At 41.2% G+C, this 55,003-nt stretch overlaps 3 protein-coding genes across 5 annotated transcripts; all 3 read left to right on the plus strand.

The window, feature by feature from the left end:
• The first annotated feature begins 3,549 nt into the window (after positions 1–3,549).
• On the plus strand, positions 3,550–16,287 carry washc5 (WASH complex subunit 5). Of its 2 annotated transcripts, XM_026184785.1 has the most exons (30): positions 3,666–3,795; positions 3,890–3,956; positions 4,149–4,418; positions 5,250–5,395; positions 5,554–5,638; positions 5,848–5,948; positions 6,284–6,476; positions 6,588–6,740; positions 6,896–7,009; positions 7,524–7,695; positions 8,477–8,604; positions 8,940–9,069; positions 9,396–9,508; positions 9,970–10,136; positions 10,438–10,513; positions 11,321–11,431; positions 11,796–11,936; positions 12,471–12,551; positions 12,681–12,782; positions 12,948–13,127; positions 13,293–13,417; positions 13,563–13,725; positions 13,891–13,993; positions 14,067–14,146; positions 14,281–14,384; positions 14,558–14,687; positions 14,869–14,965; positions 15,210–15,363; positions 15,538–15,625; positions 15,902–16,287. In XM_026184785.1, the coding sequence occupies exons 3-30, from the start codon at positions 4,233–4,235 to the stop codon at positions 15,956–15,958; spliced, it is 3,480 nt and encodes a 1,159-aa protein (XP_026040570.1). In that variant the 5' UTR covers positions 3,666–3,795; positions 3,890–3,956; positions 4,149–4,232; the 3' UTR covers positions 15,959–16,287. The 2 variants fall into 2 exon arrangements, with proteins under 2 accessions (XP_026040569.1, XP_026040570.1); XM_026184784.1 differs by lacking the exons at positions 3,666–3,795; positions 3,890–3,956 and adding an exon at positions 3,550–3,639.
• Positions 16,288–16,398: 111 nt separating this feature from the next.
• On the plus strand, positions 16,399–21,398 carry nsmce2 (NSE2 SUMO ligase component of SMC5/6 complex). Its single transcript, XM_026184786.1, has 6 exons — positions 16,399–16,812; positions 17,320–17,432; positions 18,169–18,322; positions 19,204–19,295; positions 19,752–19,858; positions 20,514–21,398. Exons 1-6 carry the CDS (start codon positions 16,698–16,700, stop codon positions 20,623–20,625), a joined length of 693 nt encoding a protein of 230 aa, XP_026040571.1. The 5' UTR covers positions 16,399–16,697; the 3' UTR covers positions 20,626–21,398.
• A 1,504-nt stretch (positions 21,399–22,902) lies between these two features.
• Positions 22,903–25,276, plus strand: lratd2b (LRAT domain containing 2b). Of its 2 annotated transcripts, none has more exons than XM_026185599.1 (2): positions 22,903–23,161; positions 23,477–25,276. In XM_026185599.1, exon 2 carries the CDS (start codon positions 23,667–23,669, stop codon positions 24,489–24,491), a length of 825 nt encoding a protein of 274 aa, XP_026041384.1. In that variant the 5' UTR covers positions 22,903–23,161; positions 23,477–23,666; the 3' UTR covers positions 24,492–25,276. The 2 variants fall into 2 exon arrangements, with proteins under 2 accessions (XP_026041384.1, XP_026041385.1); XM_026185600.1 differs by lacking the exon at positions 22,903–23,161 and adding an exon at positions 23,196–23,364.
• Positions 25,277–55,003: the final 29,727 nt, after the last annotated feature.

Below are 55,003 nucleotides of genomic sequence, written 5' to 3' on the forward strand. Positions count from 1 at the left end.
ATGCTATTTTTTTACTTTTAACAATTGCACAACCTCTGTGTTACCTATTTCACATATTCCTGCATCAATTTTTTTTATTCTCCTGGCAAAATGACAAGAAATGTGACATAGCTCAAAATGTTTGGACAGTACTGTAAAATATATATTACATTTAAAGATTAAACTTAAAAGCAGCAGGGATATTTGTGAATCACTATCAACAAACTGTTATTCCTGTGGCTGTGTTAGAAATAAACTTGATTATAATGACTGCAATAGACGATTACCATCAAACATCCTCCTCTGTTTCCTTCTCTTCTGTTTGTATTTAAAGGAAAAATCACAACCTAAAACCGCATTTAAATGAGAAGAACAAAAAAAGCACAATGTGCTCAATGTGCACGGCAGAGTGTGTGTGTTGGGACATCTCAATCACAGAGCAGAGATCAGGTTCAATTACACATGCAATAACTTTTCGGTCTCCATAGGCCCAGAAACCATTTATATGCTAATAAGTATGACAGCAGTAATGACTTGCAATAAAAAGACATCTGCTGCTTGATCGAATCTGATATTAGAGCATTACCACAATCAGCCTTTGCTATTTGACTTGAAACCACTTGTTAGCCTCGTAACTCCATGTGGGAAGTGTTTTGGCATCTAGAGTTAGTGATGTAATAACCCTTGTCCTGGCAGTTTTGTGCCTTTCTGCAGTGTGTGTTGGTGTTGTATTTGTGTCTCCACTTGCGTGCACTTAGGGAAAATTGAAACTGGTTGAGTAAGTGTCAATCATGTGAGCCAAAATTTCAACAGGGGCTATAAAATATGTAAAAACCCACTGGCATATCAGCGCAAAGATCCTTTTCTTCTTCTTTTTTATTTTGATCAGTATGCTCTTCAGAACCAATCCTACTGGAGTCCGGTCTTGAGTCTGATGTATCTTCATGGGAAAACTTCAAAGAGTCAACTCCTTTTTGCTCTCATCAGTCATCTGGTATCAGTCTTTACAGTATCAAAAGAAACAACAACAAAGTTAATCCCATAAATGTTACTAAATGCCAACCATATATGGCAGCTAATTTGAACACTAATTAGTTTTCATACATGATGGATCGAAAGAGTGAGGCACAGTATGCATCCTGTCTAAGTCCAATAAGAGAAGCCTGCTGCATGCAGCTCTCACTTCAAGGGCCTGAAACAAGATCAATGAAGAAGAATAGCAGTGGGACTGGACTACAAATTGAGCAGCTTTAATCACCTCGCACAGTTCACAGCGGTGTGAAAGTTCCAGCCATGAAAAGGTTTAATCACTAGTCAAGCTGAATAGAGTCAACTTGCTGTTAATAAAGGGCACATGGAGCCTGAGGGGGACACATGCATGTGTGTGTATGTGTGTGTGGACTAATGCATCAAGTCACACACATGCTCACACCCATGCACGTCCTTGTGTTAGTGCACCCAGACCAGACATTACCCTCCTATAGCTGCTGAATACTGATAATAAAACCTCCAGTTTATAAATCTCAGAGTCGCTGTTTCTGAAAAATATTCAAAATTTGAAATTCGGCAAGTTAGTTAACACATGAAGCAGGTCACTGTCAGCCAATTGAGTGGCTTTATTTACAGAGAAGAATTACTTAACCTTACTGTCGATGGTCACTGGCTGCTCAGGGGAGAGAGAGCGAGATCTGTCAATGCTCTTAATGGGCCTAGAAATGAGGGCTATTTAGTCATTCTCCTGTCGATGTTTAAATGAATATTCAATATGTGTAATATTACTCCCTGGGATAAAATTGCAGCCTTTTTCCCCCTCTGTACACATTTGTCTAATATTTTTAGGATTAAAGCAGTTCTTCAGTGAGATCCCAGAAAGACCAATCAAGATAACAAGCACAGGAAAGCCTCAAGGCCCCTGAAGGTTAATGAAGAAGGTGTGTAATAAGAGACCTCATTAGTGAAAACCTTTCATGATGCTTCCCGGGAAACCCATATAGCTGACCCAGGTGCTACTGAGAATGTGACCTTGGTGTGATGGTAAACAGGTAATGAATCCATCGGCTGCAGGGACACAGCGTGTAGCATGTGGACAGCTGGGTCAATGAAGAGGCAAGCAGTGAATCGAAATTGCATCGGTCTCTGTCAGGGTTTCTCTGTGTAAAACGCTTTGGAATAATGCTACTCCAGTGGCTGGGCGAGAAAGGGAGCACATTAAGCATAGCTCTCTTTTGCCATATGTTACACCCTGTGTCCCATTTCCTTGTCAGTCACTACTCTGCACTAATGATGAAACTTAAAACCATTAAGGACAATCTGTAAAAACAGCCTGAGACAGAGTCTTTTGTATCTCAGAGATAAGATGAGGTTAAAATGATAAAGCAATTTTGCAGGAAAAGATTGACAGCCCTTGCACCGCGTTGGAATTTAATTATTGGGGGGGGGGGGGCCGACACGCTGTACAGTCTGCTGTGGCACACAAAGACATCAAATGGCTTGTGATTGAGATGAAACCTTGTTCTCGTCACACAGAGAGGTGGCAGGTCAAACAAACAGCTCTCACCATCTGAATGCTATTAACCTCTGGCTCACACTGCTTTGAGGGAAGGGCCTGCCAGCGTTTTAGACTTATCGGCAATAGAGCTCCAATTCAATCAGAGTTTTGAAGGAAAAATGAAGGCTTGTACTAATTCATCCATGGTGGCCATGTGCTGGTCATAGAAACTTTTTTTTATTTTTAAAAAATGTATTTATTTTTTAATCCAAGTTGGGAACATGCGAAAATAATGCTTCAGGCAAATATATTTTCATGCAACAGTAGTTAGAGAAAGGTCTGTTTCAGATGCCTGCAAGAAAACACTTTTTTTGGGGGGGTGATATTTGTCGACTGCAAACCATATTTTGAATTTCTTCCCTGTGGATTTAATTTCAGTTTAGATCCTATCCCTGTGGAGCAAGAAACCTGCACACAGTCTGGTCCTGAGTGTGTGGTGCAGCAGCAGCGAGACAGACAAACTGAGGCTTTAGTGGATCTCTGTCGCCACCTAGCGGAAATATGCAAACATAAGGGATCTGCCTGATTTGACTTCAAAGTACAGGTATTCTGACAAACCATCCTCCTTTGGCAAAACGTCCTACCGTAAGTTGTTTATGCACATTTCTGCTGTCACAGAGTAATTCCACCACAAATTTAACTAGGTATGACGGTTTGCCACTTATGTTTGCCCATCACAGTATGCTTGTAGCTCATATTCATAAAGCCAGGACGGTTTACCACTTCATTTTACCTGTTAAAGTATGTTTGTAGGTCACATTCACAAAGGTAAGACGGTTCGCCACTTAAATTCGTGTTGTGCGCATACGCAGAAACAACGGGTAGGATGGTTTGTCAGGTAGGATGGATTCCCAGAACACCTGCTTCAGTTAATCTTAGCTGCCCTTCTTATTACATGTTATTAATTCAGGAACGTTTATGCCATGGTATGTTTCGATAATAAAACAAGTAATAATACATCAGCCTATTACCATGTAGTGGAGGTCAAAGCGTTTGACAAAGTTGTTCCCGCTCGACTCCGGGGCAGTGGGTGAACAGAATCAAACACACCCAGCAGCAAAGTCATGTGGCTGGTTATGAGGAAGTAAATAGGGAAGAGGAGCTGCAAGGAGGTAAGTACCTTTCTCCAGCAGTGTTGGGGTTTTTAAACGGTACACTCTCGACTCAGACGTCAAAATGTAAAAGGGTAATCACTCACGTGGTGTTTGGACCTGTGCACGCGCTCGTGTGTCATCTTCAGCGTAAGATTTAATGAAAATAGTTAGCAGGTAGGCTACATGCTAACGTTAGCTCAGTGATAACTTATAGTTACAGGTTACAATCATATACTAACTTCGGTTCTGTTTTTGGTCTGTCTCTAAGAAACAGGAACATTGGAAAACCTTATGGTTTTTAGGTTTTACAAACGCAGACACGTCAAGATTGAAATGTGAGAAAATGATGCTTATGAATGATAATAACATCTCCTCGTCGCAGTCAATTGTTGTAATAATGATGCCAATAGATTGTAATAAGCTCTTTCTGTTGTCTGTGCGACAAATGTCCTGCAGCTTCAGAAAGGCCTCAGAGAGCCTGCGTGCTGTTTTAAGTTCACTTTTTTCACTTTTCCTTTGTCTCTCAGGTGTAGCTACAGTATTTGCTGCAATAAAGCTTATTACACTATCTTCCTCCTCCTCCTCGTCTTCCTCGTCCTCCTGTATCCATTATGGTGGACTTCCTGGCAGACAACAACCTGTGCGGCCAGGCTATCCTCAGGATAGTTTCCAGAGGAAATGCCATCATTGCTGAGCTCCTGCGCCTCTCTGACTTCATCCCTGCAGTTTTTAGACTCAAGGACAAAAGTGACCAGCAGAAATACGGAGACATTATCTGTGACTTTAGCTACTTCAAGGTATGAACTACATCAGAAATTCAAAAGATCCTTTCATTAGCTTGGACCACTTCCTCATTGAGATTTGGCAGGATTTATAGTAGGCGGTAGGTGGAGTAAACATGAATTAGGGAAAGCCTCAGAGCGGATTGGCATTAGCTCTTGGGCCAGGCATGATCAAAAAATGTATGAAAAAGGATAATCTGATTGTAAAGTGTATTTTAATTCTGCAGCTGTTCACCACTAACAAAACATGTACTGGTAGAAAGAGGGGAGTTTCACAGGGTTGCCGGTAGGTAGCACACAGTAGTGGCTGCAGTGACTCCAGAGATTGTATGGATATATGCCATGTGTCCGGAGGGGGACACATTGACTGTTTGTGAACATTGTCAACTTTGTATGTAAAACTTTATATTTAGCCATGTATTTGACTTTACTTTTTTACTTATTTTGATTTTACTTTGGCTTTACATTTTGAATTACTTTATTTTTATTAAGGGGAGTGTATGAGATGTAGTTCTGCTCCTGAAATTCACATAAATGATCTCCAATTACTCTGTGGTGTAAAGTTTACCGTGCTTGTACTGAGAAAGCTGCAAGAGCTTATCCAAGTCTCTATTTGAGGAAACTACACACACAAAGGATACTTAGTTTTGCAGTAGTCAGCACAATGAAATATTCAATTGATGTGACTGGGATAAATACATACACCCTAATGGTTTTGACATTTAGCTGTAAGTCTTCCTAAAAAGCAAAAGATAATAAAAGCAGTATTATTGCTTTAGTTTCAGCTGTCTTTCGGCATCGTTTGGATTTGCTTTGCATTGTCACACAATGTTGCTTCCTGTTCAGGGTCCTGAGTATTATGAAGGAAAGCTGGAAGCCAAACCGGAGCTTCAGGACTTGGATGAAGAGTTTAGAGAGAACAACATCGAGATTCTGTCAAGGTTCTATCTGGCTTTTGAGAGCGTCCACAAATACATAGTGGATCTTAACAGGTATAATGAGATGGAATTATTGGAATTAATTATGTCTTAATCAAATAAAAACTAAAACCACAGTGCTTGACCGTGAGGAACACTGTTTTCTGTTTAACCACATGCTAAATAGCCCTGTTTTAAAAGATGTCGATGAGCTATTTTTTCCCTCTCTTAAGATATTTGGATGACCTACATGAGGGTGTTTATATTCAGCAGACCTTGGAGACTGTGCTTCTAAATGAGGATGGGAAACAGCTCCTAGTAAGTAACACAAATGCAAATTCATTTTAATTTTGTAACATTACAAAACAAGTCTGCATTACATGCAGGCTTACATCTTTAAATATCTGTTCCTGAGAATTAGTCGCCCGTGTCAGATGAATGTGCATGCTTAACCCTCAAAACAACACATCAAAACGAAACGAAACAGCACTCCAGGAACTGATTGGTCATGTTTTCTCTTCTCCCAGTGTGAAGCTCTCTACCTGTATGGAGTCATGCTGCTGGTTATTGACCAAAAAATTGAAGGAGAAGTCAGAGAGAGGATGCTTGTTTCCTATTATAGATACAGGTGCGCTTGTGACTCACATCCCCACACATCCACATGACACTCTCTTTGTGACTCACTTGCTCAGTGCACTCCAATCACCTGTTAGCCAGTGAGCTTGCTTCCAGTGAGGGTGAGTCATTTACTTGACTCACCAAAAGGTTAACTCCTGTGTCAGTTCAAGCTGACACAAAAGTGTACACTACACACAGAGGGATGCTGTTTACCCATAAATAACATTCCAGTTGTATTTCACGGCTATTAATAATTCTTCTTCTTTATATTATTACTTTTTTGGGGGTTATACTGGCACCAACAATCCATTCTTCTATTTGGAAAAACACGTTTTTTTTCTTCAGTGCTGCCCGTTCCTCGGGCGACTCCAACCTGGATGACATCTGTAAGCTCCTGCGTAGCACCGGCTACTCCAGCCAGCCTGGAGCCAAACGACCAGCCAACTACCCGGAGAGCTACTTCCAGAGAGTTCCCATCAGTGCCACTTTTACTAGCATGGTCATTGGGAGGCTGCGCTCGGACGACATCTACAACCAAGTGAGAAACATTTGGTCCAAAATCTCTTTGTGGTTAAACTAAATAACAGATCTTGTCCCACAATGTTTCCCTCATTACAAATTTTTAAGACGTTTTCCTCCTCTCCTCCAGGTTTCTGCGTATCCTCTACCAGAACATCGCAGCACAGCACTGGCTAACCAGGCGGCCATGCTCTACGTCTGCCTCTTCTTCAGCCCCTCCATACTGCACACCCAGCAGGCAAAGATGCGGGAGATAGTGGACAAATACTTTCCTGATAATTGGGTGAGGCACTTGTTAAGTCTTTTCCATTTGCAGTAGATCTGAATATAAACATCTTTATAAAAGGTTATGTCATTTATTTTTAAATGTGTGCCATGTTTTTGCTCAGTTTTTTTTAAATGTTGAGCATATTTTTCTGAAGTGTAGTCTCTCTGCAGGTTATCAGTATTTACATGGGGATCACAGTGAACCTGGTGGAAGCCTGGGAACCATACAAAGCTGCCAAGACTGCGCTCAACTACACCCTGGACTCTGCTAACATCAAAGAGCAGGTATTAAAAAATACATTAGCTTCAATGTCAGAGAGACCTCAGATTCTTTCATTTACAGTCCTGCAGTGTGCTTATTTGTTCTGTGCGGGTAGTGATGACAGCGTGCACAGAATTTGTAACAGCACACAATGTAAACAGAAACAAATTTCAGGAAGCCATTCATAAACCTTTCCCGGAAAGCTCATTTCAAATATGGGGATGCCTGTAGAGCTGTACGCTGTAAGAGTCATTAAAAAGTCCTCTCTCTCTCTCTCTCTCTCTCTCTCTCTCTCTCTCTCACACACACACACACACACACACACACACACACACACACACACACACACACACACACACGCACACACACACGGCAGGAGGAGCTAACTGAATAATCCACATTTAGTCTTTCACCTGCAGACCAGGCCATTCTCACTAATGACCACTAGTGGGAGTGAATGTATGAATAATTGACTGCCCCGAATGAAAGATGGTGCACTGTATACAAGAGCCATGTTTTTTTTCACCGTACGTGTAGGCTACTCGGTATGCAGCCAGCATGGAAAGCCTGAGGCCTCAGGTGCAGCAGCTGCTAAAGGAAGGTTTCCTCAGGGAGGAAATTATCTTGGACAACATCCCAAAACTGCTCAACTGTCTGAGAGACTGCAATGTTGCTATTCGCTGGCTGATGTTGCACTCTGCAGAGTCAGGTGAGATACTGCGGTTTCTTTTTTCCTCATTTACATTGGTGTAAGCACTTGTGTTGCATTTACAGTCCTGTGAAAAACAAAGTAAACCCCATAATTCAGCTTGTAAAAAAAACTTTTAACATCAACAACTTGAAGTCATTTTTCTGTATGACACTGTGGAGGACTTTTTGGCCCACTCTTCTTTACAGTGTTGCTTCAGATCAGAGCATATCTCTTTTAAATGCCACAGCATTTCAATCAGGTCAAGGTCTGGATCTTCACTGGCCATCGCAGCACCTTGATTCTTTTCCTTTTCAGTTATTCTGAAAATACACACGCCAAACTAACCGCTTAGTTATTTTTAACTTCCTCTGAGCATTCCACAGTCTGACCTGTAGGGTGATGCTGGCACGTCCACTTCTGGGAAGATTGTGGTATTCTCTTAGCACACACCTGAATGCTCCAGACCCGAAAATTGCCAAAACGTCAGCTTTTATAGAGGTGCTGACACTTGCTAATGATGAGTTAATCAAGTGCATTTGATTTAGCAGCACCTGGCTGCCACTTCGCTCCTATGGGAGCAGTAAGGGTATTCTGAAAACGATTTTACACATGACTGTAAATGTGTAAAGTCAAGGATGAGTCTGAAATGAACTCTGAAATCTGATCCTTAATTTTAATTTACCTGTATTGAAATGACACTGTTCGTAGAGTAAATGTCCAATGAAGTCCAAACATTTATAAGGGTGATGTTGGTGAAAATAGTGTATTGATTTGTGATCAGTCATCCTCTGTCTCATAGCCTATGACCCAAACAACAAGCGCCTTCGTCAGATCAAAGACCAAGTACTTAATGACTCCAAGTACAAACCTAAGATCCTTTTCCAGCTGCTGCTCGACACAGCTCAGTTTGAGTTCACACTTAAAGAGGTGAGAGTCTTTCATCAGTGTTACATAATATAAATGATCACAGGGAAAAAAGTGAAAAATGTTAAAGACAAAAGTGTAGCATTTCTTTAAAGTGATCTTTTCTCTTTTTTAAAGAGTAAAAATGGAAAATGAGTTCCTTTATAATTTCAAAGTGATCTGTCCAGCTGTAGTCCTCGTTAGGTGTGTCCGCCTGGTTGCCTGTTAGCCTACTGTCAGGTAGCATATGGCTAGCCTGTGTGTCATTTGGAGGGGACACAAATGTAATGTTCTAATTACGCATCTCATCTGACTAATCCTCCCTCATCAGCTTAGCATCTGCACTATTCCTCTTCCAGATGTTCAAGCAGATGCTGTCAGAGAAGCAGATCAAATGGGAGAGCTACAAGAAGGAGGGATCAGAGAGAATGACTGAGCTGGCTGAAGTCTTCTCTGGTGTCAAACCTCTTACCAGGGTGGAGAAAAATGGTGAGTTGGACTGTGAGAATGGATAAGGTGAAGACTTACACACAGCGTTGAAAAGTAGTTCTGACTATGGGAGCCTCGGGCATGCAGCTTGGATTATTTCAGTGTTGGGACATGAAATCTTAAAAGATTTTAAGCTTGAAGGCGTTCAGAGGAAAATGTTGAGGCAGGGAAACAAGATGGAAAAAATGCATTAAAGGTACACACGCAGGGAGCGGCGGATTAAATTTACATCTGTCATACTTACCTCGAGCGTAACTGCCGCTTGTGAAATACTTTGGTAACATTTTGTATCTGCTTCAATGACACACTTTTACTGTCCTTGGCAGAGAACTTACAGGCCTGGTTCAGGGAAATCTCAAAGCAGATTGAGTCTTTGAACTATGAGGACTCCACGGCTGCTGGGAGGAAGACGGTCCAGCTTATACAGGCTCTTGTAGAGGTGAGCATGATAATTATATTTCAGCATGGCTTTACATTTTTGGATTAGCACAGTGTAAGGTAACAATGGTGCTAATACTATGTTTTGATTGCCTTAACTTCATGCATAGAAAACAAGCAAATCCAAGTACAATGTTTCAGAATGGCGGAAAAATTAAGAGATGATTTTTTTTTACTGCTATTAAATGCATGTAAATAGAAAGACAGAGGATTATGTAATAGGAATATTGTGTTGGCACAGTGGCATCATTTTCTGCTCTGTCCTGCCAACATATATTAAAAATACTGAACTGGAACTAATAGAATTTGGCAGCAAAGCTTGGAACATGTTTATATAAAGCTGCTGATAATTGCAAGAAATGTAATCAATACCAATACAAAATTATTATTACTATTTTAAAAAAATATTGAAAGGAAAGCTGTCAGGCTGTGCCTATAAAACCTTCTCCTTTTGGACTTCAGGTCCAGGAGTTCCACCAGCTGGAGTCCAACCTGCAAGTTTGTCAGTTCTTGGCTGACACCAGGAAGTTCCTGCACCAGATGATCCGCACAATCAATATCAAAGAAGAAGTCCTTATTACCATGCAAATAGTTGGAGATCTGTCCTATGCGTGGCAGATTATTGACAGGTATTTACTTCTTTGTTTACTTAATAAACAAAATAAGGCCAGTGTAAAGTAGTTAGTTTAACTAGTGTCATATTTTGTCATCAGGTTAGTGAATCTTAGTGGAGCACAGTCACTGTGCTCGTCACTTGGTTTGCAAAACACAGCAGCAACTCATTCTGCTTACCTTTCTAAACTGCAAACCATCACAAAACCACCACAGAACACTGCAAGTGTTTTGGCTTTGATTTATTTCACTTGTGTTTTTGGTTTGTCTGTGTTGATGAATTCGTCTTTTTTTCCTGACTTGTGCTTTATTTTACAGCTTTACATCCATTATGCAGGAGAGCATCAGAGTCAACCCATCCATGGTTACCAAACTGAGAGCTACATTTCTGAAGGTGAGGGTCTATTTATGTCTAGAAGTGGGACAAAATATGCCGATTACAATACATCCCACTGCTTCCTCTTGCAATATGACTGTCGACTCGGTGCTAAACAGTGTTATTGTCAAACAGTTTGACTTTTCAGATTCACTGCTTCTTGACTTACTGTAGTAGCACTCATTATTTAGCATATTAGAGCTACTTTCCCCCTTCAGTTGCACCAATATCTTCATGCATCACAGATAAATGTCTTGCGAAATGTATGAGTATTGCAGATTCACTGTGGTAGCATTTCATGAACAAATTTATACGTCCAGCATATACACAGTCGTTTTTGGACTCGCCTATTCTTAATGCAGCTGTTTACACCGATCACGTAACTTTGCTGAACGAATTTGCAACATTCATTTTTTCGAATCAAGCTGAACTTTTCAGATTTTTTAGATCCAAATAAACAAATGTGACTAATCTAGCCACTGCATTTGTCAATGAGTGTGATGTTGCTCTAAACACGCAACGGTGCTGAATATACAAATTTAAAAATTAATACTTTTTTGCCTCAAAATCTCAGTTTCTTCCTTTTCTTGTTTAGAAACATCAGGAACTTCCTTATGATTTATGTCAAACTTCATTTTTTGTTCTGTGTATTTTTTAAGGACAAATTTTCCGCTAAAACCTAAACATTACACAAGTATGCATCCAAAAAATTTGGAAATTCGTGTCACTTTTTTGCAGTCTGCTCACGTGGACCATCATCTCGATATGGAGAAATGTTACCTGTGATTTAAAAATCATTTTTTCTGTATGTGTGTGTGTGACCAGCTGGCGTCTGCATTGGATCTTCCATTGCTGCGTATCAACCAGGCCAACAGTGCTGACCTGCTGAGTGTTTCTCAGTTCTACTCTGGAGAGTTGGTGTCCTATGTGAGAAAGGTAGTGTATGATGTCATTTTTTCTGCTTCTCTTTCCTCTTACAAAAGCTTTTGCTTTGAAATGTTTTGGTCTAATATTCTCCTAGCGTGTAGTCTTGTTATTTTAACAAATGAGCTCTGCATGCTGCAAACTGTTTGTCAGTATCAGTGCTGTAGCAGCTGCAGGAATGATGAATTTTTGAAAAACCATCTGTTTGGCAAATGTACCCAAAAAGAAGTGCTTAGTGCATCTGTACCTTGACGTTGTGGTAACTTCTTAGCTATAACTTTATGCTGGAAGATTTTTTCCTTCTGGCTGTACTCGAGATCCTTGATCTAATGGATATACAATAAACAGTCCTTTTTTTTAATCTTCTTGCTTCCAGGTGCTGCAAATTATCCCAGAGAGCATGTTCACTTCGCTGGCCAAAATAATCAAGCTTCAGATCCACGACATTATGGAGGTGCCCACACGGCTGGATAAGGACAAGCTAAAGGACTACGCCCAACTGACGGCTCGCTATGAAGTGAGACAAACTGATGTGTATGAAACTGTCTCCTTCCCCTTGAGTGTTGATCAGAATGTCACTGATGTAAAGAAAGGGGGAAAAAATATCTTCAGATGTTGTATAAAATAAAATAATAAAAAAATAGATAAGAGAGCTCATTTTGTTCTGTTTTGATCTCGCCTCATCAGCTGTATGGGAGTCGGAGGCAATCATGCTAACATTTTTCAATCTGCTCACAGCTTTTGATGTGAAATACAAATTGGAAAAGGAGGCGTGATATGGAAACAGATTGTGCCAGCAGACTTAGCTGAATTGGATTAATTAGAGTGTGAAGTACTGAAGTTACTTTTTAATTTTTTTTCAGTCATATTTGGAATTGCAGTCCAGTGCCTTGAAATTAAAATAAGATCATTGTAGAGTGAGACTTTTTTTGTCTTTTAGACTGAAAATCAAACAAAACATTGGCTTTTATATAAATGATTGATATCAATATTATTCATATATATTATATTTTTGCATGCCTAAACATCGTTCTGCTCTGTGTCTTTGCAGGTGGCAAAACTAACTCATGACATATCTATTTTCACCGAGGGCATTTTAATGATGAAGACTACTCTCGTTGGGATCATCAAGGTAAATGCAGTGATTAAGGTTTCTGAACTTTAAGAACAAAGATTTCTGTCTTTCAGAAGATTAATACAATCCTGCTGAGGGATTTGGTGCAGCACAGGTTTGCTTTATTAACACACTGTGATGTTTAAGGTGGATCCTAAGCAGCTTCTGGAGGATGGCATCAGGAAGGAGCTGGTGAAGAGGGTGGCTTATGCACTGCACAAAGGCTTAATATTCAATCCAAAGGCAAAGGTGAGACGCTACACCTGTTGTATGTTATGGATTATTAATCGTCAAATAAAGTTTGTGATATATTTGCTCTATGTTGACCAGTTTCCATGTTAAGTTTCCCAATGATATTGAAGGATTAACAGCAGTGAAATAAAATAATAGAGAAAAAATACTGAATTCTTTCAGCCCAGTGAACTGATGCCCAAGTTAAAGGAGATGGGCGCCACCATGGATGGCTTCTACAGGTCGTTTGAATACATCCAGGACTACGTCAGCATTTATGGCCTTAAAATCTGGCAGGAGGAAGTGTCCCGCATCGTCAACTATAATGTGGAACAGGAGTGCAACAGTTTTCTCAGAACCAAGGTCGAACTTCACACGCTTTCTCCTTTTCCCTGAGTAGTGCACTGAGAGCAGTTTGTCCCTGACTGATAGATTTTCTTATCTATCAGTCAGGGGCGCGTTCTAGTCGTTTGGCTGTTTCTCAGTAATAGCAGTTGGCTGATTGGCTTGTTTCTTGCTTCTCTTCAGATCCAGGACTGGCAGAGCGTGCACCAGTCCACCCACATTCCTATTCCCAAGTTTCCCTCTGTGGACGAGTCTGCCACTTTCATCGGTCGTCTCTGCAGAGAAATCCTCCGAATCACTGATCCCAAGTATGTCTCCACAGACATAACAGTGGAAGTGAAATAAGAGTTAGCGAAATTAGCAGAATAACTGAGTTTATATCTGAGGATGGAGGAGAAAAAATCTTTGGTTATGCAGTTTATTGATGGTGGAATAAACTGATTCTTTCTATAGGGTGACGTGTTATATTGACCAGATGAATACCTGGTATGACCTGAAGAGCCACCAGGAGGTGACTAACAACAGATTGTTCTCTGAGATCCAGAACACCCTTGGTACATTTGGCCTTAATGGACTGGACCGACTGCTCTGCTTCATGATTGTCAGGGAACTTCAGGTATTTACCCCAATATTTACCTCAGCATCCCCCCACTCCCCCCCAAAAAAGATGCCATTCAGGTCAGCAAAGATCAATCCCTGAAATCATGTCAATGTTGGTAGTATCTTTAGTGCGTTTAGTATGGCTCCCAGATTGTAGTAATGTGTGTGTTTGTCTCATCAGAACTTCCTGACAATACTTCAGAAGACCATCCTGAAGGACAAAGCTGTGGTGGAGGTCTTCAGAACATTGCAAGGTGCCGTCAGCCCAGTCCAAGGCATTGTGGGTAGGTATTCACTTAGAGAATCTATAACCTGCCTTTTCTTGTACAGATCTAATTATTGTTTTTGTTGCTGTAGCTAATGCCAGCAAAGTCTACAGCAGTGCTGTGGCCAAATCCCAGAAGATCTGGGGTACATATCTGGAAGCCATCATGAAGGTACTGCTCCATGTTCCCACGTTAGTGAATAGAAAATAAAAGTAAAAAAAGAAAATCCCTTTTTTTTGGTCTTTATTGTCACAATTTTCTGATGAAGAGATTAAAATAATTTTGAATGCATGTGTTTATTGAAGGTTGGTCAGATGCAGATTCTCAGACAGCAGATCGCTAATGAGCTTAACTACTCCTGCAAGTTTGACTCCAAACACTTGGCGGCTGCACTGGAAAACCTCAACAAGTCTGTATATTCTTACCATAATGGCACTGAATTGTTTTTATGTTTTCTTTACTTACCCCCCAAGTGCTACTCTGTGTTAATGACTTTCATGATGGATGCTCCTGCTAATTGCATCATGTCTGTTTTAGTCTCACACTGTTCTTTTATGCTGACTCTGATTATGTTCTTGCCAGGTCTCTGCTGGCAGACATTGAGGCCCATTACCAGGACCCATCCCTGCCTTATCCTAAAGAGGACAACACTCTTTTGTACGATATCACTGCCTACCTGGAGGCTGCTGGCATTCACAATCCTCTCAACAAGGTTTGAACAGAAGGGGCATCTCTTCCCACATAATCAGTTAGCCTTGTTCTGATTTCACCTGAATCGAAATGAGTCTTTTCAATGACGACCACAAAATGCAAGCTGTTTTTTGCTTTCTTTGGCTATACATTAGCAGATGTTCGTGTTCAGACTCTTTTTGTTCTACTTATGCTTCACACAGATCTACATCACTACAAAGCGCCTCCCGTACTTCCCCATCATCAACTTCCTCTTTATTATTGCTCAGCTGCCTAAACTTCAGTACAACAAAAACCAAGGTGATTTTCCCCCCATTAGTTCACTGTAACCTGTTTGAAGTTGATAAGAGATCAGGTTATACAGTTTTGAGTACAATGGGTACCCTGCCGCCTCTTCACTTAGTTCAGTTGCAGCAGACTTTATTATTTTTCAGAAAGCGGCATTAAATCTTATGGATTTGTTTTTCCCCACATTTTTCTGCTAACGCACAGTCCCTGAATGTCTCTGAATGTGGTTGTAATTTGATGTTTTGTGTTATGGCAGGAATGACCTGCAGGAAAGCAACAGACCCGGTCGACTGGCCTCCACTGGTGCTCGGCTTGCTCACCCTGCTCAAGCAGTTCCACTCCAGATACACACAACAGTTCCTGGCTCTCATTGGTCAATTCATCCGCTCAATCATGGAGCAGTGCACAAGGTAGCAAAACAGACTTCACAACTTCAGAAAGATTTCTAAAATAAGATTCGAAATCAAATATTCTGTGTGGTAGGTTTCCTTGGTGATGATTGTGGATCGTGTTACCGGACATAAAATGTATCTGGTTATAGCCTCATGAAATCATATTAAAGCTTCCGTTTGATCCTGTTATAGTCAGAAAATCCCTGACATGCCTTCTGATGTGGTGGGAGCTCTGATGTTCCTTGAAGACTACGTGAAGTACACAAAACTGTCACGTAAGGTAGGTGCAACTTTCCCTATATTATTTGTGTTAGTGTTAGAAAATATTTTAAGAGGTTGTAAATGATAAGAGTAGACAAAGTTGACAGTACCCAGGGGTAGTAGTAGAGCTGAAATGGTGAAACATCAATATGCTTAGGAGCATTATTATTGGACAGCCAGATTTAATAACCATCAGCTATGGAAAAAGATTTTAAAATACTATTTTTTGCATCTGTACTCTACTATATTTGTGTGACAGTAACATGTGTTTCCTTGTGTTTTCTGTATTTTTAAGGTGGCGGAAGCTCATGTGCCCAGTTATATTTTTGATGAGTTCAGAACAATACTGTGAAGATATGGATGAAGATTTTCATTTAAAGATTCGGGTTTTTTGCCGAATGTTTTTTCACTGCAGACATTTTGTCTCAATGTAGTGACTGCACAGGTGTTACTAATAATTAACAACTGATTTGTTAGGTTTAAGTGCTCCAGCAAGCGTGACCACATGTATTAATACTATTTTATTATTATTCACTGTGCCTATTCTACAGTGATATGTCAAATGTGGGGCCTTTTGATTTGTTTACTTACATTTCATTCTGCTAACTATCAGTGTCTTGCACTTACAGATTGTAAATTAAAAGAACATTAAAATGCAAATAAATCACTCTTACACCTTTATGTACTAAGATTCTGTGCCATTTATAAATCAAATGGATTAATAAATACGATTCTTTCTATTAAAAAGGCAGTTTTGTTTTCCTTCCGTTTAAACATATTTTGTTAAAGCTTTTACCTTGAAAAACCATACCCGGAAGTTAGAAGTTAGCTTCTGTTGTGGCTCCGTTTTAGCGGGTGATTTGTGTGCGTTTGTATACCATCCACAGTTTCTATAGTTTATTTACGTTTCACTTGTTATTTTTATACTAAAAGCGTTTTTGAAACAGATTATACTTGACGTTCATGTAGGTGTCGGTCATTTTGCCGGCAGAACTAGATACCTGTTAGCAAGCTAGGCTAACGTTAACGTTAAAAGCACGTTAAATTTAGCTCTGGTTTGTAGTCCCAAAGTAATAAAGGTAGCTTTCACAATGTCTCTGAGCGCTGTTCACGGAACTCTGTCGAGTCTGAAATCCTGTCAGGCTGATATCGGGACAGGTATGGACATTGTGACAGACGTGGCTATGGACCTGGCGGAAGCTCAGGGTAAATATTAAAGGTTTTCTCATCGTACTGCTCACCACCTCCATCTGCAATCTCTACATTAATTATTCGCTTACCAGATATATTTTCACGTCTATAATTAATGTTTTTATGTGCTTTAGATTTGTTTTTAAGGTTTATAACTAATTTTGGAGTGTACATTTATAGTACTATGCAAAAGACTTGCATCACTTTAATATTAAAAAAAAGAAGGCACCTACCTCAAGGAACCCAGTGTCATGTCTACATATATTAAATAACTTAGCAAAGACCTGATTTTAAGTTGTATAATTAGGCACTTTGTGTTTTTGCGACAGGCTGCTAGTAACATTTTTTTTTTAGTTGAATCTATGAAGAATGCCAAAGATAACACAATTGGACAGACATTACATAGGATTTTTGCACAAACAAGGTGATTCCCAAAGATCTGATAGTTGTTTGTGTGCGTGTGTGTGTGTTATGGTGTGACTGCTTAAGTGATTACTTCTTTGGTGTGCACTTATGTTAAAGATGACGAGATGAACCCGGGCATCAAAGAGATGGAGGCCATGATTCTGGAGTGTGCCAAGCTGGACAGGGAGATTAACTACTTTGTTGATGTGGTGCAACAAGTTACAGCTGAGGTGAGAGCAGCCTGAAGGTTTCCTTGCATTAGGCGACTGAGATAATGGATATTACAACAGTGTGCTTAAACCCTGTTCATTGTAGGGAAAGTTTTGATGCACCATTTGACTGTTCTGCTGCATAGTGTAGACCCATCAGGTGATGCCTAGTTGACTCAAGAGGAACATGTCGTTGAAATGCTAACAAGAATTAAAAAACAAACAAACAGCAAAATGCAACACTTGTGCAGGAAATAAGGCAAGAAGTGGAATGCTGAAATATTATTGTCTTTAAATAATCAGTGCATTCTTAATGCTGCTTTTTCTGCATAAAGTCAGAGCTGCACATTAGAGCTCTTAAATGTGACACAGTTATAAACATTATGACTAATAATGAAGTCAACATAAAAGTCAGTTTAGCAACATTTTTTCAGCACTTGAATATTTTCAGTGATAATGGGGAATAGAGCAGAAAGTGTCCCATGGGATCACAACACACACAGATTGTTCAGCTGCATCTGATTCTGTCATTACTAACATACAGCTCAGCAGGTTAGATCACATCGTCAGGAATGGCTGAACATAATCTTGTGCAGAGTGCAGCATACGTCACCATGGTGACGTAACCGATGACGTGGAAAACTCTTAACACTATGTTCAGAAGAAGACGCAAACCTCGGGCATTTGTGAAGCATTTCTGAATTAAATACAAAATGTAGATTATTGCAAATTATATAACAAATTTCAATCATTGTAGGTTGCCACGCAGCAGCCGGAGGCCATGTTCAGCCTGTCTGCCAAAGTGAAGGAGCAGTTCACAGAGAGAATAGCCCAACTCTCTGACGCTGACCTGCACACTCACCAGAAAGTAATGGCTTTCAAGGAAAGTGTCAAAAACTCTTTCAAACAAGGTAAGGCCTGTGGAGAGACGGAGGAGATTTACTTGAATTAGACTCACCGCAGTGCATTCAGGACTTCTAATGGACTTTGATAATAGCAGTGCTATCTGAGGACTTCTTGCTGAGCAGAGAGATCTTGGGATGTGGCTTTCTTGTTTAGGATAATTAGCTTTATTTTAAAACACGCAGCTTCCTTTGTTTACTGTTGAATGATTGTTTCGCTGTCACCCTGTGGCTGTTATTTTCTGCTTTTTAACTCTTACTAATTACAGCTATGCCGGCCTCATATAGTGCCATGCTTTTGTGAGTCTCTGTAGACATTATAGGCTACATTATGCTAAGTATGTTATTTTCACGAGCTGACTTAAAATGAAAATGTCTGATAAAAGAGCCAAATGTGATAACCCACTTTGAAGCATGAACTTTGCGAGCCGAGGTGATCATTGCAGTGTATTCTGTGAGGGCTTAGCCCATTATTATTCACTGAATTAGTATTACTTCATGTTCCTGTTAGGGGATACATTTTGAGGATTCAGTTCTGCTTGCTTAAAGGCTGAAATATAAATATGTTGAATAGCATAATCCTATGGAGGAGTTTACAAAGGCCACATATAGAGAGCAGTTTCTAATACTTTGGGCTCAAGTTAGCCTTTGAGTTCTTCAGTAGTTGTAGATGTGCCAGGACAACAACTGTAGATATGAAATTTATGTGCAGACTAAAAAAAAAGAAGAAGATGAGTTTGTTTTGTTTTGTGTTTGTTTGGGAGTGTTGTGTATAAAGTTTTGTGTGTGCAGTAAATATTGGTGGATGGTGGTATGTGCCATCAAATTGAGTCATTTTTACTCTGAGTGGACAAATGGAAGCAAACCGCATGTGCATTGTTTGTTTTTAGCTAACCAGGAGTCAGCAGAGAGCATGGAGGAGCTCGATGAGGACATCGCTGTGACACAGAGTCAAGTCAACTTTACCTGCCCGCTCACACAGGTAGATTACTGATTAGATTTGTAGATTACAGGTAGATTAATCCAGTGTGTTTTCATGCCTCTGTCTTTGCCTCAGAGGTGTTATGTTTTCATTGTGCCCATCTATGTGTCGGGGTATTCCTTGAGTTTAGGCACAGACATTAATTTGGACTAAAGGTTGAGCTCATTAGAGTTTGCATGGTCACAATCCAAAACATTTGGGGGCTAATTATGACAAAATTTCACACCAGTCCCAGGATTATTACAATATTGGTGTTTTTCATTTGGCTCAGGCTAAAACATCTTAGGTGGGTGCCAAAATGTGTCTACGCAGAAAAAAAACAAAACCAAAATCCTGACTGTAAGATGATGTTCCTGCAAAATGCATCATTCTGATCTCGCTTGCTTGCTTGTTCAAACTGCTTTTTCAACAAAACACAGGTAACTTGAAATGTATTCTTTTTTGCCTCTGTTCAAGGTGGAAATGGTGAACCCGGTAAAGAACAAGAAGTGTAACCACCACTATGATGAAGCAGCAATCATAAACCTGATCAAAACAAAACAAAGCCAGAAAAAGAAATGCCGGTAAGACACTGCATCTCTGAGGACCGTTAAAAAGTGGAGTCAGGTTTTCTAGCAGTAAATAACACTGCAGGCTGGTGTGGGACCAGCAGGCTGCCTTAATTTACATTGCCTTTATTATGCTGCTTTGATGTTGGAGTCAAATTAAATGTGGCTGATCCTGCAGGAACACTGATAAAATCCCAGCAGCAGTGTCCTGACTGTCCATACTGCTGCACACACTGCAGCAGTATGTTTTCCTTGTTGAGATTAGGTTTATGCTTGAAGAAATGGTGTTGTACCTGCAGTAAATGGCATTTCATCACATTTACTGCTTTAGCAGCCTCGAAGTTCCCACCGTTCAAGTCATCCAGTTTATCACAGCATGTGTAACGTCAGGGGACTCCTCAGTGTAGATGCAGACATTATAATAAGAACACAAAAGATGGCAGTCTGGTTGCTGATAGGCAATCAGAATCAAACTGCGAGCACTGGCACAGGAAATAATAAAGCAAGTTTAGGCAGATGTGTAACGACTTAACAGTTACTCAGCAATGAACGGGGCAAAGCTAATATGAAACTGATGCACAGAAAGCTTTTTTTTGAGCTGTTCTGCAACTGTTTGTGTGTGTTTAAATGTCTGAAGCAAGTTAAGGTTCTCTGTGTCTCTGCTCCGTAGCTGTCCTGTGGTGGGCTGTGGAAATGCAGATGTGAAAGATTCTGACCTCATTCCTGACCAGATGCTGAGGAGAAGGATCCAGAGCTACAAGAGGCAGAACAACCGGACTTAAAAATGAACATTTCTATGGAAATAATCAATAGTTAAAGAAATACATTTTCCGGTAACAATTTTGTACACTGAGAATCTAGAATGTTTATATTGCCATCTACGCTTTTATATAAAATGCCATTCTTTTTTTGTACCTTGTAATTTTTGCTGCTCCGTTGAATCTGGATGACATGTTATAATATTTCATCTGGAGAACTTTCATTGAGTGTAAATAAATAGTAAGATAATTACATGTTTAGTATTTTCACAGTCTGTGGTGGCTACTTCAAGAGTCTATCTGATGCAGTAAATCTACTGAACCACGTGAGGGCAGTGTTTGCTTAAAGTCAGTGCAGAAATATATAAAGGTGCATAAAGGTGCTTCAGGGTTTTGAGAATCTCCTAATTTCTCAGCTTCACCTACATCTAGGGTTACTGGCCAACATGGCAACTGTAGATCCAAGAAAGGATGATCTTTTACTTAAAATAAAATCCTTCAAAAATGGCCTCAGTGAATGAGCCATAAACAAACAGTTCTTTTACATTGGTGGGAATGCACTTATGTGATTAAGCCTGCTCTCGCTCCTTGTGAAGGGTCTTTGTTTCAAAAGAAGAAACAAACAAAGGCTGCGTTGAGATGAAACTAGGTGAAGCTAATCTTTTAATAGCCTTGCATCAGGAATAAAAAAAAAAATCTGTAATTGCCCTCTCTCTACAGTGAGTACGTCAAACAGCACTAAGAACATTTCAGTGAAGCTATTAACTGGCAATAAATGACTGGCTAGTGTTGACTCATTCATTTCTCCACTCTACTTCATTTTGAATTGCCATTCTGCAAATCTAATCTTGTTTACTACACAACACGCGAAGTCACTGGTAATTCCCCCCCCCCACCACCACCCCCACACACACAGAACGCAGTTTACTTTGAGCAAAGTGCACACATGAACACACTTCAGCGTTCACCACATCACAGGAAGGAGCCATCGAGCTGTTTCCTTTGTGAGGATGTAGAAGCGTAAATATCCTCGGGAATCACAATAACCGTATGGACACACAGTGCTGAGAAAAATGAACAATTTCTCACAGATTTCTTATTTCTGGTTCCTGTTTGATCTGGAATTCACATTCATCTCTGGCCTCAAAAAGCTCCAGGAAGTAGGTGTAATGGATGGCTGAAACACTGTAAGCCTGGATATAAGGCCTGTCCAAGCAGGATTTTTACCTTTTGGCAGGAAGTGAACATATTATCACTTCTTGGCACACGAGTCTTGGCCCGAGCAGCGCTTGAGCTGATTGGAAAGACGGGGCAGAGAACAACGGGCCTCCAATGAGACTCGCATTTTAAAATTCTCCTCTGACACAAGTTTCTTGTTTTCCTTGCCAAGTCCAGGAGTGGCCTGGTTCTGTGCGCTGTTGACACACAGGCTTGGCAAGAAAACAACATTCTCTAAGGTTACCCACATGACCCACCCACCACCTTCTCTAAAGTGAAACAATTTCTGTACAGCATTAGGCTGCTGAAGACTACTGGGAGCAGAAGAAAAACCTAAACAATTGTGTGGCTCCTGTGTTTATGTAAATCCTCCCTGAATGGTGCTCCTTCATTAGGATTCCTGTGCTGTTACTTGGAAACTTGATCTCAATGAAGTGCATTTCACTTTTTCCACATCCAAGCCTCACTGAGCTCAAAAAAAGATTGGCAGGTGAGATGTCAAAATCCAGTGTTTTGTTTTTGTCCTCTGAGTAAACACATAAAAAACCCATCCAATTCTATAAAATTCATTTGGATGTGACTGCATAATGTTAGTTTTTGCTTTCCTACAATGACACAACCTGAATTTAAATAGAAACCTGTTAATAAAATATGAATGCGTCACCTTGGTTTTGCAGCATGTCTGAGTTAAACAAGTCAAAGTTGTCTGTAGGGATGAAAAACTGTCAGTTCCCATGAAGTTCCCACTAAATGGGAATTTTTGATGACACTTTTGTTATTTCCTGTTTTGTTGTTTGTTGTGATTTAAAACTCCATTACAAAAAACCTAGCGCCATAACTTTTTCTTACCCTCAAATATAATAATATATAATTCCGTTTTAAGGACCTGCTAGTGGACATATTGCGTAATCCCCTCTCGTCTTTCATATTGTTAACATAGTTATGGCCTTTATTATCGACATTTATCAAATTTCAGAGCTTTTGGGATCCCGGCGTCAGTTTAAAATATTAACGTATCCATTTCTAATGTTCTGCTGATTTTGACTGAAGACTGAACACGCAATGAGGCATAAAAGGCGTACTGTCGCTTTAAATGACAACACCTCCCAGCAGTCGTTGGATCCTGGGCGAGTTTCGCTGCAAAGAAGAAAAAAAAGAAGAAGAAAAGAAACAGCCCACAGTGGTTCATGCTTCAGTCTATACAACAGAGCAAAGCACAGCGCAACAGCTTACCATACAGGAAGGAGAGCAGGTGCCAGCGCAGTCTAAACTACTCATTATTTTACTGATGAGACAACAGGAGCGAGTGAGACAGCAGCTGCTGACTGGAGCTGACCTGCAGGTGAGTGTCTGCTGCCCCGCGAGCTCACGTTCAAAAATAAAGAAGAAAATCAGTAAGTGTAGAGTAGCTACAACTGAGACAGGCTGACGCGACAGGAGCAATGTAGGTGATAGGATACAACACTGAGGTGACAGGAAAAGTAAAAACTGCAGCAATAAGAATAGTTGTGTTGGGATTGTTACGTGGAAACTGTGAGCCAACAGGTGAGTCAGGTCACACCTGTTAGGACTAAGCGTCACAGTTTGACTTGAAGAAATGCCTTTAATATCTAAATTCAACCCCTTAAACACATCCGTCTTGTGTGTTTCCACATAGATCGACGCAGTTGGTGTTCAATTGGAGAAAATCTGCTGGACATGGATTATTGGTGCCCTTCTTCGCCGCTTTGGATTTAGTTAGTCCCTGCAACCTTTGTTTTTTACGTGTAGTTCCCGGGGACGCCAAGAACAGGTGGATCCTGTTTCTGTGTCAGGCTCAAACCGGCTACCGCTGACCGTTCACCTTTATGGGGAATCAGGTGGAGAAACTAACGCATCTAAATTACGCGGAGGTGCCAACGTCGGACCCAAATGGGTTCGACCCGGAAGACGACGGACCGCGGATTGGCGTGTCTTATATTTTTTCCAACGACGACGACGACGACCAGGACGACAATTTTGATCACTTTCCAGCGGACAAACGCCAGGTAAACCATGAAGAGAAGCCCTTTGACCCCCGGGACGAGCTGGAGTGCGCGATCTATTATCGAGAAGAGTGCGTCTTCGAAAGAAAAACCGGAGCCGCGACTCACTCCGCGGAAAGTCTTCTGAACAAGTGCAGACCGGGAGACCTGCTGGAGTTCGTGGCCACTGGACAGTATCCACACTGGGCTGTTTACGTCGGGGACTTTCAGGTGGTTCATTTACACCGGGCTGAAATCAAGAACAACTTTCTCACCGATGTGAGCCAGGGCAAACAAGGCCGGATAGTGAACAGCCTCTACAGGTACCGCGCGCTCCCGCCAGAGGTGATTGTGCGCAACGCGCTGGACCACGTTGGGTCAAGAGACAGGGAGCTGTACTGGAGAAATTCTGAGTGTTTTGCAGCCTGGTGTCGCTTTGGCAAACGGGAATTTAAAATCGGAGGGGAGATCAGGATTGGGAAACAGCCGTACAGGTTAAAACTGCTGTTTTCTGAGAAGAAAAGTCACGTCCTGGAATTTCAAAGCCTGGAAGACGTGATTATGGAAAAGAGGAGGAACGATCAGATTGGTAAAGGTGCCGTGATGCAAGAGTTGGCCAACCATTTGAATACAACACATGAACTCAAAGAGGAGAATTTTGTTAACTGACACTGGATGCACTGGTCATCTGGAGAGGATTTGAGGTTCCACGGTGATGTTCCATGCTCCATTTAAGCGCTTAACCCATGAGGTCACGTAAACGTGTACACTGTGCCAACAAATGTGCATATTCAGAGGGAGTTTATGGTGCATCATGAAAATATTTTTCACCCAGAGGAATTTGTGAATTCCAACTAAAATGCTTTAGCAATGATCAGCGGGGTTAAAGCGACATTTCCATACCTTAATTTGCATTGAAAACAAATAAAAATGAACACACCCCAGTGGCAGATATCCCTCCCTCCTTTTATAAGAAAATGAGAGTTCAGTCTCTACCCCAGGTTAAGCAACCTGTTATGGCGGATACAATTTGCATTGGAGCTTCACCTGCAGTCTAATCAGTCGGGAATGAAGTTAGAATTTAACTGCCCTTAATTATTTTTCTAATCCAGCAATGCTTTGCAGAGAGGAGCAAAAAACTGTCCTTTTAGTCCTGACTGACAAGAGTGCTCAAGCTGCTTGCTCCTGTACAACTCAGGTGTTGGAGACCAACCCACAGAGTGGAAGAGAGAGACGGTTACTCAACGTTATGGTGTTTCAAGCTGGTGGATTGCCTTCTGTTGCTTTATATCCAATCATCACACAGCTTTACCTTCTCTTGGACTTCTTTGTGGACACTGTTGACAGCTATGGGCACTTTTATTAATTCACCTGTTACAACAGTTTATTTTTTGAAGCAGAAAGATGTTTGTATGAAGGATTATGGAAATAAATATATATATTTGAAGAGTAAAGGGTTTTCTTTTTAGCGAACGGTTGGCCTTTAAATGTTTTCTGAGAGCATTGGTACAGTGCTAATCGATAGTTTCAAACCACCAGCCTCAAGAGAGGCCGCTCTATATCCTGCATCCTGAACACCGGCCTTGTCTTTTGCACTGCGCTTGGCAATTGGAGAGCAGCTACACCCCAAACAATTCAATCCCAGCTCGCAGTTGGAAGCGCCACAGTCATACCTGTTCATCTGCTGCTTTTTGGTTTGTGGTTGCGTGCAGGAAAGTGCAGGCTACCCACACAGTTAAAGCTGCCAGTTTTGATCTAAATATTTTCCTCCGAGCAGCAGCTCCCTGAAACTACTTAAACATCTGCTTTGTTAGGCTGTGTCAAGATGAGTTCCAACTGTGCTGGACATTTTTGCTTTGTTTACACCTCTGCTTACTGAAGATAAGACTTTTTTTTTTTTCCTTGAAATTTACCCAAAGGCTAAAAATGTTTCACATCCATATTTTTCTCTCCTTCCCTCTCCTTGAGCTGCATCATTTATTAAACTTGGGGTAAAGGTGCAGTTAAATAAGGTACAGTTTTATTTCTATTGGGAAACAGTATTACAACAATGACTGAAACACTTTGCAATGTGTTCACATACAGAGGCTGCAACGGAAATTACAACAGGCTGTGAGGTTGTTTGAAATGCCAGACATCTTGTTTTTTCCCTCCCCCCTGTCTGTGCTTCAGAGGAAACCAGTGATCACGGGTAGTCAGCAGATGAGTTACTTTTTCCTCTGGTGATATTTGCGTGATGATACTGCTGTAGTCATTTTCGTGCAGGTAAAGGTCCCACTGGACTCAAAGCTGGATAATCATCAGCACCCGTACTGAATGGGAAAGCTGCCGAACACATTAGCATTTCCTCAATTCTCTGTGGTCTGCCACGGTGATGAAATACGAATCGTGTATGTTTATGTGGTGCATATTTATGATAATCAGTCATATTTTTCTTTTAGCACCTACAAACACACACAGTATTAAAGCAGCCGCCAGTGGAGTTGTGTAATTGGGATTATTAACTCACATTTTTCATCATATGTGACAAAGCTAAAATTGAATTACACGTACTTCATATATTACGTTCAGTTTGATTTACCGGTCTCTACATAAACTGTATCATGCGCTATTAAAGTAGTGTATGTAATGAAAACCACACAGCTAAGAAAAAGCTAGTTGTGAGTTGAGTTGTGTACTCTGCAGCTGGTGCAAATTTGATGCTGCCTTGTGGGGTTTTCTTGCAAAATGCAATCGATTTGAAAATGTCTGAAAAGTCTTACTAGCTCTTGGTCTTCTTCAGTGTCTTGGTTAACACGCTGCAATGCTACATCACGCATTACTTTACTGTCAGCTGCTAATATGCAAAATAATGTCAAACTGACTGCATGATGCAAGCAAAACAATCACCTTTTGTAGTGTTACTGGTCCAGAAGTTCACACAGTGCTTATAATTAAGCTCATCTTCAGTTTAAGGAGAACCAAATTGAGTCGAGTGTCCTAGTAAAACTGAAAACTGATCAAATTCAAAAGACTCTGGAAAAGAGCCATCAGTGTGATATGCAGCCATACTAGAGGAGGTGTGATCACTTTCAAAGATTTATTTCACTTTTTGTGTTTTATAAATATCTTTTTTTTTCTTTTTTAAAAAAAAAAACAAACTGTAAAATCAGGGCAAGATTTTTGATTTGACACGTTGACTCATTCATGTTGCATTTTGGCCGATGAGTCCGTCGTGTTTCCTTTGCAGGGTTGGAGGAAAGCCCACATCCTTCTGGCAAACCTGGCAAGGTTACAGAAGCTGGGGACAAGCCAGAGCTCCAATCAAACCCACCCTGTGTTTACAAAATGTTGTTATCTAAAAAAAACTTCTTCCCACACGCAAATATGTCTGAGCTTTAAAAGAGAGTGCTTATGAGGAGATCAGATCATATCTGACAAGCCTACAGGAAGTGGGAGTGTATTTTAGATGTGGCCTCGAGCAACGGCGAGATTGTTATCCATGTGGGACAAACACTGTGTAGTGTAAATATGGATTCTTTGAGGACATTTGACAATTTCAGGTTATGTTCTGAACTACTTAGAGTTTGAATCTTACCTCAGGGTTTTTTTATTAGATTGCCAGCGACTCTTACATGGAAAGGCTTGCCAGAAGTTAGGATTCTCCTTAACCATTAAAGAATGGGATTGAGAGTGGCTGCTGGGCTAAAGAGTGTGCTTCTAAGATATGATAGTGAAACAGATTATTAAGATTACTCCAGCTTTTGATTAGCAGTGCCATACTGGGCATCTCATTTCAATAATGACATGCACAAGAGCCATTTTAACGGCTTACTGTAAGAGTGCGAATGTATTTCCTTGCCTGTAAAATCATCTATCTGCCATAGACAGGAACAGAGTGCTGTGGGGTTTTGTTTGTCAGGCCACTCTCTCTGCCCACTCACCTGAATCATGTTTATGAGAGGCATTTCCATGTGAATTAGAGAGTATAATGAAACTCCAAAAGCCCTTGTAACTCTAAAATTAACTACACTGCATTCATTACTAATCATCGATCCACCGAGCTGCAACTTACGCAGCTTTGTTTTCCCCCTTTCCTGCGATGAACTTTACTTAGACTTAGCACTACCCACTTGTGCTGGGTTAATTATTCATATGGGACTCCCACCAGTTTGACATGGACTGTGCTGTGTTTACCGTCGGGCTCAGACTGGCGCTGCGCTGTAATTCTTTCTCGTCCCGATGTGGGAATTGTTTTTTCAGCCACACAATGGCCATTCCCTCCCACTTCCATGGTGTTTTCTTTTTCTTTAAAAAAAAAAAAAAAAAAATCAAAGAAGCAATCTGGTAGACCAGTTTTACTGTGTTTTTGCTTTGACTGCTTCTTTCCAACTGCAGAACAATTGAATGCAGCTTGACGCAGACGCTCTTGCAACTGACGTCCTGCTTCCTTCCTTTTGTGGTTTCTTTCACTTTCTCATGATAGACATGGTTTTGTAGGGATGAGCAGCAGAATATGAAGGTAACCCCCCCAGCAGTAAAAGCCAAAGCTGGCACTGCTGTGCTAAAAAAAAAAAAAAAATTGATCAGTTCCAAGAAGTTATGGTGATTCACAGGAAATAACATGGAAACAACACAAAGCAGCAAGTAAGAGCGGGAAACTCAGACTTGCAATCACATGTAAAGATATCTTTGTGAGACACAACAATGTCTTTGATTTGATCTGACTAGAGGTAGATTACAAATTCTTGGACAGCAGGAGATGACGAGAAGCTCCCGAGAATGGAATCAAGGCCCTATTCTCGTTCGAGGCGCCGTGTCCGCTCAGCTGGGGCTGTCTGGTTTACATAAGCAGAGGCGGACAACAGGAAAGGGCTCGAGGAAACTTTCAATAAAACTGACCTCATTCTGTGGTTGGTGATGAGGGGATGAATAAAAGCTGGGGATAGAGGCCTCGAGTTATGACCTGAAAGTAAAGGAACAGAAATCTCGCTGGTTATTAAACTCTCATTCTTGAACTTGAGATGTGACTGAGAGTTGTTGCCTTCAAGCGCTCTGGCCTGTTTGTCACTTCAATTATTCATGGCAGGCTGATTCAATAGCTATCAACATTCATCTTACTCTGAGTCGTCACAAGATTTCCCGCCCCGCATCTTTAGCTTCACCGACTTTCTACCGAGCGGGTAAGCAGATGTTAAAGGTCATTTTTAAAGGCCTTTTTCAAAAATCTTGGTGTTACATAAATTGAGATACTGCTCATGTTTTCTCTTCAGACATGAAGCTAAAATATTTACAAAGGAGCTGCACGTTTTGGAAAAGCGTCTTTTTTGTGTGGGGTGTTTCTTCACCTGGCAGTAAGAGGCATAATCCCTCAGGAGTCTCTTTTTCATTTATTTAAATAAACAAATAAACACTCAGCAGAGTTTCTCCTGTTCTGTGATTTTAAGGAAACTGATTCTCCTTTCTTGCCCGCATCGTCCTCATGAACTTATCTTCTGCTAGCACATATATTTGCATAGTTTTAGTTGAATTATGCCTCTCACTCAGAAATCTCCACATCTGACTTTTTGTGCTAACTGTGCCTCATTCTGCTCTATGGATTGCCAACTTTAGAGGTGTTTCAGAAAGAAGAAGCAGGAGAGCAAATATTGGTAAAATCAGAATAGAGTCACAATCATTATCAGCTGCAGGTTGGAGAAAAAAGTTAACATTTAAGGAGATCGTATACCTATTCAGTTTCTTGCCAAATATTCTGTCTATACCTTGAATTGAATTGGAAATCCGAAGCCTGGTTTAGTTTATATTAGCTGTAATTGAGAAACTGCCTGCATGGCTCTGTTCAACAATAATAAAATTCACGTACAATGGTTACTAAAGCTCACTAACGTGTTACGTTTCATTTGTTTAACTACTACAAATAACAACTAAATACAGGAGTGCAAAAATCACAATTACTGGTTTAAAAGGGAGTAATGTGCAGGACTATTTCTTGGTTGGGTGCAATGACTTCCTGAAGTTTCTGCTGAATGCAAACCATTGATGACAAGACAATCTATGCTGAATATGAAGTTTTAGCCAGCAGGGAATTAGCTCAGCACAAATACTGCAAGCAGGTGTACAGTCACCTTGAGACAAAGCTAGTTTGTTCTCTATGTGTTCATTTTTCATTCTTAGAAATTCCAGTCATGGTAAAAAGAAAACACACCCGCTGTCAGTTCTGAGGTTTTATTTGTCAGGACATAATAATGTCCAGTCTTTTCCAGGCCTTAAAATGATTTAAATACAACCTCACAAGAACTGCAAAACAAGATATATTAAACAGTGTTATTATTTATTTAGAGAAAAATTAAGCCAAAATGCAGAAGCAATGTGTGAAACACTAAGTACAGCCTTAGTGCTTATATAATTAAGAGGGTAAGTAGAATAGAGGTCGTACTAATCAAATTAACTTCATTTGTTGATCCTCAGCAAGTGTTAGCGCCTCTATAGAAGCAGAGGATTGGCAGTTTGCTGATCAGGAGCATTTACGTGTGTGTTAAGGAGGAAGCATATGATCTTAGGGAAGTAATTGTGGCTATCCAACATGGCAGCACAGCTTAGGTTTGCAAAGTTGCATCTAAACAAACCACAAGACAGCTGGAACAGAGTCCTTTGAACAGACAAGACAAAAGTGGAAATGCTTGACCATAATGCACAGCACCATGTTTGGCAAAAGTCAGACACAGCATATCCTCAATACTGCATACAAACTAGGGATGATGATTTTACAGCCAGGGGACCTGATGGTCACTGAGCCGACCATAAACTGTTTTATACACAAAAATGTTAGAGAGTGAAACGTCAGGCTTACATTAGGTTATACAGCAGCAAATCTACAACAGAAAAAGAAAAGATTCAAAATGAGAATACTTTATGAATCCCTAAGAAAATGACTTGGTTACAGTTGCTCCAAGACAATAAGAACACTAACAGACTGAACTAAATTAAATAATTCAATATATTACAAAGTTACAAAATATAAGAAATAGCTCTAATTTATTCAAATAGCTTTATTATAAATATCCAGAATATTACAGACATTAAAATTATATAATTGACATTTTACTCTAAACTGTAAACTGTGAAACTTTGTTATTTTTACTGGTGAGGATGTGGAAAAGGGTGTAACTACTGCAGTGTGTACTGTGCGTTATATGGAGGATTTTTAATGGGAGATATCCACAGGCAGGGATGATTTCCTGTGTCGTTCAGTGGTGCATTTGGGTAATCTCAGTCGCTCACTGAACGTGCTCCTGTGACTGGCCAGCACATCATGGAGTGGGTGGGTGGTATTGTCCAGCATTTTCCTAATCTTGGACAACATCCGCCTTTGCGACACCACCTTAAGGGAGTCCAGCTCCATCTCTACAACATTACTGGCCTTGCGGATCAGTTTATTGAATCTGTTGGCATCTGCAATCCTCAACCTGCTGCCCCAGCATGCAACAGCACAGAGGGCGGCACTGGCCACAACAGACTCATAGAAAATCCTGAGCATTGTCCGACAGACGTTTAAAGACCTCAGCAGCCTCAGAAAATAGAGACAACTCTGGCCCTTCCTGTAGAGTGCAGTGGTGTTTTTACCCCCAGTCTGGTTTATTATCTATGTGTACTCCTGTATTCAAGGTGCTGCAATGGCCCAGTCAAAGTCAAGATGTCAACCTGATTGAAATGCCGTGGTGGGACCTTAAGAGAGCTGTGCATAAATCAAACCCTGCAAACCTCAGTAAACTGAAGCAGCATTGTAAAGAAGAGTGGGGATTTTAGAAAGACATGATGGTGTGTACCTGCTTTAATGGGTGAGAAAACATTGCGACTCAAAACTTGTTCATTATGTTTGTGTCCTATAATCCAAATTAATTTAATATGATTTAAAATCTTCATTCCAACGTGTTTATTTTAGAATGTTCATCAGAGACTAGAACTCAGCATGCTGAGATAACAATGATGTCACGGACAGAAAGACAGAAGTGCAAAAAACAGAAACTTCTTACTAGGAAAATCATGTAGTAAACAGAAATGAAAGACTCGATAATATCAGAAAGAATTAGACTCACTATTAGAATAGCAAAGAAATCAAAGCATGAATCCAAAATTCAGCAGATTTAAAAAAAAAGAAAAGAAAAGAAAAAAAATCAACACTTCAAACATTTGGAAAAACAATAAAACCTCAACAGAAACCCAAACTCAGATACATTCACAAAGAATCCAAAGCAACAAAACTTTAGGACCACTACAGCATGACTTGCAGGCATGATGCCGACGTTCAGGCTGTGACAGCAGATGCTGAAGGGGAAGAGGGTCTGCACATTGTTAGAAAAGGTTAAACGCCAAGCGACATTTACTGTGTGTGTGTAATTTAAGCAAACGTAACCTTTGCTTTCTGCACATGCACCGTGCATGCGTGTGTGAATAGTTAATAAACTTGTTGATATTTAACCCGCCCTCCGGGTTGACGCTCATCCATATTAAACTAATTAAATCATTTCTATTTACACAACAGAGCCTGATTTGCATTTCCACTCTCAGGTTGCTGTGAGAAAACCTCGCCGTGTCTGCCCACCAATGGAGGGAGCTACGATTTCCTCTTCTCTCTCCAGCTGATAAGCATCCCATTATCCTTTGTGGGTGTCTGCTATGAAAGCAGATGTGCTCAGTGGCAACCTGGACATCCTGCTGGCTTAATCAAAGATATGGAAATGGAAGTATTAGTGTCAGAGTGTGAAAGACTGCGAGAGCATCCCTACGTGCGTGTGCTTCTGCATACCTGTGAATTCACTGCACGTGTGTGTGTGTGCGTGGCAGTGAGCTGGTGGGTGGCGGAGAAGCAGAGGTCTGGCCCTGCAGGCTAGATCTTGGCTGCTGATAACGAGGCACTGTTGGAGCTAATAGAAGGCAAAGCCAATTTAGACGCACTCAGCGGCCGTCTCATATCACCGCATTGACCAGACTGAGGGAGAACTCAAAGATGAGTTGTTTGTGCATCAGTATTTCGCTGCTTGGGACTGCAGTCTAGACATAAGTTGTTGAAAAAAGAAACACAAGAGGCAACAGGTCTGGAACTAAATCATTTTATGCTTTTGGAGGGGGTTGTTTTGTGCTGCTACCCTGTCTGCTGAGCAAATAAAATCCACAGATCTCCTCTGTTGATATATTTATAGATTCTACACACATTTATTGGCACAAAACTGAACTAAGTCTGTGTTCTGTGCGTTGTTTTAACCGGATCAGTGCAGAGCTGCACTTTGCTTCTTGTAAATTTGTCACAGTAACACATCTTAGCAGGATAATTGCAGTATCCCAGAGATGGATCGGCCTCCCATGTGTACCGCAGTTTTATTGCCTTATAATTATAATACTAATTACAAAGATGTATTACAACCCCCATGTGAACAGATATATGTGTGTAAACACACACACACACACACACACACACACACACACACACACACACACACACACACACACACACACACACACACACACACACACACACATCAATCAGAAATACTGTAGCCGATGATTAAAATCTCAATGTGAAAATGGGAGGCAGTAATGACTACACCACTGCCTTCCCAAGCCTGAGTGTTTGCGCTGAAGCAACGCTAATGCCTCCCTTTAAAGGTCTGACTTTGAGATTTATTGTCAACAAAACTCCTGATTCCAGTTTTAACAAAGTGTGTCAACAACAAAGAAGCAATTAAGCTGCATTCGAATTTCCACAGGTTGTTATTACGAATCAAAACTTAAAAAAAAAAAGATCACCTACGCTACCATCATTGTGATTGCACGACAATTTATTTTATTGCTATGTTGCAATGTTTTCACCTATGAGAGTTTCTTCTTGTAAATGAAGTTGTGCCTCGGTCCTTTTCTTCTGCGCACCTGTCACTGCAAACGCTAGTTCAGTGGCGACAACAGCGAAAGGGACAGTAATTGTAACAAGGCTCTTCTGTGTAGCATCAATCAGAGTACAAGAAGTGCACTAAATTGATACAACTTCACACTCGGAGCGTTAGGTTCTCTGTTCCAAGGGCATATTACAACTGATTATACACTGTTTGTTCATTCAGAGCCAAGACAAAGCGGGGGCACACCCACACAACCTTCCTGGATCTCAGAGGATCTCTTAGGACAATGGTAGAAGGCTGTACACAAGGACGAGGTTTGTCGCCTCACGCACAGGCAGGCAGGCGAGAGCGGATTACGGTTTGAGCCCAGTGGGAGGCAGGAATTCATTTCAAAAACAAGTCGAATGTGAATCATCTGGGCATACAGAGCTGGCTGAAGAGTCATCGATGCTGTCAGGAAGGAAACAAGCTATTGCTTTTTCATCCTCAAATGTGGACAAATTGATGACCTCAGACTGACACACACACACACACACACACTGAGGCAGGCAAAGACATTTACATCATGGACTTGCATTTTCTCTCCAAAGACACCTATCCTGTGTCCACAAATGGAGGTAAACCTAACAGAGAGATTTAGGACTCTGTGGATAAAAATACGCTCTCTTTAAACTCTGACTGAAGTTCATCAAAGTGCATTCTGCCCCTTCAGCGAATCCAGTTGTGCCTTGATCCTTGGTAGAGACCCACTGATAAGTAGTTAACTCTTTCATGATAAAGACTCCATTAGTGCTGCACACGGAGCTCCGAGGAGGAGGTGGTGGTGGGGACGATAACTCCATGTTCCTAAACAACAGGCTGACTTATCTCCCACTGCCTTCCTGTCCAAGATATCCTGTTTTTCCCCCGGAGGCAATGTCATTATCATGGAAAAGGCCCAGCACGTGGACATTTTTAAGTTCACAGATTGTGCTGATATTCTACCGACTTTTCTCTTCTGCATGGCATTTTCCAAAATCATATTAGCTTAATGGGTTTGTCTCATGTTCGGCGTTGTTGTGAGCTGCTAGTACAAAGGTTATCTGGGTGTCAAATCCCTGCAGCGGTTGTGCAGACACGCTTGTGGAGCTGTACCTATCTGAAGGCAAGGTCTGTTTATACGAGAAAAGCGATTCAGTGATTTCCTTTTTATAAAACAACATGCAGCTTCGTGGCTCCTCAAATCACCCCATACCCAGCACCTGAATGCAGAATTCGATACCTACAGTTCACCCACATGTGCACAATGATGAATACGATCTCGTTTTCTTCCACCGTGTCCGCACAGAGGCGTGCAAATATTCAAATCTATGTTTGGCATTTTCAGATGAATTATTCAGGCCTAACATCAGAGGCTTGCATGAATTGAACATACAATACCCTGTCAGAGGCTGGCCATCTCTGACTGGTGCGCTCTGTGTTTGGTTGAATGATGAACACGAGCAGTTTGCCTCTCCGGCCATCCTCTCATTGACTTTTAATGCAAGCGTGTGGAATGTCTGATCATTAAAAATCTGAGCGGCAATGTGGAGGCTGAATAAAATCAAAAAGACAACACCCCCAAGCGCCTCTGTCTTTCTTTCTCTTAGTCTCTCTCACTGTCCATTCATTAATGATATCTATAGCCCTTTAAGCCCTTCATGAGTGTTGGTGGAGTGTCTGGAAGCTCTCTAATCCCCACGTTGCTCTTTATTCTGCCCATGACGCTCATCCCCTCTGTGTCAGATCCCGAAGCCCCCGCTAATCCCCTGGTGGCATTGCGCACGGGGCCTCAGCTGTCAGATCCCATGCTGCGCTGCTTCTTGCCCGGCTAATTTGTGGCCCTGCTTGGGATGCTATTGATGTCACCCGGGCCCGTCTAGTCCAATAACTTTTTTTCCCTCACTCCTGTGCTCTTTCCCACTACCTCGTTTCTTTCTTGCTCTCCCACTTTGCCCACCCCTTTCTTGCTCTCTCTTTCTCTCCCCTGGCTGATGATGAAACTCCCAGCTGGCTCCAAGCTCAGGCTTTTGTTCCCTCTGTTGTATTAAGAGTCGATGTCCTTTCCTCCGTGCCTGCACATTACAAATCTGCCAGAGCCATTCCTCCCCTTCCACTGAACGGACGTGCACTGGAGGTGGCTGAGATAAATACAGCACAGAGGGCAATTCGAACTAAGCAGCTGAGAGAACACAGACTAAGCATTTAAATGATGGCACATTAAGAATCCAAGGAATTCTTAATGTGGCCTAAATTCTAAGAAGTTCAATTAAGAGCGCTTAACAATGCATCAGTATTCCGGGTTGCTGTCTTTTTTTTAATGAGAGGAAGGAGGCGGGAAGAAGCACACAGGAAAGGGAAGGGTGGAGGGTGAGGGTGTGTGTAATGATTAGAGCTGTTTTCTTTCATTATAAGCTCCTCTGCAGCTCAGTGGAGCTCAGTGGGCTGCACAGAGATTTTGGACAGCTCGGTGTCGCCCACCCAGGCTGCCACCCGCCTGGCACGAAACACTGTAGACACAAAACACCAGCACAGGTGTAGACTTCAGAGCTTTTACTGAGCATAGAGAGAACCAAGATAGCAATATGTTGAAATGTTGTCGCTTCCTGAATACAAAGTTTATGTTTTTTGAAAAAAACAAAAACAAAACCCAAAGCAATCAATGCTGAAAATGTGAACTCGGCAATCTAAAAAAAAAAAATCTGTGCAAATAAAATGCATTTTACATAATTTTATATTTTGTCTTACAAAAACAGACACAAGCTGTAGTTGTACTTTGTATACTTTTCTGTAACAAGTAGGATGTAGTTTCTTTTGTGTGTACTTTCTTAGCTGAGGTTTTAAAAAAAAAACTAATCAAGGACGTTGCTCCATTATTTCCTAAGGATCTGCATCTTTTTTTTTTTATTATTATATGGCACAGACTGTACAAGATGGACGTACAAGATGAGTGCTTACTCAAAATATTTGCTCCCTTTTTTAAATAAAAAATGTTTATAAAATCATGAAAAACTATGGAGAAATTACAATTAATGAGTACACATTATCCATTATCCATTTCTTCCACTTTTCCACTCCAGAGTTATGGGGATGCTGGGGTACACCTTGGACATGTTGCCAGTCTATCACAGGGTTAACACAGACAACCATTCATACTCAAATCCACCAATACAGCCAAATTAGAGTCAACACTGAGCCCATGTCTTTGGACTGTGGGAGGAGAGTACCAATCAGTGCAAACCACCTCACCATCATGGTGCAAGTAACTTATGATACAAAGAGTAAATCCAGCATCAAACAGACATACAAATTGAACCCCAAGTTGCCACTCTGATGTGTTGAGAGTATGAATATATAAATGTTATTCTAAAAGCACTTAAGAATAGAAAAGGTGCTTAAGTGACTATGTGGGTGAATGAGGCTTATAGTAGGAAAATTCTTTCAGAACTTCAAACTGTAATAAAGTGATCATTTAAAACAAAATTTAAAAAGGGTTATGTATGATGATTATATATATATGTTTATTTTAAATAGTTTCTTATTTTTCATACTCCCAGTTGTCTATATGCAATCTGCTTCTATCTTAGCTTGATTATAGGCTTAACACACTGTACAAAATATTCAGTTAAAGGCAAAAATCCTGACAGTGTTTTTCTTTGTTTTTTTATTCAAGTCAAATAAGAACTTTCCCCATTTGCATGTAGTGCCTTACACACAGAGACATAGCCAGTGTCAGCTTTCTATGCTTCGACACAAAGTAAAAATAAATGAATAAATTCCGGCTACATGTTGCAGGCTGACTTTGTATAGCATCTCTGTCTGTGACATTAGTCTTGTGTAAACTCAGTGGCGCTGTGGTCTTTTCTACGTTCACACTGCAGGTGCACAATTCCGATTTTTTGATCAAATCCGATTTTTATGTCTGCTTGTTCACACATGCGACAGCAAACTAGTGTGAACCCGCATGAGCAAAAGAAGACGTCACACACATCGCGCTCAGTTTAGACCCAGAGCAAACAATATTGTTTGAATGATGGCCCTTAATATAAAGACTTCGAACTTTACGTTTCCCAATTTTTGCTTTAAGTTATTTTGTTATTTACATAATAATGTAAATAACCTAATAATGATCCTTATTGCTGTTTCAGAGGAGCGGTGCTTCAAAGGACAGTTGCAGATTTCTGTCAGAATCTGCAGATTATACAGTACAAATAACATGTTCACGTTGTCTTCCCAACAGTTTCACTAACATCTACACTGGATGTCCAGGAAGCGTTTGCGATATCTTCTCGGGTGCTTCTCCGGAGCTGATAATTGGCGTCCGTCGTGTGTCAGTGACGTAAAAGACGGATCTAATGCGACATGACCATTCAAACAGCAGTCGCTTTCTAAAACATCGGATATGTATCGGATTCAGTACCACATATGAAAGTGACTCAGATCGAATTTGAAAATTAGATTAGATTCGTGCCATTCACAGTGTCATACCATGATCGGATATGCAGTGGCGTTCCTAGCCAGTTTGGCGCCCTGGGCGAAAACTCCCTCTGGCGCCCCCCCGCCACACACACACACAAAACATATTAAGGATTGTACATTAATATAAAACTGTTGTACACACACACACACACACACACACACACACATATGAAGAGAGAGAGTATGCATAGTATGCAAACGGCTACCAAACAGCCATCATAATTCGTCATACAATGAGAACAATTGACAAAGACTAATTAATATTAAAATCTGTAACATAATGTATTGTTTGGAGTTTAGTCTGCTACTGTTGCTATTTTTACCATTTCATCTTGGAGCAACTGTAACTCACATAATTTCCTTAGGGATTAATAAAGGATTCTGATTCTGATTGTTTCAGGATGACCTGCCATTATCCAATGACACATCTGCTTACCTGTATCTTTTGCTCGTTTCTCCTCCTCTTCTTTTCCCTTTTTTCTAAACTGAGGACCTGATGGCTTTGAACTTTTCTTGTCCATCTTCCATTGGTTTTAATTTTGCACTCCAGTATGAACACCCATCCCTCAACCCAAGGATCACCACAACATGATCTAACACACCTACACCTTAGTTCACAGAGTCACTTTGTCTAGGGTGCATTTCTGAGATTTCACACAACCCAGGATTCAAATCATGAATACATGATGGGCTTGAATTCACATCATTATGAATGAAATGTGCTCTATTTGGAAGCAGCCAACCCCTCCTCCCCTTTCAACGGCTTGTGTGTGAGACTTGTGTATCAAACTTTAAATTTTAAATTGTTATTGATCCCTTTACCCCTGGTCCTAAAGTGTATATTTATTTTCTTACTCTTCTTATATATATATTTTTTGTTTACTTGCACTGCTGTAACTGGAGCCTTGTCATCTCGTCTGTCTATATACTGGACTGTAGCGGAGATGACAATAAAGTTTACTTTGACTTCAGCAGCAAGCAGGTGCACCGAGGGCTCTCCCGCTCACTTTTCGTGTATAGAATTTCGAAAAAACATCGGTGCAAATTATAAGTCTGTATTATAATGTCTGGTGTTTTCGTGTTTGTTGGTTTGTTTTTATTTTGTTTTACTTTGCAAGTTGGTTATTAGATGCTGCTCCAGCCGATCAGAAAATCCCCCGCCGCCCCGCCCTCTCCTGTCAGTGCACCTCGCAAACGAAGGGCGTCCTTACTCCCAGCAAATGGGCGATAGAAAACCGATCGGTGCATGTACCATTCCCAATATGCGCTGGTTGACGTTGGGGGAGCATGAGTACCAGCATCTTTTTTGCCGATGCCCGTGATGCCGCCCCCCACCACAATGCCACCACCGCCCGTGTCACCCGTATCTAAAACCGCTACTGTGGATATGAGTCACATAGGGTCAAAAAAATCGGATTTGATGCGCTTTCACCTGCATTGTGAACGTAGCCTTAGTGAAGTAGTTATGGATCAGAGGAAACAAGCTGTATTCTTAGCACCAATTCTAGCTGACAAACAACACTCCAACTGATTGTTGGAGGTGGTGGCTGTAGCTGTGGAGTCGGGTGGTTCTTGGTTTAACCCCCTGACTCCTTTTTTTCCTTTAGTGCCTATAAGATAGTGAAACGTGGGGCCACAGGCCTGTACATAACTGGACTCAACTGCAAGACCGACATGCAGAGGTGATACAGTTAACTTAACACAAACTTTAACACAAAACACAGAGCTATACTTGATGTGGGAAGCGTAACCTGGAAATCTGGCGTGGCACTGACACACAATATTTGACATAGGGATTCTAGCATGGTAGCCTAAGGGAGGTAACTCAAGGGGAGACTGGTGGCGTGGCGGTTGTGAGGTTCCACTGAGGAAAGAGGAAGAGGGGGTTAGTCTTTACAGGGGCTGGTCCAGAGATAACAGGAATTTGAGATTGTTTGGAGTGACTTAATTTTGCAGGTGGAGTCTTAGGCTTGGAGGGGGAGGCAGAGGTTCGAGTGGCAAGCTGATAGCATTAACGACAGGCTGACCTGAATTTCAGGAGTCCTGGTAAGTTGCGGTGTCAGGAGGGCAAGCAGGTGAGTGTGGTGGGTGTTTTCTTCCTGGAGCATAGCGTGAATCTGGTGAGGTTTGTGACCAGTATCCAAAAGGTGAGTTCTGTTGCGTGGCGGTGCTGTGTGCCTCCATTGAGTCAACGGAGCTAGAGGATATAGAAAGCAAGGTAAGTAATATAAGGACATCGATCTTGAGCAACAAGAGTAAGCCTGTTACCAACATAGGTGAGTTGACGGACCAGCGGCGAAGTGATGCTGGTCATAAATACCCCTCTGCTGATTGCCACAGATAACTTCCAGGTGAGTTGCTCTGGTGAGAGAATGGCAGCTTTGCCCAGAGGTGGACACTGGAGAAAAGGCACATCCAGACTATGACAGAAAGCAGTCTATGAATAATCAAAAGTGTCAACAGGTAAGTTTGGTTTGGCTTGTAAAGCTATTTAAATAGTTAAAAGCAGTCAGTTTGCCTCTAGGCTTTGTTCACAAGTTATACAACAGTTATTCTTTAACACAACCAATACGACCAGCCTTTCTGGTAGGTTTAGCAGTGTTCTGCTTATTCATTCTAGCCCTAGGTTTTAAAGGAGTCTTATAGGGTAGGGGACTTGAATAGTCCTACTTTTATTTCCTTTGCAAGAAAAAGGTTGTAGCATAGCTGTGAATTATACAGAGTTGGAAAAGAATAAGAAACTAAGGAAACACAGCCAGGAGTGAGAGATGAATAGTGTCCACTGTCGAACGAGGGGCAGAGGAAAGAATAGTCCAGCAGAAAGACAGGCAGATTAGAGAGGCTGAAAAGACGACTAAAGAGGGAGAAGAAGACCAAATAAATGATGGCAGTGAAAAATTGGAAATCAGAGCCCCCAGCTAAGACACCGGGAGACAGGAAGTAGGAAGTAGCTGATCTCATTCCTGACTTCTCTTTGAGAGGCCTCATCGATGTGACACGCATTACCATCGCGGCTCTCGTCTCGGGCCTCATCGTCACTTCCCGTCACTGTTGTCTCTCTGCAGCCGGCGATGATCACAGCCTCTCCTTAACACGCAGAGCCAACGCACCACGCCGCTCTCCCTTCCTGTCATCTCCTTCTCCGGACCCACTGTCACGAAGATAAATAAGAACTAAGAAGTCAGTGAGAATTTTCCAACAGTCACTCTCTCCAAGCGGATTTTTCTGCACTGTTTCTTCTCTGCGCTGTGAAGCCGCAGGATTATCTCGGGGGCTGTCGGGCTATTCGAGGTCGGGACGAGTATTTAAAGGTCTGCTACACAGTGATGGAACAGCGCGGAAGAAAAAGTATTCACAGAGTGACACAAATTAAATCTGTGTGAGTCGAGTTTGCAAAGAGTGCGAACCCCCGATACAGGTGTCAGCTCCCATTCTGCTGAGGAGGCCGAAGTCGCCATGGAAGCTGAACTCATCAGGTTCATTTCAAAGTAACATCAGGTGCATTTACAACCCTGGAATGGTTCAACTAAATTACACGTCTACAGAGAAGATGCCCTATAGGGTTTCTTTAATGTGTGTTCTGTGGGTTGTACAAGCAAACCATTTAAAAACTCCAAATGTTCACTCTCTCTTCTTGTAATTCTTCCACGCACATAGATAAAAAACACTTAATGGTGCTCATCTGCCAACCCAGCTCCACAGAACAGCAAATCAACAAATTATACCTCCCCTTCATACTACATATTATAACTGCAGGACTATAATTCAGTCCTTGTACGTGTGACAGACTTTTTTATTTCCTTTTCTGCCACTTTTCTTTTTTTTGCCTTTTTTTGGGGGAGAGAAATGTACTCTAATCACCCACGAGTGGAAAATGGAACATACTCGGTGTTCATAATTTCTATCAAGCACCGTGCATCTGTTTTTCTTTGAGAACCAAAAAGCAGACATCCTCACGGTCACAGCCGGAGAGGATTCAGACAGACAAACGGATGCTTGAAACAGACACAGACTATGAGGAGAGGCTGACACAGAGATGGGATGAGAGAAAATGACGGGGAGAAAAATTCACACAGGAAAGTGGAAACCCAGTAGGAAACGAACACTTTCATTTTCTATTGAAAGAAAAGAAGAAGGCTGGTACCATTGCCAAAATGACCAAATTGACTACACTGTCATTTTCTTTCAAATCAAACCTATATTTAAAAAGAGGCAGGCATGTGTCATTACAATACCTCTTTATGTCTGCACTTCTGATTACAGGACCGTCAGAGATGTGCCCTTGGATATACTCAGGCTTCACGAGTGTTAGTGTAAGTGACTGCCTCATATGTTGTCTTGATTTCCCTGCTACATTTACCAAATTCATATACTTTCATTTAACAAGACCCACACCCAGAGAGGCTAGAGTATTGCTGGCTAATGTGAAATATAGCTTTCTGGCAGAAAAATCATACAGGCAAAGAAATCTTTCTGAATATCAAGCATCTATTGATTAGTTTTTGTCACAAAAACACTTCTGAATATCTGCTTTGTGCTATTCTTCCACTTGCTATTGACTCTTGAATAAAGGTATCATGTGCACCGGAGTTCACACAAAGTTTGCAGGAGAGATTATGGAAGAGCTTGAAAGCTTTAGCGCACAAGGTTATGAGCTAATACCTGAACAACAGGGAGCCAGATGAGCGTTGTTGATGCCATGTAGGAAAAGGACAATGTGCAGTATTTTTGATTCCTGCAGCACATGATTGTGCTGTCACAGCGTGGGCAAAGTACTGGATGTGCACATGCACACACACACTCGCAACTTTTCACATTCCAACATGGTGACATCTTCCTCCATGCTAAGATGTTAATCCCTAGATCACTTTGTCTGCCTTCTAAACAGCTAATGTGTGACCTGTAAGGTTGTGAATTTAGGTTGCATCAGCCTATTAAAAAAAATAAAACAAAATAAATAATATATGTCCTTAAAAAAATATTTGAGCAAAAATAATTCATGCACTTAGCTTGTAACGACTTTCCTAAAATCTGTTTTTCTGTTAAAGAACTAGCAGATCTGGAACTGCTTTCATTTATTTATGTGAGACTGAGATCTTTCACACGCGAGTACTAATAACACACACAGGCGTTGCACCACTCCGGAGGAAAAAAAAAACCCAACCCTGGGGGCAGGTTTACTGCTGGGATTTCTATGCTAGTCTTCAATAGGGTGCAAAGGGGGATTTGCATTGTCCCCTCCAGGTACTTTCATCCTGACCTGGCATCACTGAGCACGTGCTGGAACTGTGGCCAGTGCAGTTGCCTGGACAACTGATCGCTGGATTACAGGTTGTGAGAAAGAAAAGAGAGAGAGTGAAGCCTCTGAGGGCAAGAGTCGGTAAGTGTCTGGATCAGTGGTCTTCAGTCTTGATCTTCCGGTTTCTTTTTTTTCCATTTTGGGCTTCAGATGCAGGATTGTTTTAGACTTGGGAAACAGTTTTATTGGCTGGATTGAATTCATTTATTTGTTCAGTAATAGAAGCTTTCCCCCACTGGCTTTGAATTTTAAATCCTTCTCCTCACTTACAAAATGACCAAACTCTAGAAGATCTGAAAGTGTTTTGTAGTACTGTATTATCCGAAAGCAGCACCGCTCTCTCAGAGTGCAGACTCTGAGAGCTCTGAGAGTTTCTAAGAGTACGATTCTTACTCTTCTATCAAACCAGCTCCCAGGATTGGTTTCAGGGGGCAGACACTCTATTCTGCGTTTTAGCTCTGTCTTCAGTCTTTTGGATAAAACGTCAGTCTGCATCAGGGAACCCTGCGCTATTCTTTAGTTATGGTGCTGTATGACTGGGGTGCTGGAAGACCTCTCGTAATGATTGTTGTCTCTCCCTGTACTGTTTTGTAGGTACCTCTAGCTCATGACCTGCATGTTCCCAATCACTGGATACTTCCACCATCAACAGTCTCAGAGTTCACGTTAAACTGTATGTTCTCTGTTTCCTCTCCATGCCGGTCCTTCCTCTCCTCTTTTCTCTCTTTCCAACTGGCTGTGGCAGATGGCCGCCCTTGCTGAGGCCACTCCTGCTGAAGGTTTTTCTCTGTTAAAGGGCATGTTTTTTCATCCCTATTCTTTCCAAGTGCTTTCTCAAAAGGACTGGCTGGAATTCTCTATTACTGTGTTTATCATACAACATAGTGTGTATAAAGATGACAGTTTGCATACATTAGATGGAAATGGGATGTCATTTTTGCTTCATCCAGTCTTAAAAATTAATTACTAAACATTTGATCATATGATAAAGAAAATCTTAAGGTGTTTTTGGGTGAACACATGTTGCAGTAGGCCTGCTTATCCTATTATGAAGTTCTAATCTCACATAGAGTTTCATTTTTGCCTTCCTAACGTCAGTGCTCCAGATAAGGATACACAGTGTCTCTGCACTATCAGGGAGCAGCTAGACTGTCCTTGAGCCTCTGATAGAAGCCAAACACCCAGACAGTCAGGTCATCATACACACCTAAAGGGTCCATTTTCAGGGGTACCACAATAGTGAGATAAAGGAGTAAACTCCAAAAAGTCCATTACAGTTTAATCTATACTGCACAGCATGTAAAACATGTTCCATTATTTTAGCTTTTTATAGATATAGTGATAGTTTGGGCTGTTTTTACTATCAAGATTCTTTTTGACAAAGTTTTATGAAAAATAGACTCGCTTACGCCGGGCCTGTGTCCTTGAATCAACACTTGAATAAAGTTTAATGATAACTGGTCACAACCCAGGTTCTGTTTTATCTTTTCTTAGCTGCTCTTTGGCTGCAGGTGTACCAAAATGAAATCACAGTTTGGAGTTTGGCTGGATTCCAGGACGTGGCCACCCAAGTGAATATAAACCTGTTTGGGATTCAGTGAAAGTTGATGTATGAGCAAAGAAGAAGTGCTAAAATAAACCTTGACCGTAAAAGTGTGCTGGTCTGGCTTCACTCTGCGAAACTTTCTCTCGAATTAAATAAAAAGCCTCTTCTCATCTCTGTTTCCATTTAGACCACACTATTGAACTACAGGATGTGGCTAACTGAAATCTAATGCCTTCGGGGGGGAAAAAAGTTTCTACCGCTGCTGCATATTAAAGCCTAACTATTTTCTGTGACTGTGCCATGTCCTCATTCAATATCAGGGGCTCTGCAGACATACAAATGGCTAAAGGCTGGTAGTGGTGTAGTGACAGCTTGAGCTGCTATCTGATTGACTGATTGTTTTTAATAATGCCCCCATGCAAACATGTGTTCATATTTAACTAAGGACATGTTGACTAGACCACTACTGCTTTGTTTTTTGATGATCTTTGTTATCTAAATGACATCTCAAGATAACATGATTGGGTCAGTTATGCTCACCTGGGGAACCCTAGCGTACCAGAAAATGCATTTCTTCTTCTTCCCAGCACTATCTATCTCATTATGCTTCAGTATCCATGAAAACACGCTATTTGAGGTGTATTTTACATAACTTAGCATAGAAAACAGAGAGCCTCATATAGCTGAGCAGCACTGTATACACTGGTATGCTTTCTGAAGGGCCTGCATGACAATTGTTCCTACTATCTCAGTTGAGGCAAAAATCCATAAATTCAAATTTTCCACTTCTGGTAACCCATCTGGATACAGCTGGACCAACTATTTTCTAGCTAGTCCGCAACTAGAAACAAACATATTTATCTGTTCTGGATGACCAGACTCGAAGGTGAAGCAAAAAGCCCCAAAAAGCTATCTGAACAAAAGGCTTTCAATCAGCATCCTGACTCCGCAAGGTTTGCTGACCGTATTCCTGCCAATGATTGTTTTCCTTATCCAAGATCATTTAAGTTTATTGAAGGTTCTTAATTGGCCCCAACTGCAGTTGTGAATCTGAAAGTAATTGGCTGTCTGTGTCTGTGTGTTAGCCCTGTAACATAATGGTGAGTTGTCCAGGTACCCCCACAACCCTGAATTTGATAAGTGTAGAGTATATATGTGGGAAAATACATATACATATATGTTTGTTATGCACTACATTGCCAAAAACTCATCTGCTTTTCCATGCACATAAACTTGAGAGACATCCCATTCCTAATCCATAGGGTTTAATATGATGTCTGCCCACCCTTTGCAGCTATAAAAAGCTTAAATTCTTGTTTGTGAGGTCAGACACTGATTTTGGATGAGAAGGCCTGGCTCACAGTCTCTGCTCTAAGTCATCCCAAAGTTGTTCTCTTGGGTTGTGCAGGCCAGTCAAGTTCTTCCACACCAAACTTTCTCATCCATGTCTTTATGCACCTCACATTGTGTACTGGTGCGCAGGAAGGGGCCATCCCCTAGCTGTTTTCCAAAATGACTTGGTATGTTCAAGCATTAAGACTTCCTTTCAGTGTAACTAAAGGGCCAACCAGTGTAACTAAAGGGCCAACCCAGAATCCTGAAAAGAAGCCCAATACCATAATCCCCCCGTACTTTCCACGGGGGGATTTCCACTTGGCACAATGTATTCAGACTCGTACTGTTCTCCTGGCAACCACCAAACTCACACTGGTCCATCGGATTGCCAGATGGAGAAGCATGATTTGTCGTGCCAGAGAACACATCTCCACTAAGCTAGAGTTCAGTGGTGGCGACGCTTTACACCACTCCATCTGCACTTTACCCTGTGCTTGGTGATGTAAGGCTTGGATGCAGCTGCTCAGCCATTCTATGAAGCTTTCTACACACTGTTCTTGAGCTAATCTGAAGGCCACATGAAGTTTGGAGGTCTGTAGTGACTGACTCTGCAGAAAATTGGTGACCTCTGTTATTTTACATGACTTATCTTTCATGGCTAAGTTGCTATCATTCCCAATCACTTCCACTTCGTTATCCAAAGTGGAATACTTAGTGAGGAAATTTCACGAATGGACTTGCACAGGTGGCATCCTGTCATGGTACCACACTAGAATTCACTGATGTTTGTAGAAGCTGTCTGCATGCCTGGGTGCTTGATTTGATACATTTGTGGCCATGTGAAGTGATTGGAACACCTGAAGTTGATGATTTGGATAGATGAGCGAATACTTTGCATGTATACGTATTTTCCCAGATTTTGTTTCACACGCACCTAAATCTTTATTTAAAAAGATGCACATTTTCTCTTTCTCAACACTTTGCACAGGTTTGGCCACCTTTCTGCTACTTCTTACCAACATGGTTAGAAAAAGGAAACCCTGTGGATGTTTTGCCAACTCATTTTTTAAAAAGAGCAGTGGCTCAAGTCCAGCATATGATTATCGATGTGCTCTCTTACCTCGGGTTCTGTGTCCCGAGTGTTTTACACAGACAAGTTTTCATCCATTTTTAAAGAAACCAATACCAAGATCAACAGCTTCACAATAATTACAGACACAGCTCATTACCTGTCTTTCCCCTAAAGTCCTAAAAAAAATCAGCTTAAAAAAATATTGAAATGTTCAATCAGGCAGCGTTCATTTCAAACCAGATGTTGTTAAACATAATATTTAAAATACTCGCTTCTGCTTACATTCAGCTACCTTGCACACAATAAGTTTGACCTTATTTCACTTTCTAGTGTTTCAGGCTGTTTTTTTATAAGGTTTGCTTGGATTATTAACTCTAAAGTTAATTCTCCCAGTTGAAATATTGTTTTAATCCAAACGATTTCAGTAAACTTAATGACTTTTTTCGTGTCATCAAAAGATAATTATTTGCAAAAATTACATTTTAATTACAGGCTCCATGGTTTACGAATGTCATCATTTTCTGGGTAGTAAGAATGCAAGCGTTTGTTCTGATCCATGAACACATTTGCATTATTAAAGGTTTCTTATTATTATCATTTTTTCTTTTTAATCCAGTAAGTCTTAGTGAGCTGAAGGAAAAGAAATTGACATTTTCACGCAACAAAAAAATCTCATCTGCCATTAATCTTAGAAAGCTTGTTAAAATTGGATCCTTAGTGACCCTGCTAAATTCACCCGTGCCCAGATTTTTGTAACATGCTTTTCACATTCAGTATGTCAGTCTTCAATAAATCACCTTCAGAGCCTTCAAAGCTTTGCAGCCAGACAAGTCAAAATTTATCTTCACAGCACAGGGTCGTGGTGAGTTTTCAAATCAATTTTTTTTATTATACTTGAAATACCCAGAAAGAATTACGTCTCAAATCAGGATAACTAATGACTACACCTTTAAAAAATATGTGTGCCTGCAGCTCACCAAAATCTTTCCACTATCAAAGATTTAAATATTTGATCCTCTTTTCAACTTGTAATTTTTCTATCAAACTTTTTTTTCTTTTGCTTTTTTATAAACCGAGCAAATTATTTGTATTATTTAAAAACTGTAGCATATACATTTGTGTAAGTACCAGATGTCCACTCCAGGGGCCACTTCATTTACTAGTTGTACTCGCTTTTGGCTTCTGAACTGCCTCAATTCTACAAGGCGCAGATTCTGTAAAATGCTGGAAACATTCTTAAGAGGTTTTGGTCCACATCGATATGATAGCGTCACACAGTTGCAGCAGATTTGTCAGCTGCACATCCATGATGCGAATCTCCCATTCCACAACATCCAAAAGACAGTCTGTTAGACTGAGATCTGGTGACTGTGGAGGTCATTTGAGAAGAAGAATGAGAATTGCCAGCTAATTGTGACATTGGATAAATAATTAAATGAAAAATTTAAACCCCAAAAACCTTCTGATGATGAAAAACACATTTCATGTTCCTTCAGTTTGAAATGCCCAGAAAAAATCTTGCATGGTGACTTTGTGGCCGAGGGGAACTTAACAGCAGTGCAAACATGTGAGATGTATAAGCTCTCTCTTTTTCTGTACGCGGCCTCTTCTCCACGACATGTCAAAGTCGAGGTTAATGCAGTGTCGTTCAGCTCAGCCCTATGTGCCTTTTAGTTATTCTCGATTAAATTGTAGGTTTTCCAAAAAGCCCAGTGTCTCAGCCCTCAGTTACACACTTGGGGGGGTCGGGAGGAAAGAGACAAGAGTGCAGATAAAAGAAAAACTGCAAATGTATGTCTACTGACACAGTTCACTGGACTGCACTCAGTAAAACAAAGTTGAGGACACCTCCTGAGGCTAATCTTAAACAAACCAGAGCGCAGGGTCAGGTTTGTATCTCAGTGATTTTGCTGTAGCTCTATCAATATGCAGCAATTCCAGTAAAGAGATGGATTTATCCAGAATAGATTTAAAGTCTAAGTAAGAGACACACTGTGCTTCGTTCTTTCACTGGAAGGTCTGTCCAGATACTCTCTATTTAGAAGATTAGCTTTCTGATGTTCTTTTTAAGCGGAGCGATACGCAGGCACCAAATGGGTGCGCTTTGACAAAACACTGCCAACATTAGACAAGGTCAGAACAGTCATCATCCCCGAGCTGCATTACATGAAAAGGACATTCCATTAATTTGGATGATGTTTAGAAATGCGAGGGAGGACGATGAGGGGGAGGAAAGCGCGAGTGAGTGAGTGAATGTGAAAGGAATGAGGGAGGGGAGGAGAGGTGTAACAGGTTTCCAGGAAGCAAAAAGGGAGGGTTGCCATGAGTGCAAAGATAATAAGGCAAGTGAAGCTGAGAAGAACCTGAAGGAAATGATGGATGGTGCAAAGAGGAGAAAATGGAGTGGGGCCATAATGAGAAACAGAGCGAGATCAGAAACTGCTCAGCAGTAATGGGTGTTAATAAAAGTAAACTTAACATCTAAATATGGCCTCAGCTCATTACTGCCACCGACAGCCCTTTGAGCAAGGCCCTTGATCTTTTAATTACATGGGCAGCCGCAGATAAGACTGTGTGGTTGCTCTTAGAAGCGTACAGGTGAAAGAATAAAGAGCATGTGAAAATACCGCAGAAATTGGCGTTAAAGCAGCTTTATTTAAATTTTTGCCCACTAGGAGGCAGCAAAACAAGCTGTGAACGTAATATTGGCATGTAAAGACATGATGTGGTGAATTATTGCTTTGTTCTTTCATTCTTTTTTGTTTTTTGTGTTTCACAGCTATTCTGACATTTATTTGGAGAAAGAAATCAAGAAGTCATTAATCAATTATTATTTTTTACTAGCTACTTTGTAAATATGCCAGTTCAATTCAATTTGAAAAAAAAAAAAAATTTTTTTTTTCATCAAATCACAACAACAGCCACCTCAATGTGCTTTATATTTAAAAGTAAAGATCCAACAACAATAATACAGCAAAAACCCCAAGAATCAAATGAATCCCTTTAAGCAAGCATGTAGTGACAGTGGGAAGAAAAAACTCCCGTTTAACAGGAAGAACCAGACAGAAAAAGGCTCAGGGAGGGACAGCCATCTGCTGAGTGGCCAGGAGTGATGAGAGGAAACTATGCCAACTATGTGGTGTTTGACAGAAAACTTGCAGTAATGAAAGAGATAATAAGAATGATCCAAAGAGCATCAGCCAAGTGTAGTAAATGAGCTAGTTATTTTACCATTCCTGAGAATAAAGATTAGACAAATAGATCAGCTTTAGAAAAAAAAAGAAAGACTAATCCTCAAGACAAAGACGAGAATCTTCATTTCATCAGAAACGTATTTCCACCTCGCCATGGCTGGGTGCTATTTATTCTTTTTTTCTCCCTCTTTTTGTTTACCTCTCAGAATAACGTATGAATAAAAGAACTGGCTTGGAATAATGTGTTTACTTTCTGTCTGAATCACCTGGCAGCGCTGAACACTAAATATACCACAGAGTAAGAGTGATAAGATCAGAACAGACTCACTGTTAAACCCCTGTAGGACTGTTGCAGCATTTAATTGGAGAGGCTCTGTTTGAAAGTAGACCACGGTTTATTGTGTCCTTTGAGCGGTTATTTCTTTGCGCTATCGTGCATTCGGTGACCCTCGGTGCTCCTCAACACCGCTCATTTGCTCTGTTTTTGAAACCTGACATTTTCCCTGCCTGCCCCTGCAGCCACCACTCCCTCTGTGTCCATCTGTTTCTCTGTTTGTCCGCGTGTCGCCCAGAATACAGAGGGAGAAGACAGTCAGTGAGGCCTTCAAAGACATCTGAGTAATTTCACCTCCAGAAAACCCACCTAAAGTGTTCTTTCCTCCCTCCCCTTTCAGTATTTCTCTCTCTCTCTGTGGCACTCTCTACTCTCTGTCTCTCTTTATCTCCCCTGCCTTTGTATTTCTGCTGTCTTTCATGGCCCCTCTTTCTTTATATATTTCTATCTCACTCCCTTTTCTCTCGTTGCTCCCTTTCCTCACTCGCCCCCTCTCTTTTCTGTACCTTAGGTATACCTGGCTGGCTGCTGAGGGCTGACACTTTAAAGACATGGGCTTCAGCTTCTGCTGCTGCTGGAATATCAATATCTGCTGCACACACACACACGCACACACATGCACGCGAACACACACACACACACACACACACCCTTCTCTCCCACACATACTGCAACATATAGCACACATGAAGGCACACGCAAATCCACCAACACCCCTGCGTCGTCCACACACCCAACCCACACAGGTTAGCTGACTCTATCAGAGCAGACAACAAAAAAACGACGCTGTGTTTGCCTTGCTGCACAGTGGCAGCGACTGAATGACCGCCATACCAACAAGAGAGGAACCTTGGGAGAGCTACAGCAGAGGGCACAACCAGTAAACACTAAGTGCTTGCCCCTTGCGCCTTCGCATTTTTTTCCCCTTTACCAAATAACATGTCCTGCATTCGTTGGATACATCAGAAGAATTTTAAGCAGCTAACTGTAAGCCCTTTAAGACCACATCCCTGCTTGAGCCTGTGTGTAGGTACTGAAACACAGACTTACTTTCACAGCCTCCAGCCCCCCTCCCTCTTTGTCTCTGTAGGCTACTCCTCACACCTCCCTCTCCACCCCTGATTTACATGTAGACGTCTCTCCATCAAAACCCAGATTACTGATCTCAGAGTTGCTTGGCATGTATCTCTTTACGCCTGGGAATAATGCTCCATGGCAGACTCATTCGAAGGTTATCACACTCTGATTAAATGGGTGTTTTAAAGTTTGCACCATAAACGTGTGTGTACGGCTGAGAAAATAACGTTTCATGCTAACCCAAAGCATTCAAGTCTCACGCCTCTATTTGGTTTCTTTTCGTAGAAAATGTTCTGTCACGCCAGCCAATTCTCATCTCTCATCTCAGCAGTTTATGCGTCTGTTTTGTTGACACACTGACTGTGAGCGTAGCCTTTAAAGCCCCCTAACCACTCTGAAATTTGCATAACGTTGGCCTGACACCTGCTGGATACTCTGCTGGTCTGAACGTGGTATTGGAGAGAGAAAGAAAGCGATAGAGAGAGCACCATCTGTGTGCTTAAAATAAAACAGTCCAATAGTAAAGTGATGTGAATAATGGAGGTAGTCTCCACTCCGTAATATTCATAATACTCCCATCTACATTTTTCAACCTTTAACTTGGACTCATGCTTAAATCGAGTGAGAAAAAATGTTACCACTGTAAGAACGTCTGAGGCTGGACAAGCAACATTTTCTCACCAACAGTTTGATAGCATTCATAGTAACCGTCATCCTCGTTCTGTCGTGGCTTCTGCTTGCTGTCACAGGCAGCCCACCATTCCCAAACTAGATTACATTTAAAATGTTAAAGGGATTTACATACTGAACACACACATCTACATACCAGTCACATTTTCTCCTGTTGCACAGTAAATCTCACAGAGTCATTTCTTCCCTCATCAGTAAGTCATGACGTCATTATCGATAACCCCTCTAACCCTGAGAATCTGAGATTTTTTTTTTTTATAATTACTATTTCTTGGCTTTTGAATACTGTTATCTGAATGTTTCTACCAGTGTCAAATGGCCTGTATTTATATAGCGCTTTACTAGTCCCTAAGGACCCCAAAGCGCTTTACACTACATTCAGTCACATACACGCACACTGGTGATAGCAAGCTACATTGTAGCCACAGCCACCCTGGGGCGCACTGACAGAGGCGAGGCTGCCGGACACTGGCGCCACCGGGCCCTCTGACCACCACCAGTAGTGAAGTGTCTCGCCCAAGGACACAACGACCGAAACTGTCCAAACCGGGGCTCGAACCGGCAACCTTCCAATTACAAGGCGAACTCCCAACTCTTGAGCCACGATCGCCCCTGTCCTCTCAGAAAGTCCATATTTTATTCTCCAAAGCACATGGTGAGGGTGGCAGCGGTGCTTAAACCTCACAAGGTTAAAGTATGTTCCAGGTGATCAGCAGGTGAGTGAACCCTGGCATTATTAGAAAGTTCTTGGAAGATGTTGCGCCTCATATGACAAGTATTTTTTCCCCACAGAGCTTTAGAAGGTGCTCTAATAATTCATGTTTTTAATGTGAGTCATGAATCATGTCACGAAATAACGAGTGGCATAAATCACAGGTATACCCAGCTATCTTTGTCTGCGCTGTGGAAGCAGAGCTCATTTTGGGCTGAACATTTCAGTGAGCTTAGTCAAGCGCAGAAATCGCTGCTCCGGCGCCAAAGGCCAGATATCTAAACAGACATGACAGAGTGACAATCCAGTTTACTTTGGGCCCAAGTCTGAAATTCATTACAAAACAACAAGAGAATGTTTTTTTGGGGGTCTGGGTGCAACTGAGGAACACTGATTCAAACTGAGCCGACAGTTGGCTTTGTGTGGTGCGTGATAAACTAGCTGCGAGCACAGTAATCTCAGATAATATGATTTGTCCTGTACTGCGTTATCTTTTTGGTACCCTTCTGCAGAATAGTGCAAATAGCACTGATGCAAATGATCTTATTTACTTTCACTCTGATGTAATAAAAAGGGCATTAAATGAGCAAACACAAATGAAGGGGACTCATTGCGTGATTTGTACAAGGATGAGCACTCCTCCCTACCTTTACCTTTTCTTTATAGCCAGTGGTCTGTTTTCTTTAGCCCTTCTGTCTCCCACAGAACCTGAATTTCAGCTCCTCATATTTGTGGATTAAGAATGAAAACATGTAATAAGTAGGGGGGCTTTCTTTGTGGAAAACAAACTATTACCTGCAGCACCGAGTGCCGCAGAGTACAGCGAAATTAAGTGAAGGACAGAGCTGCACATGTCGCTTCTGTTTGACCAAGGAGAGCTGTCTGACACACACTCACACCTACACAAACACAAGAGTAATCGGTGAGATCTAAATCCCCCTGGGTGTATAAGCTCTATTAGAGCGTGTGCTTATGAGAAGATAATCATTTGATGATATGAAGACACAGCACGGGGCAGTGGGTGGCAACAGTTAAGCTGTTGTATGAAAACGCTGCGCTATGAAAAGTGTGTGCCGAAGCTTTAACTTTTAATATAACTTGTTGCCTACAGGCAGACATTAATGAGTCCTTTTTGTCAAGGTGACGGAACAGAGATAGAAGACAATGTGCTTAACTTTTAAAAGATGCAATCGCGGCGCTGAATATGAGAGTGTGGGTGATAAAATGACACTGCGGTCTCACGGGTAAACGAGTTAAGCGTTTGCCTTTGACAGGAGCACGTAGTGGCAGATATTAATTTTTTTACATTTTGTTTCATGATACAATTAGCAGGCAAAAAAACCCCCAACATTTTAGTTTATTGGAATATAAATGATGTCTTTGTTGTGTACTGTCACTGAGGACCCCGTAAGCACAAACAACAAAGGTTTAAGCGTTAATTAGAAAGGAAATTGTTTTTCTTTTTCATAATGAATTGTGTATTTACCCAACGCTCGGCCACTAGATGGCGCTGTTTAGTTGTGTCTGCTTATAATGCAAAGAAGTACTATCCTGTG

This window comes from Astatotilapia calliptera, chromosome 11 (genome assembly GCF_900246225.1).
Source record: "Astatotilapia calliptera chromosome 11, fAstCal1.2, whole genome shotgun sequence".
Taxonomy (NCBI): Eukaryota; Metazoa; Chordata; class Actinopteri; order Cichliformes; family Cichlidae; genus Astatotilapia; species Astatotilapia calliptera.

What these genes read in the sequence shown, in the direction of transcription:
- washc5 (XM_026184784.1), top strand. Translation starts at nt 4,233, where the DNA reads ATGGTGGACTTCCTGGCAGACAACAACCTGTGCGGCCAGGCTATCCTC. An exon ending in TGAGAGCTACATTTCTGAAG is followed by an intron (nt 10,514 to 11,320) that starts GTGAGGGTCTAT and finishes GTGTGTGACCAG; the next exon opens with CTGGCGTCTGCATTGGATCT. An exon ending in TGGTGTCCTATGTGAGAAAG is followed by an intron (nt 11,432 to 11,795) that starts GTAGTGTATGAT and finishes TCTTGCTTCCAG; the next exon opens with GTGCTGCAAATTATCCCAGA.
- nsmce2 (XM_026184786.1), top strand. Translation starts at nt 16,698, where the DNA reads ATGTCTCTGAGCGCTGTTCACGGAACTCTGTCGAGTCTGAAATCCTGT. An exon ending in GGACCTGGCGGAAGCTCAGG is followed by an intron (nt 16,813 to 17,319) that starts GTAAATATTAAA and finishes CTTATGTTAAAG; the next exon opens with ATGACGAGATGAACCCGGGC. An exon ending in TGCAACAAGTTACAGCTGAG is followed by an intron (nt 17,433 to 18,168) that starts GTGAGAGCAGCC and finishes CAATCATTGTAG; the next exon opens with GTTGCCACGCAGCAGCCGGA.
- lratd2b (XM_026185599.1), top strand. Translation starts at nt 23,667, where the DNA reads ATGGGGAATCAGGTGGAGAAACTAACGCATCTAAATTACGCGGAGGTG.